Source organism: Lithobates pipiens, unplaced genomic scaffold (genome assembly GCF_037356315.1).
Source record: "Lithobates pipiens isolate NorthernLeopardFrog02 unplaced genomic scaffold, aLitPip1_a1.2 Scaffold_13, whole genome shotgun sequence".
In the NCBI taxonomy this organism is placed as follows: domain Eukaryota; kingdom Metazoa; phylum Chordata; class Amphibia; order Anura; family Ranidae; genus Lithobates; species Lithobates pipiens.
Window position 1 is genome coordinate 247,150,720 of NW_027507718.1, and position 72,089 is coordinate 247,222,808.

The following is a 72,089-nucleotide window of genomic DNA, read 5'->3' on the forward strand; positions in this document are numbered from 1 at the left end:
TAACTATTTTTTACACTTTCTTTGTGAAATGGTAGGGGTACTTATGTACCCCCTTACCATTTCAAACAGAGGGGGCGGGATCTGGGGGTCCCCTTGTTAAAGGGGGCTTCCAGATTCTGATAAGCCCCCGCCCGCAGACCTCCACAACCACGGGCCACGGTTGTGGGGATGAGGCCCTTGTCCTCATCAACATGGGGACAAGGTGCTTTGAGGGGTCACAGACCCCCAAAGCATCCTCCCAATGTTGAGGGCATGTGGCCTGGTACGGTTCAGGAGGGAGGGGGGGCCGCTCTCTCGTCCCCCTCTCTTTTCCCGCGGCCTGCCAGGTTGCATGCTCAGATAAAGGGTCTGGTATGGATATTTAGGGGGACCCCCACGTCAATTTTTTTTTAAATTTGACGCACAGTTCCCCTTAATATCCATACCAGACCTGAAGGGTCTGGTTATGGATATTTAGAGGGAACCCCGCGTCAAATTAAAAAAAAAATTGACGTGGGGGTCCCCCTAAAAATCCATACCAGACCCTTTATCCGAGCACGCAACCTGGCAGGCCTCAGGAAAAGAGGGGGGGACGAGAGAGTGCCCCCCCTCCCTCCTGAACCGTACCAGGCCACATGCCCTCAACATTGGGAGGATGCTTTGGGGGTCTGTGACCCCTCAAAGCACCTTGTCCCCATGTTGATGAGGACAAGGGCCTCATCCCCACAACCGTGGCCGGTGGTTGTGGAGGTCTGCGGGCGGGGGGCTTATCAGAATCTGGAAGCCCCCTTTAACAAGGAGACCCCCAGATCCCGGCCCCCCCTCTGTTTGAAATGGTAAGGGGGTACAAAAGTACCCCTACCATTTCACAAAGAAAGTGTAAAAAATTGTTAAATAAGACAAACACACTTTTGAAAAATTCCTTTATTAAAAATAAAAAAAATAAAAAAAAGATTCCAGCGGCGGTAATCCACTCTTGCTATCCAGCGACGGACGGTCATCTCTCCAGCGCAGCGCATCCATCCTTCTTCTGTCTCTGCGGTGGAGACACTGCAAGGATTCCGGCGGCCTGACGTTTCTTATATACGGAGGGCGGGGCCACCCGTCACCTGACCCCGCCCCCCTCTGACGCAAGGGGAAACCCGGGGTTCCCTGTGACGTATGGGTGACCCCGCGCCCCCTCTGATGTAACACAGGCAGGTTTCCGTTACATCAGAGGGGGGCGGGGGTCACCCATACGTCACAGGGAACCCCGGGTTTCCCCTTGCGTCAGAGGGGGGCGGGGTCAGGTGACGGGTGGCCCCGCCCTCCGTATATAAGAAACGTCAGGCCGCCGGAATCCTTGCAGTGTCTCCTCTGCGGAGACAGAAGAAGGATGTATTCGCTGCGCTGGATGAGATGAGCCATCGCTGGAGAGATGACCGTCCGTCGCTGGATAGCAAGAGTGGATTACCACAGCTGGAATCTTTTTTTTATTTTTTTTATTTTTAATAAAGATATTTTTCAAAAGTGTGTTTGTCTTATTTAACTATTTTTTACACTTTCTTTGTGAAATGGTAGGGGTACTTATGTACCCCCTTACCATTTCAAACAGAGGGGGCGGGATCTGGGGGTCCCCTTGTTAAAGGGGGCTTCCAGATTCTGATAAGCCCCCGCCCGCAGACCTCCACAACCACGGGCCACGGTTGTGGGGATGAGGCCCTTGTCCTCATCAACATGGGGACAAGGTGCTTTGAGGGGTCACAGACCCCCAAAGCATCCTCCCAATGTTGAGGGCATGTGGCCTGGTACGGTTCAGGAGGGAGGGGGGGCCGCTCTCTCGTCCCCCTCTCTTTTCCCGCGGCCTGCCAGGTTGCATGCTCAGATAAAGGGTCTGGTATGGATATTTAGGGGGACCCCCACGTCAATTTTTTTTTAAATTTGACGCACAGTTCCCCTTAATATCCATACCAGACCTGAAGGGTCTGGTTATGGATATTTAGAGGGAACCCCACGTCAAATTTTTTCTTAAATTTGAGGCAGGGTTCCCCTTAATATCCATACCAGACCTGAAGGGCCTGGTAATTGAATTTGGGGGACCCCCCCCCCCCCCGCTTTATTTTTTATTTTTTATTTTTATTTTTTATCAATGACTTTCAATGAGTGTTCTCTGTATTACGGAGCCGACAATTCATAATAGCTGCGAGTGATTTTAAAGGACTTTTTTTCCTGCATAAATGACACTTTGTGCAGGGACAGTTCTAAGCACCAGAAACATGAGCCCCTTCACAGGCATACTATAGACACCCCCCCCCCCCCTACGAAATTTAAAGGAATATTACACTTTTATTGTTTCACTTTAATCATTATTAAAATCACTGCTCCTGAAAAAACTGCAGTTTTTAAAACTTTTTTTTGCATTGATACATGTTCCCTGGGGCAGGACCCGGGTCCCCAAACACTTTTTAGGACAGTAACTTGCAAATGAGTCTTTAAAATTAGCACTTTAGATTTTGAATGTTGGAGTCCCATAGACTTTAACAGGGGTTCTAAAGTATGCTATATACTAGCTCCGTCGAATCTTCTTTATACATTCAACAGACACCATAAGCCTTCAAAGACAGATTCGACCGTAATTCATGTGGATTTTCGGACGAATGCAATTTTGGAACGAAAAACTAAATAAATAAAAACGAATTTCGGGAGTAACTAAATAAATTAAGTTTTTGAACGAAAACGAAATTCCGAAACGAAATATTTTACTCTGCACATGTCTAATGTTTATTATAATGTTTTATATAATAAATATCTTTTTTATGTATGTATACTTTGTAAATAATTGTGACTTATTTCCTAGTTTAATAGGGTCTTTCGAGGAAGCCAGCTAATGCCGATGCTAAATGCATAGAGAACAGTGCCTAGTTGTTTTTTTGCAGTCTGGCCCAAATACATTTACCACACTACATTATATGTAAATCAAATATCATTTATGTATACTTATGCGCTATGGCTTAGCAGAATGAGCGCCTTTCTTAGGGAGCCTCCTGTATGCAATATGTAATTACACTGAAATGTTTTTATGGATAAAGATATGTCTAATGAATTTTTGTAAATAAATAAAAGTATCTTTGAACTTTAACTTCTGAGTACTCACTTTCTTGGAGTTAAAAACGGCACCTTGAAAATCCTTTTTTTCCCTACTTTTGTTCTTTTCATATATCTATGGATGTGGTGCCACGTCAGTGAATTGTGCTTCATATTTTTCCATCATGTGATTCTTTCAACCCTTTGTAGGTTGTGATTAAAACATGGCAAATATTTTATATACTGTACCTTTGCTTTGAATTTTTATCCCTGGGTGCCATCCTAGAAAGTCTATGGTTTTTACCTTGCTGTAGTCACATCTAAGAAAGGTTAAGCTGTAAGGCCTTTTTAACACGGGCATACTGAAGCATACACCCATTTGAAGGGCCATACTTTGTGCATCACCTGTGCGTTCAGTCCCACGGAGTGCGGATACAGATGAAACGCGCAGGGTGGAGCATAGCATGCTGACATCATCATTCCTGCTGCGGCTGGTTCGAATTGCAAGGTGCTTGCTTATACATTATTATTCTGCAGAAATTTGTAAGTGCTATTCTTTTTATAATAAACACAGTTATTTTACATCGAATTGCAGAATCCCCACAAGCATCCCCTTAATGAAATAATAACAAAAACAACTGAAATAGAAAAGTTAAATAAATGAAACAACAAAAGACAATCATCTTGAAAAATATTGGGCAGTGAGACTTTATTGGGGTTAAAGCATAAAAGCAAAATCATTAAACTTTCTTTAATGAATAAAAATGGACTGTATCTGGTGCGAACCAGCCCTGAAGTCTTTACCATGACTGTCCAACCTCAAAAAAGAATAGCCATGACAAACGGAAGGGAGGGTAGCTTGACTTGATTGAAGGTCTAACGTCTAGCAAACACCTCAGGGAGAAAATATTTAAAAGTGAGGTTTACCTCAGAAAGCCCTTAGCCAATCAAACAGTGAAAATAAACTAGATCATCTGCCCAGCAGAAGTTGATAGCTGAAATCTTGCCCATATACAGCAAGAAGTGGGTGCCTGAAACAGACAAAATGAATCCAGTCCCATGGAACCACTGCATAATACTTGTGGACTTGACAATTCTACACTATGTGAAGCACTTTTCTTTCTATGTGTTTTTTTGGGATACACCCTTTGAGATTCCACAGTGGAGCCATGCCATTCACCACCTATGTGATGATTCATACTTTTCACAATTCTTTTCACCTTTTTCTTTCTATTTTGGTAGAATAGAAGTCACAGGAAAGTAGAATAATCACTATTTTTCTTAACCCTGTAAAATGAAAAGTGTGCTGTCCCTTTAAGTCAATTAACAAGCCAGTGGAAAAATTAGCAGTGCATAAAATTCGATAGAAAATGTAATAAAGGAATTCATAAATTCATATATTGTATGGTATATCACTTAATCCGTTTATGTGCAAGTCATACTGTATATGTGTTGCGTTTGTTAAATATGATTTTTTTATATTAATCAGACATAACATTACACAATAGTGGTTGCTCATAGAGATACTATTATAAATTATTGTTGCGCTAAAACATAAAATACTTAAAAATTATTTAAGTGAATAAATGATATCATCCAAAAAATATTGTTAAACTGAAATGGTGGGTGTTCAGAGAAATTCAATTATATAAAGTTAATCAATCACAAAAAATTTGTGTGACAAAAAAAATAAACCATGTAGTGAAAAAACAATCCCTGTGTTGAAACAAATGAATGTCCAATCAACTAAAAGTTCATTCTCAACCGAATGGTGATCAAAGGATTTCATCCATGAAAAAGTAATTTCATCCGTAAAAAAAGTGATAAGAAAAACAAGTTCAATCCCAATAAATAAATACTAATATTGATCCCGTCTCCTTATGTCCCAATAGCTTCCAGGTAAAGAAAGTAAGTGGGGGTCCTTACTCTGCTCCTTACGAGCAGAGTCAGCAGTGCAGGCAGATACAGCCCTCTGCAGGGACAAGTGAACTTTCCGTGGTCACGAACTCCGCCGGCGACTTCCAGAAACAAACGAAGAGACACAGGCAGCCAGGGGCGGTGCGGAGGAAGGCCGACAGGCAAAACTCTCCAATTTCTGCTGTAATCTCTGTGATCTCTCCAATGGGCAACAGTGGGCAGAGACTTTTCAGCCAATTGTTTGCAAGATCTGAAAAACATGCTCGGGCCAGCCGGCCATGAGCAGAGACAAAAAAAGAGGAAAGCAAGCTCCAATCATGAAATACCGTTAAGGTGAAGCTTTATTCCTTAAAAAGAGACCGGGGGTGTTACCCACAGTGGTCAAAGTACAAAAAATTGTTGCACCAATACGTAAAATACAAAGCAGGCTAAATAAAAACAAATAAACACCTGTGCATGGGGGTCACAAACAAACGTGATGGTATCAACATATAATGCCGTTATAGGGCGTTATATGTTGGGTTATAAGAACTTATGTTTTTCTCATCACTTTTTTACAGATGAAATCACTTTTTCATGGATGAAATTCTCTGATCACCATTCGGTTGAGAATGAACTTTTAGTTGATTGGACATTCATTTGTTTCAACACAGGGATTGTTTTTTCACTACATGGTTTATTTTTTTTTGGCACACAAATTTTTTGCGATTGATGAACTTTATATAATTGAATTTCTCTGCACACTCACCATTTCAGTTTAACAATATTTTTTGGATGATATCATTTATTCACTTGAATTATTTTTAAGTATTTATTGTTTTAGCGCAACAATAATTTATAATATTTACGCTGACCATAGGGATATTTTATGGTGTTTTATTGCAGCTTGTATTTCTTTGCAGTTTTTTTCTAGCGCTGTATTTTATTTCTTTTTTCTACTCATAGAGATACTGTCAGGTTTTGGCTTGAGTAGATTTCTCAAACAAAAGCTGTTGCATACAATGAGCACGTAGATACCATTGTTGTATTCAAATTGACAGTTAGAATAGGCTATTGTCTCTATAGCTATAGTCTCTATAGTAAGCAGGTAAGAGGGGCTCTCAAACTGAAAGAATGACTGTTAGTCGGAAACAATGGAAACAAGTTTGTAACCATTAACTTTTGGCAACAAACTTGTACTTATAAAAGGGGAATTCAGGCATAAGCTAGGGACACACATCATCAGGCTGTAAGATCAGAAGCCACTCATGATAGAAGAAAAGTGTCTGATTTCCAGAAGAATCATTGCCAATGGAGATCACAAACATACAGTAACCAAAGGTTAAGTAACCTCTCAACCTTTTCAACACAGAGGAACCCCTGAAATAGTTCTCCGGTCTCGGGGAACCCCTGCTAAGAACTCTTGATACAATAGTGTGATGGTCAGTGGGAAGAATAGTCCTTACCCTTGTGGTCAATGGGAAGAATAACCTCCTTACCTCCTTACAGATAGCTAAAAAGATCAATGGTGTGAGTGGGAACTTATCTGAGAGGCAGAAATTGTCCAATGCTGAAGGAACCCCTAGCAACCTTTGGAGGAACCCTAAGGTTCCACGGAACCCTGGTTGAGAATCACTGCTCTACATTATTATCTATCTATCTAGTCCTCCATGTTGTCACCATACACTTGTGGTCATTAGGAAGAATAACCTCCTTACAGATAGCTAAAAAGATCAATAGTGTCAGTGGGAACTTATCTGAGAGACAGAAATTGCCCAATGCTGAAGGAACCCCTAGCAACCTTTGGAGGAACCCTGGTTGAGAATCACTGCCATAGGCTGTTCATTTGCTATGCATTTTGCTTGTTATAGATATCTGTCAGTCTTGTATTGTATTCCTAAGATTGTAATAGTTTTGTAAGCACAGCATCTTTGTATAGTAAAAGCACATTTACACACTTTAGAAGTCTCAGCGTCCTTGCTTATACCACAGTGATCTTGCTAGATAGACGCAAGAAAAACATTTGGGGGCTCATGCCTCGATCTGTGCTATAATTCAATTGAAGCAGACCTGTTTTTCTGTAGTGTGTTGTGTAGCTTGTGCTAGGTAAAATGCTGCATTAGCTGTTTAGGAAAAGCAAGGCTGCAGAGGGTTCTGGTGGCCAGAAAGTGTGCAGCTTACCTATCTGTGCCAGAGACAATGAGTGGGAGCCTCTTGCTAAAGAATTTGTGAAGTATGCTTCTCCCTTGAATCTGACTTGGGGTGATAAAGTCTCAGATCATTTTGTAGATTTTAGCCTTAAAGGGTTGGATTTAAGTAAAAAAGAGAAGAGGACAGTGTCCACAGTGAGCTGGTATTTCCTTCATGCTATTTATACCAAATCACATAGAAGGGAGAAGGCAGAGGCAGAAGTTAAGGTATTAACCTCCCTGGCGGTATGATTATGTCAGGAATTTTGTACCAAAAGCGGTACAAGTTTTTTGCATGGAAATTTGGTGTTATGTATTATAGGCCTGCAATTCTTAGTAATTACTTACTTAAACCTGACCAAACAAGACTCTAGTAGACATCCCAGATGTGATAAATTTTGAAACACAAAATCATGAATTATAATCTAATAAATAATATAATTTTATCCAATAATGTAATGCGAAATAATGAAATTTGCCAAACAAAGAAAATTCAATAAACATCCTGAGTGTGATAAATTTTGAAACAAGGTACAGCACACAGTCCAACATCACAATCCGGACAATAGAACCTGCTTTCTTTTCGGACTTTCTTTCCATTGCTATCTCTCTTTGAACAGCAAACCACGCACATCCTGGTAGGTGCTGCCTTTTTTGTGGTTGGCAGTATGTAGTCCATAAATTGACGACCTGTTAGGCGTTCTGGGTTGGCAACGTCAACAGCATATCATCCAGGTCTGTTCACAGCTCCTGATGGGGTCTGGTGTTTGACAAAAATCTGCTCAGCCACCTTCCAGATAAAATCAGCATGAACAAGAGACTTGTCACTCTTTGCTCTGTAAAGAATATATGAATTCCAAAGGCATTGTTCCAGAAAATGCCGGAAAATCTTTTTATCATATTTTTTTTGCTGTTTGCGCATAGCCGGATAAAATGTCATTGCCTGATCGGCTCTGTCGACCCCTCCCATAGTACAATTATAGTCTATCACGACTTGCGGTTTCAGCACATCTTTCCCACCTTTTGTGTGGACCATGGCAGTGGAGGTATTGTGCAAAGTGCTCATGAGACACACGTCCTTCTTGTCTTGCTATCACATTGCCATCATCTTACCCTTCTGCCAGGCAACCATTTCTCCGGTTTTTAGCTTTTTCTTGGCGAACATAGATGGCATGTCACGTCGGTTAGGCCTAACGGTAACATAGGCATCAGTCTTGTTTTGTAGCAAAACCTCAAACAGTCAGGAGACGTGTAGAAATTGTCCATGGTCACACAATATCCCTGGTTCAGCAATGGCTCCAGCAGTGTAAGGACTGATGATGTGGCCATTCCATAGCCACTGTACCTGGGGTTGAACTTCGTGCCTGTACCGGTGTAAGTGACCGAATTTCAGATGTACCCAGTGGATGACTCGCAGAGCATGTAGGATTTGATGCCAAACCGCGCTCTTTTGGATGAAATAAACTGTATCCAGCTTAGGCATCCCTTGTAGGCCATCAAACATTCATCCACGCAGACGTCCCTTTCTGGCATGTAGGTCCGCTGGAAATTGGTCACGATAATTTGGCATACCTCCCAGATTTTTTTTAGTTTGGGTGCAGGATGCGTGGCCTCATCAAACTCTTCATTGTTCGTGAAGTGGAAATACTTAATGATGAGGGAAAACCGGTATTCGGAAATCACTGCGCCAAAAAACGGAGTGGCCAGTAATTTATTGGTGGTCCAGTACCATTTCTGGAGCGGTTTCGCCACCATGCTATGAAGAATGATGAGTCCCAGAAACTGCCAGATGTCCTCTTTGGTCACCAGTTCCCACTTTCTGCTTCGGGAAAACCTGGCATGCAGCGTAGCGGATTTCTGCTCTTGGTAGCGATTTGTCTCTGTGACAATTTTTTCAGTTACCTCCTCAGTGAGGAATAATTGCAGGTATGCCAGAGGGTTGTCACGCTCGACATCTACCTTCATCCCAGGTGATTCAGTGAAGGGGAATCTTGGCAGCGCTACCTGGTCCGTATCGCAGTCTATAGGGCACCAAGTGCGCACATCGCTGAGGTCAGGTGCAGGATCATCACCGCTGTCACTTGCCAGATCCGTGTCAGTGTCAGACGACAAGTCTCCCCACGACTCACTATCACTCAGTTCTGTGAGCAACTCCGTGTCACTGCCGCTGTCACTCAGCTGGTCCAAAGGCGATTTTGTAGCGAAGTAGCGCTTTTTTGATGCCAGATTATTTTATTGGAGGCAAGGGGCACTGTACAGTTATCAGTCAGATAAAGAGATGATACAGTGTAATCCTCTCAGATTACAGTGTATCACCTCTTTTTATGTGTTTGTGTTATTTTTACTTTTTGAAATTCCTGCCCAGTTCCGCTCCCATGCGCCACTGCTGCTCGCAGGGAACGGAACCAGGGAAGTGAGATGCTGGTGATCTCACCGGCGATTGCATCAGCGATCATGGGGAGGACAGCAGAGGACAGCTCTGCAATGTTACCCCGAGCGTGACTCGGGATTACCGCTCCTGCCAGAAAAAATCAAACCCAAGTCACGCTCGGGGATACCGCCAAGGAGGTTAAAAGACCAGCTAGCAGTTGCTTCAGAATGTGTACTTTCAACTGCTAGTCAGGCTGATGATTTGCAAGATAGGTGTGCAGCCCTCATGACAAAATCAACTAATGCCTTAAGGAAAAGGAAGGGCTGTAAACCTGTTAGTAAAGCACTCTAAGCTGATGAAGTCTGTGCCATTTAATCTTAGGGCTCCATCCATTATTGGCCTTGTTGGGAGGCCTGGGATTAAACAGCAAGATTCATGAAGCCACAACCCTTTTAAGCCATTTAGGGGAGCTGGAGGAGACTAAAACAAAACCTGTCAGGGCAGTAGATAAGGTCAAGGCCAGACAGGAAGAATACAAGCAGAAAAGAACATCGAAGAAAGGGAATGTGGAAGAGAAAACAGGAGGTGAAGAGAAAACCAGGCTAGTTATTACTAAGAAAGAAAAGTGGGTGGACCTATTAAAGGCAGGAGTACCTAAAGATGAGATAGATGGCATTTGTACTGCAGAAATGCTGAAGAGGTGGAAACATTTAGTAGGAAAAACTGTCAGGGTTAGAAACACTTCTCCTAGTGAAGATAACATCAGCCTAGATTTAGAGGAAACAGAACAGGCCCCTCCTGTTAGCCCCAAACCAATTCCCAAAACTAAACATGAACCCAAACCCAAATCCCTTTATCCTGGGGAGGAGTTAGAGAGAATCAGAAGAGGGGATTGGAAGGTTCCTTATCCATTATGAAGGGAAGGTGAGTCTCCTGTAATAGCAGTGAGGGCAGTGACAGCAGGAGATCGACGCCCATATGCACCTGTCACTGTATGGTGGGGGAAGTCATCTTCTCCTACACATGTAATGGCTTTAGTTGCTAGCGGAGCTGAAGTTATACTTTTGCAAGGCAATCCTTTCCATCACAAAGGAGAATTGATTTATGTAGAAGGTTTGGGAGGGCAAACTACACCAGCAGTTAGGATATGGGTGAAATTGTCTATTGGCAAGGGATCAGAATTTATGACAAATGTTGGTATCAGAGTTAGCCGAAAATATTCTTGGGATGGATGTACTTCAAGGTCAGTTAATTCAGACTGAAAGAGGTATATTCACATTTGGGTATCCTGATAAAGTGTATCCGGTAAGGGCAGTGAAGGCTGTGGTCAGAGGTCATCCGAAATGGACCCCTGTCTACATTCCTCCACCAGAGAATCCAGTCTGTCTCAAGTAGTACAGACTTCCTGGGGCCACAAAGAAATTGGGGAGACCATTCAAGAACTGTTGAGAGTAGGGATCCTTAGAACTGCTGTAAGTCCTTTATTGTCTCCTGTGTTCCCAGTAAAGAAACCTGATGGGACATATAGAATGACTGTGGATTACAGAGATCTAAACAATGTGGCACCTCCATTGAAGTTAGCTGTACCAGATATGATCTCAATTGTTGAGAAAATTGCTAAAGATGCAGGAGAATATCATGGAGTGATAGACCTGGCTAATGCTTTCTTTTCAATTTTGATAGACCCAGAGTGTCAATGACAGTTTGCTAGGGTATGGAACGGCCAGTACATTTTCCCTGTGCTTCCTGAAGACTATGTTCATTCTCCAATGATTTGTCATGGACTGATTGCCCGAGATTTAAGTACCCTGAGTTTGAAAGTCGCTGTGTTTTACTACATTAATGACATCATGATCTCTGGAGCAAAAGAAGATGTAACTGAAGCACTGCACCTGCTGATACATCACATGGAGAACAGAGGGTGGGCAATCGACAAAGACAAAGTCCAAGGACCTGCCACAGAAGTTCCTATGAATGATGTGGACTAGGCTGCAGAGGGAAATTCCAGAGAATTCCAAAGATAAAGTCCAAGGACCTGCCACAGAAGTTCCTAGGAATGATGTGGACTGGGCTGCAGAGGGAAATACCAGAGACAGTTGTGCAAACTATCCAGGCTCTGTCGCCCCCTACTTCCAAAGAGGAGGCACAGAAGTTCATTGAAGTTGTGGGGTTCTGGAGATCGTTTATCACACATCTTGGACTGATTCTGAGGCCTATATATAATGTCACCAGAAAAAAGACTGAGTTCTCATGGGGTTCAGAGCAGCGGACTGCATTCCTGGCTGCTAAAGAAGCTATTTTGCAGCATCAAGGATTAGGACCCATGAGACAAGGACTACCGTTTTAGCTGGATGTAATGGAGCAGAATGGTACCATATCTTGGAGTCTGTGGCAGCCAAATAAAAAGAAAGGTCTGAGAGCAATACCTATTGGATTTTGGTCCAAACAACTGACAGGGGCACAGAAAAGATACACGCCCCTAGAGAAGTACCTGTTTGGAGCATACACAGCACTTCAACATGTAGAGAACATTACAGGAAAGGACACAGCTGTAGCCCAGAACCAGACACTGATGAAATGAAAGTGGTACCTTAAAGAAAGACGGATTATTGCAGCTGGGGATGTTAGAGACATTTCAAAACAGTTGGCAGAGCTTGTTACTTTTACCAGAATCCGGCCAGAAGAAGAAATTCCTGTGCTGCAGTCATCCCCCATTCAAGAGGCTCCACCATTTGAGTCTCTGTCAAAAGACATGAAGGAGTCAGCGTGGTTCACTGATGGTTCAGCCATAGTTGCCTCGCCTGGGTGTAAATGGACAGCAGAGCCTACCACCCAAGTACAGACACAGTCCTGCAGGAGACCGGAATTGGAGGGTCCAGACAGTAAGCAGAGTTGAAAGCTGTAGTGATGACTCTTAAGGAGGATCCTTCTTCCCATGTCACTATCTACACTGACAGCTGGGCAGTTTTTAAAGGAGTGACAACTTGGATGCCCACGTGGAAGTCCAATGAATGGATGATTCATGGAAAGGTGGTGTGGGGAGGCAAGGAAGTCTGGGAATAAATCAGGAAGGAAGCTCACTCCAGCACCATAAAAGTGGGAAATGTTGATGCACATGTGCCCCTAGTCCCAGTCTTTGAGAAATACAACAGAGTTGCAGATGAAATCGCCAAAGTGAAGGAAGTTGTGCCAATTGATCCTGTCTTGTTGAACTTGGCCAACTGGGCCCACAAGCAATCTGGACATTTGGGGCAGAAAGCAACATATGAATGGGCACAGAAGAAAGGATTACCTATATCCATGGACATGATAAAGCCTGTAATAGGGAACTGTACAGTGTATGGAGAAGTGTGACAATGGCCATTGCGAAAGTACTCCACCGGGTCGATTAAGAGGGGTGAGGGGCCTGCAGAGATCTGGCAGATTGAACAATGGACTGAGATATTGTTGCACTGCAGTGGACACCTATTCAGGACTTATGCTTGTTCATCCTTGCAAACATGCAGATCAAGCCGCAACTCTTCAACTGCTCCAGAAACTTGTTGTTGCTTATGGTTGTCTCAAACATGTCCAAAGTGATAACGGCTCACACTTCACTGGATCAACCGTACAGCAGTGTGACAAAGATTCTGCAGTGTACTGGTTGTGCCACATCCCATAGCACGCACAGGCAACTGGTTTGATTTAAAAATACAACGGGCTATTGAAGGACCAGATACGCAAACTTACACCCACACATACACTAAGGGGGTGGGATCGGGTCCTCAAACAGGCAGTCATGTTGTAAAATTATAGGCCAATAGCCAAAAGCACACCATATGAGAGGATGGTAAGGGCTGGGGCACAGATTTCACAGCTGGAGTTCAGAGTTCAGTATTTATTTAAGGTTCCTAAAAGAAAGAGCAAGAAAAGAATAGTTAACCACTTGCCCCCTGGCATATAGCAATATGACATCGACAAAGTGGTGCTGTTATCCTTACTGGACATCATATGACGTGATCAGGATAACAAAGCTGGCGCACATGCTCCTGCCCGCCTGTGGGGGCACACAGCACAGCAATCAGAGGTGCTGTGTGTCAGTCTGACACACCACATCTCTGATTGTGGTATGGAGCCTCTGACAGAGGCTTCTTACCACGTGATCAGCTGTGACCAATTACAGCTGATCACCACGTGACCCAGGAAGTGCCGGAAAACGGCTTTTCTTGGATTTCACTGACAGGGAGAGCCAATCGGCAGCTCTCCCTGTTATGGGGGAGAGGGGTCTGCTCTGATTATCAGCACATTTATTGTAAGTGCAGCCCCCATTCAGTGCTGTTCGTCAGCTGCCAATCACTGCCCATCAGCTGCCAGCCTGTGCCCCATAAAGAAAGCCGGTCAGTGCCCATCAAAGTGCCAATCAGTGCCCATAAATGTGCCAATCAGTGCCCATAAAAGTGCCAATCAGTGCCCCATCAGTAATGCCTGTCAGTGCCCTTCAGATGCCACTCAGTAAAGCCTGTCAGTAGCGCCTTGTCAGTGCTGCCTATCCAGTGCCATCTATGAGTGTCCATCAGTGCCGCCCATCAGTGCCACCTATTATTTCCCATCAGTGTCACCTATCAGTGTCCATCAGTTTTTTTTAGTTTATTTAGCAAAAAAATAAAAACCCCAGTGGTGATGAAATACCACCAAAAAAAAGCTCTATTTGTAGGAAGAAAATTATAAAAATTTCGTTTGGGTACAGTATTGGATGACCGCACAATTGTCATTCAAAGTGCGACAATGCTGAAAGCTGAAAATTGTCTTGGGCAGGAAGGGGGGAAGTGTCTGGTATTGAAGTGGTTAAAGAGTCATTACGTGATAAATTCATAATAAAACATAAAATGTCCAAGTGCTTTCAAAGTGCCCGGTGCTCCAAAAGTATAAAGTGCTCCACACCGTGACGCTCCCCGGTGACCCCTCTGGTGCTCGGAGACTTCCCTATGGCTTCCCCATAGTCAGAAGGGTGAGGCCCAGGGGCGTACCTAGAGCATTAGGCACCCGGGGCGGATTCTATATCTGGCACCCCCCCCCCCCACCTTAAAATGTAAAAACACACCACTGTGTCCCCTTCATACCTCTGCATCCTTCAATATCTTTTTGTCACTACTGTGTACCCCCCCCTCTCCACAACTGCACTGTACTACAGAAGAGGACTACAAGTCCCAGCATGCAAGATTGCACTGCACTACAGAAGAGGACTACAAGTCCCAGCATGCAAGGTTGCACTGCAGAGGAGGACTACAAGTATCAGCATGCAAGGCTGCACTGTACTACAGAGGAGGACTACAAATCCCAGCATGCAAGGCTGCACTGCACTACAGAAGAGGACTACAAGTCCCAGCATGCACGGCTGCACTGCACTACAGGGGAGGACTACAAGTCCCAGCATGCAAGGCTGCACTGCACTACAGAAGAGGACTACAAGTCCCAGCATGCAAGGCTGCACTGTACTACAGAGGCCTACAAGTCCCAGCATGCAAGGCTCTCCTGACACATACACGGAACCCTATCCTGACACATACACGGAACCCTCTCCTGACACATACAATGATCCCTCTCCTGACACGTACACAGAACCCTCTCCTGACATGTACACGGATCCCTCTCCTGACACATACACGGATCCCTCTCCTGACACGTACACAGATACCTCTCCTGACACGTACACGGATACCTCTCCTGACACGTACATGGATCCCTATCCTGACACGTACACGGATCCCTCTCCTTGTACGTACACGGATCCCTCTCCTGACACGTACACGGATCCCTCTCCTGACACGTACACGGATACCTCTCCTGACACGTACATGGATCCCTCTCCTGACACGTACACGGATACCTCTCCTAACACGTACACGGATCCCTCTCCTGACACGTACAAGGATACCTCTCCTAACACGTACACGGATCCCTCTCCTGACACGTACACGGATACCTCTCCTGACACGTACACGGATCCCTCTCCTGACACGTACACGGATACCTCTCCTAACACGTACACGGATCCCTCTCCTGACACATACACGGATCCCTCTCCTGACACGTACACGGATCCCTCTCCTGACACGTACACAGATACCTCTCCTGACACGTACACGGATCCCTCTCCTGACACGTACACGGATACCTCTCCTAACACGTACACGGATCCCTCTCCTGACACATACACTGATCCCTCTCCTGACACGTACACGGATCCCTCTCCTGACACGTACACAGATACCTCTCCTGACACGTACACAGATCCCTATCCTGACATGTACACAGATCCCTCTCCTGACACGTACACGGATCCCTATCCTGACACGTACACGGATCCCTCTCCTGACACATATATTGAATAGCGCAGCCATAAGATTGCATAGGGGATTGTGTATGAGGGCCACCTGAACAATGTCCTCAGAGAGATGCTGCAGATAAAGGTTTGACAATGGCCCAGTGAACCAGCCCAATGGCTCAGACCTGTAACAGCCAATGAAGGCTTAAATTATGCATTTACTGCTGCAGCACCCCTACACAGAGACATACCGGGTACACAGGGAGGATCACATAAATCAAAGTACCCAGAGCACCAGATGCAAGAAGAGAAATGAATAATGGCACGCCTACGTATACTTCAATAGATATTGACTGTACCTACCTAAATTAATTGTTCAAAAAGTACACGTGACCATTGGTGAATGGGCTGGTAATATAAAAAATAAAATAAAACTTATGCTCAAAAATTGTCTACATACAGTCACTCTTCACTATGCTTAGGTATGAGCAGGCTAGGAATTGAATAGAAGGTAGTGGCCACAGAGCAGTTACGGTAAGTGACAGCAAGTGAAGAGTTAACATAACTTCTCTGCAGAGCACAGTATATGCAGCCTAGGAATGCAAACATAGATTAGATTTATGGCAGAAGCAGGAAGTAAATCAACAGTCTTCATTATGGGACACTGCACATCATATACACACACACTCACACACACATGCAGACACATACAAATCCATACACACACACACATACACACACACATACAGCACAGTAAACTGACCTGCTAAACTTCTGTGTACACCCCTGGCCCCTGGCATTCTCTGCTACACATGGGGAGGAGAGATCAGTGAATGAAATCACAGGGCAGCTCTAAAGGGCTCTGCAATCACTTGTGCTGTCAAAGGGACTGGACTGGAGCCTCCAGTCTGGGGTGTTAAAGGAAGCACAGCCCAATGTGCTCTAGACTGGTTACAATGTGACCGCCCCCCCCCCTCTCACATTTAAACTCTGCCTCCATGTAACCTGTCTAGCCTTTGCCCGAGCCCCGCTCTTACCTTACATTTGCAACTTGTAGCCAGGAGTAGGGGGCGGAGCTGGGAGAGAGAGACACTCTGATCAGAGGATGCAGAGCCCCGCCCATCCCCACATCAGTGCTTAGATTTGACAGCTCCACTCTCACTGAGGCCGTCCCTACTTGCCCACCAATTGCTGGATGTTTATACTGGAGGCATGAGACAGCCCTGCACACCCCCTCCAATCCGGGGACAGATCCGGGGACAGACAGGCTCAGGGACCATGTCGTGAATCCGGGGACTGTCCCCGGAAAACGGGGACATCTGGTCACCCTAGCCTAACCCGCGGCACTATCTCCTCTTCAGTTGCGGAGGGGGAGGGTGCTGGCCTGACACCCCCCCAGTGTGTGGCACCCGGGGTGGCCTGCCCCCCGCCCCCCACTTAGTACGCCACTGGTGAGGCCATCTGGTTACTTAACATCCCAGGGAAGCCATTGGGAAGTCCCAGTGCGTCAGAGGGGGCGGGGTCACATGGGAGCATCACGGTGTGGTCCGCCCTCAGTTATAAAACAACTGTCAAAGCGAAGAAGCGTCATACGGCGGGTGCCTTCCATGGAGGCGGGAGGGTTGCGGGGAGCAAGAGAAGAAGAAGTCTTTGTGGGACATTTTTATTTTTTAATAAAGGACTTGTCCCAAGCCGTTCTATGTCATTTTTACAATTTTCACACTTTTTTTGTGAAATGGTAGGGGTACCATTTCACACTGGGGGGCGGGATCTGGGGTTCCACTTGTTAAAGGGGCTTCCAGATTCTGATAAGCCCCCCGTCCGCAAACCCCCACAACCACCGAGCAAGGGTTGTGGGCATGAGGCCCTTGTCTCCATCAACATGGGGACATGATGCGGCCTGGTACGGTTCAGGAAGGGGGTTGCTCTCTCACCCCCCTCTTCTCCTGTGGCCTGCCAGATTGCATGCTTGGATAAGAGTCTGGTATGGATTTTTGGGGGGACCCCCACACCATTTTTTTATTTTGGCGCGGGTTCCTCTTAATATCCTTACCAGACCCAAAGGGCCTGGTAATGGACTGTGGGGGATCCCATGCAATTTTTTTCAATGACTGTTATGTGTATTGCTAGGACCGACAATTCATTATAGGCGTGAGTACTTTAAAAAAAATTCCCTTAGAAATGTCATTTTGCTCTTGGACTGTTCTAAACACGGTAAACATGAGAAACTTTACAGGCATACTATAGAGACCACCATTATTAAAATCACCGCTCCCGAAAAAACAACAGTTTTTAAAACTTTTTTTTGCATTGATACATGTCCCCTGGGGCAGGACCCAGGTCCCCAAACAGGTTTTATGACAATAACTTGCATATAAGCCTTTAAAATTAGCACTTTTGATTATTCATGTTAGTGTCCCATAGATTTTAACAGTGTTCGCGTGTTCAAACACATTTTTTGCCTGTTCGCATTTTCTGCTCCTAACCGAACCGGGGGGTGTTCGGCTCATCCCTACTCAGGAGGAGTAGCAGAATGTGTTTTGGGGTGTAGTTGCGGGTATGGCTATACTGTGTATGAGAAATAACTTAATATTACATTTTTGTAAAAAGAAATACAAATTTTATTTAACCATTTCAATGCCGGGCACTTCCTTCCCAGGCCAGTTTTCAGCTTTCAGCGCTGTCACACTTTGAATGAAAAGTCATAGCAATATGAGGGTCCAACATGGGATAGCTCAAAGGGGGTCTGCAGATCTCTTCTCCCTGCTTTCTGTATTCACAGGTTGTCATTGGTTGCAGCGGTATCCCTGGGCAGCAACAGCTATGGGATTGGACGGCATTATCATTCAGTGGATTGGGGCTTTCCTCGTGGCTTTCACACTACACACAATGATGCAGCTTCTTTAGGGCGGATTGCAGGCGCTATTTCTAACGCTATAGCGCCTGCAAAACGCCCTGGTGTGAAAGGGGTGTTACAGCCAGCAGTACAAGTACCAGTCAGTATTATCTGTCAGCAGTACAAGTAAATGAATTTTGTTGCTGAGATTATTATTATTATTTTTTTTTTATTTTTTTTATTGAAAAGCTGTACAGAAAAAAGTAGCCGCTGGACACACACACACACATGATGCATATATAACAAGAGATATAGATATATCTATATAGATATATACATACACGCATAACAAGATACATATATAACAAGCTATATATCTCTTGTTCTCTAGATATATCTGCACAGAAGCAAATGATTTCATTTACAATTAGTATATTTATAAGCCTCCTTCCTTTGGTTCCTTGTTTTTTGTTGTTGTCATAAATGCAGTATATTTCCTGGTTTCTGGGGGGAGGAGGGGAGGAGAGGTTTGCATAGCTAAGGGGCGGCAACTTCCTCTGGCACTGCCGTTGCTATGGAAACCTGACCTGAAACCTATTTCACTGCTTGTGTAGCACTGAGCATGTGCGAGATTTGCAAGGCTGAGATCCAGGAAGAAATACAGTCTGGCTTCAGATGCCCAAACCTAAGATGGCCACGGTCTGCTGCAAGTTTATAAAGTTACAAAATGCTGTAATAGCCTAACAAAACGGACCTTTGTTTACAGACTAACTTTACTAGAATGCATTAAGCTTGTGTATGATAGGTTATTTTTATTTAAAAAGTCAAATTTTGGCCGGAACACCACTTTAACCACTTTCAGACCGGACCATTTTTCTGGTAAATGACCAGAGGTCTTTTTACACTTTGGCACTGCGCTGCTTTAACTGGTAATTGCGCGGTCATGCAATGTTGTACCCAAACGAAATTTGTGTCCTTTTCTTCCCACAAATAGAGCTTTCTTTTAAAGGCATTTGACTGACTCTGCGATTTTTATTTTTTGCGATATAAACGTAAAAAGACCGCAAATTTTGAAAAAAAATGATATTTTCTACTTTTTGTTATTAGAAAAATCCAATAAACTCAATTTTAGTCATACATTTAGGCCAAAATGTATTCAGCCACATGTCTTTGGTAAAAAAAAAGTCAATAACTGTATATTTATTGGTTTGCGCAAAAGTTGTCACATCTACAAACTAAGGTACGTTTTCTGGAATTTACGCAGCTTTTAGTTTACGACTGCCTATCTCATTTCTTGAGGTGCTAAAATGGCAGGGCAGTACAAAACCCCCCCAAATGACCCCATTTTGGAAAGTAGACCCCCTAAGGAAATTGATAAGTGGCATGTTGAGCCCATTGAATATTTTATTTTTTTGCCTCAAGCGATTGAATAATGACAAAAATAATTTTTTTTTTTTTTTTACACAAAGTTGTCATTAAATGATATATTGCTCACACATGCTATGGGCATATGTGAAATGACACCCCAAAATAAATTCTGCTGCTTCTCCTGAGTACGGGGATACCACATATGTGGTACTTTTTGGGAGCCTAGCCGCGTACGGGGCCCCGAAAACCAAGCACCGCCTTCAGGCTTTCTAAGGGCGTAAATTTTTGATTTCACTTCTCACTACCTATTACAGTTTTGAAGGCCATAAAATGCCAAGATGGCACAAACCCCCCACAAATGACCCCATTTTAGAAAGTAGACACCCCAAGCTATTTGCTGAGAGGCATGTTGAGTCCATGGAATATTTTATATTTTGCCACAAGTTGCGGGAAGATTACAAACTTTTTTTTTTTTTTTTTTTTACACAAAGTTGTCACTAAATGATATATTGCTCACACATGCTATGGGCATATGTGAAATGACACCCCAAAATAAATTCTGCTGCTTCTCCTGAGTACAGGGATACCACATATGTGGGACTTTTTGGGAGCCTAGCCGCGTACGGGGCCCCGAAAACCAAGCACCGCCTTCAGGCTTTCTAAGGGCGTTACAGTTTTGAAGGCCATAAAATGCCAAGATGGCACAAACCCCCCCCAAATGACCCCATTTTGGAAAGTAGACACCCCTAAATTTACGGGTACACTAGTGAGACTAGGTAATAAATGGCGGGTGCCCTGAAACTATAAAAAAATAACTAACCAACCAGCGTCACCTGTAACAGTTATATGGTGATCACTGGTGAAAGGGTTAACTAGGGGGCAATCAGGGGGCTTTATGCGGTAGTATATGGGGGTATATGCGAACCTAAATACCTACCTGCCTAACTAGCGTCACCTGTGACACTAATACAGCGATCAGAAAAACAATCGCTTATTAGGCTGGGTTCACACTGGAGCGATGCGGGAACGCCACGAATCCGCGGCGGGTTCCCGCATCGCATGCCTCCCGGCGGCAGTTCACACTGCCCTATGCGAACTGCTGGGAGTGTCAGTGAAATGTTAATGACACCCCCAGATCAGTTCGCATATCGCAGTGCGATCTGCAAACTCGGATCGCATGGTGTGAACACCCATGCGATCCGATTCTGCTGCGGACCAAAAAAAGGGTCCCGTGCCAGTTTGCGGCGGGTGCGGCGGGTGCAACGCGAATTCAGCCATACTATCTGTATGGCTGAACTCGAATCGCACAGAGATCGGATGTGATTTGCACTGCAGTGCGGTGCGAATCACATCCGTTCTCATAAACCGCTGCAATGTGAACCCAGCCTTAGTGACACTGGCGACGGGGGGTGATCACGGGGTTAAAGCTTTATTGGGGGGGTTAGGGGGGTACCTTAGAACTAAAGGGGGCTAACCCTAACTGCCCTAACAGTTATTACAGTCACAAATGACACCCGCCGGGTGATCAGGGGGTTAAACCTTTATTAGGTAATAAATGGCGGGTGCCCTGAAACTATAAAAAAATAACTAACCAACCAGCGTCACCTGTAACAGTTATATGGTGATCACTGGTGAAAGGGTTAACTAGGGGGCAATCAGGGGGCTTTATGCGGTAGTATATGGGGGTCCCTGGCGCTATAAAAAGCTGCGGCGAACCTAAATACCTACCTGCCTAACTAGCGTCACCTGTGACACTAATACAGCGATCAGAAAAACGATCGCTTATTAGGCTGGGTTCACACTGGAGCGATGTGGGAACGCCACGAATCCGCGGCGGGTTCCCGCATCGCATGCCTCCCGGCGGCAGTTCACACTGCCCTATGCGAACTGCTGGGAGTGTCAGTGAAATGTTAATGACACCCCCAGATCAGTTCGCATATCGCAGTGCGATCTGAAAACTCGGATCGCATGGTGTGAACACCCATGCGATCCAATTCTGCTGCGGACCAAAAAAAGGGTCCCGTGCGAATTTGCGGCGGGTGCGGCGGGTGCGGCGAATGGCTGAACTCGAATCGCAGAGATCGGATGTGATTTGCACTGCAGTGCGGTGCGAATCACATCCGTTCTCATAAACCGCTGCAATGTGAACCCAGCCTTAGTGACACTGGCGATGGGGGGTGATCACGGGGTTAAACCTTTATGGGGGGGTTAGGGGGGTACATTAGAACTAAAGGGGGCTAACCCTAACTGCCCTAACAGTTATTACAGTCACAAATGACACCAATGCAAAAAAAAAAAAAATGCATTGGTGTCACTGTGACTGGGGGGGCAGGGGTAATTGGGGGGGTGATCGGGGGGTAAAGGGGGGGGTGTGAGTGTGCCTGGCATGTTCTACTGTGAAGTGTCGTGTTGGTGCAACTCACCGATCCTCTCTCCTCGGTGCCGGAACGAAAAATACCGACACGGAGGAGAGATTACATCACTTCCTCTCCTGTGTTTACATTACAGGAGAGGAAGTGATGTCACAAAGGATTTCCATTCGTCGGGAGCGATCGCGAGGGGGTGGCCATGAATGAATGGCCGCCCCCTCATCCCGGATCGCTCCCGAACGAATACCGACCGCCGCAGGCACGGGGGGGTGGCCCGATCGGGCCCCCCACCCGCGGGAAGGCAGGGACGTACAGGTACGCGGTCGGCAAGTGGTTAACAAGGTACCAGTTTTCAGCTGTATTAGCTTCCTGTTTAAAACGCCTGAATCTTTCAGGTTTTTGCTTTTCATCTCATTCCTTTAGGATTGGGGTGGCTACTATAGCTGATTCTATGGGTTTATCTGTAGATGTTTTGAAAAAGGTAGGTCATTGGGGCAGTGATAGGTACAAGATATATGTCCGCCCAGATCTACTAACTTTGTGATTTCTATTTATCAGATTCTTCCAAATCCAATGTCTGGATAGTGGGTCATTCTTATGTTTTCTGGGTTGCTAAACATGCCGGAACTAGTACCTACTATTGCAATCTAGGTCTGGACGCTAATAAATTCTCAGTATTTTGGTCAGGCATTAGGGGTTTAAGGTGGAGGAATCTGAGAGACCATTTGATTTATTTGGCTAGCATCTGGCCCCATGGTAGCCCAACAGGGGGCCCCGTCGATATACATAGCCGAGTGTACTCGGCTCGGCTCTACTCACAGTCACACCTGGTCCTGCCCTATGATGGACATAACACAGGGACTGTGACTGTGAGCCAAGCCGAGTACACTCGGCTACACTCGGCTCTGCTAGGGAATGCAAGAGGAACCGAGAGCCGCTGTAAGGACATATTCGACAACCCATCGCAGTTTGCTATGGAAGTGACGTTCCATCGCCATCATCTTGCTACACCCCACACTTGTCCACAGTAAGGATACACTAAGAAGGGGTAAAGTGGACATGTTGTTACACCCACCAGAGTTTTGCATTTTAGACGTATTTATAACATTAAAGTTAATATATAGTGAAATACACTACTTACACTCCGTCTGACTATTTAGATGTTGAATTTTAAAAGCAGGGAACTTCTGTCAGATTAGCAAACCTGTGAGATGAGCTGGTTGCCGCTGCTTTTAAAAGATCTAAGTAGTCAGACGGAGCTCTAAGTCCTGTATTTCACTATATAAACTGACTTTACTGTTATAAATACGTGTAAAATGCAAAACTCCGGTGGGTGTAACAAGATGTCTGCTTTACCCCTTCTTAGTGTATCCTTACTGTGGACGAGTGTGGCGTGTAGCAAGAACGTCACTTCTGTAGCAAACTGCGATGGGTCACCAAATATGTCGTTACACCGCCGAGAGGACCCGAGAGCCGCCGAGAGCCGCCGAGATACACAGGACTCTGTATCTTGGCAGCACCATTTTTAAACTTTAAGACTGCAATGACAAGGCTGCAAATGACACTGGGGCAAGGCTGAAAATGACACTGGGGCAAGGCTGCAAATGACACTGGACAAGGCGCAAATGACACTGGACAAGGCTGCAGATGGATGGGCAAGGCTGCAGATGGACACTGATAAGGCTGCATTAAACTGTAAGTTTTTTCCTTAAACTTCCCTCCTAAACTTGGGGTGTTATACGCCGATAAATACAGTAATGTATAGAAGGTAGGGCCCGAAAGTGACTCAAGCTCAGGGGCCCCCACCACCCTAAGTCCTGCCCTGTCTAGCCCTCTCCTCAAGTTTTAGTCATCCACGCTGGGGCTAATGATCTAGGGAAGGTCAAAACTTGGGAGCTGCTCTGTGAAATGAAATGGGACCTTTATTCTATCAGGGTTCTGTTTCCTTCTGCTAATTTAGCTTTCTCTGAGATGATTCCTAGACCTGGTCTCCCTCTGGTAGCTTATTCTATGTGGATAGGATTAGAAAACGTCTCAATAGGACCATTCATAACGTTCTGCTTTCGTTTGGTGGATTATCATTTTGCCACGCTGAATTAAAATCATGATGATTTTGTGCATTTATCCAAAATTGGCCGAGACATATCTAATATGGGCCTACAAAATTTGAATAAAACAGCCACGCTGTTGGGGGGCCTTCAGCCAGTAGCTTCTCTGTTGGCTTCAGCCGGTGGGGAGTAGTTGTCCAGCATTGTCTAGATGGACACCATTTTGTTTAATGAATTTTTCATTTAAATTGGATTATTATCAGGTTACCCCTTGGATAACACCATGGCCATTTATTTAAATGCCAAAATAAATAAATATTGTGAACATTTTAAACTGTTTCTATGTTTCGTTATTTTTATTATAATCTCTTTGTGCTAGCCCATGAAAGGTCATAGAAATATGCGGGGCCAACATGGGATAACTCAAAGGGGGTCTGCAGATCTCTTCTACCTGCTTCTTGTATTCTCAGGTTGTCATTGGTTGCAGCAGTATCCCTGGGCAGCAACAGCTATGGGATTGGTCGGCATTATCAGGCAGTGGATTGGACAGAGTGGGCGGGTGTAAAGTCGAGAATAGGAGCTGAGGGCAGTCAGTCATTAGCCATCGGACTAGACCGCAACTCCCACCCACCCTCCCTATTTCTGAGAAGTCATGGTGTTGTTTAGTGGGGGAGTAGTCATCCAGCAATGTCTGGATGGACACCATGTAATTTTGTTTAACAAATTTTTAGCCAGGTTGGCTCATCTTTCATTTAAATTGAAGTTATTATCATGTTACCCCTTGGATAACAGCGTGGCCATTTATTTAAATGCAAAAATAAATAAATATTGTGAAAATTATAAACTGTTTCTATGTCTCATTATTTTTATTATAATTCCTTTGTGCTAACCCATGACAATTGTGCAGTCATGCAACACATTACGCAAACTACATTTTTATAATTTTGTTCACACAACTAGAGCTTGGTGGTATTTATTTACCACTGGGTTTTTTACTTTTTGCTAAATAAACGAAAAAAAATTTGCAAATAAATAATTGTTCTTCATAAATTTAGGTCAAAGTGTATTCTGCTACATTTCTTTATATTATTTTATATTATTTATCTTGTGTGAAAGTTAAAGAGTTCACAAACTTACATTCCTATAAGAAAACATTTTACTTAATTCATTCATCTTGTTTGATTGTTTCAGTTTGTTTTGTTTGTACCATGTAATCACATTGACCAATAACAGCTGGCAACACAATTTAAGACAATGGATGGGATGAAAGGAGGCCATCCATTGTTTACAACTGTCATGTGACCTGCTGTGATTGGTCACAGTGGTCACATGATACCAGCAGCGAGCTGGTACACTGATCAGTCATTGGCTGTGTACGGTGGACACATCAGATGATTGCCCATCAGTGCTGCATATCAGTGCCACTCATCAGTGCTGCCTATGAGTGCCCATCAGTGCCACCTATCAGTGTATATCATCAGTGCCCATCAGCGCCAACTCATCAGTGCCATCTCATTGGTGCCACCTCATCGGTGCTGCCTTATCAGTGCCCGTCAGTGCAGATTATCAGTGCCCATTAGTGAAGGAGAAAACATTTATTAACAGAAACAAAGAAAACATTTTTTTCCAAATTTTTTTTATTTGTTTAGCAAAAATTAAATACCACAGAGGTGACCAAATACCACCAAAAATGTTGCTTGGGTACAGTGTAGCATGACCGCGCAATTGTCATTTAAAAAATGACAGCGCTGAAAACTGAAAATTGGCCTGGGCAGGAAGGGGGGTAAGGGCCTGGTTAAATACCACCAAAAGAAAGTTATATTTGTCTCAAAAAGTTATAAAAATGTCATATGGGTACAGTGTTGCATGACTAAGAAATTATCATTCAAAGTGTGACAGCACTGAAAGCTTTATTTGACCTGGGCAAGAAGGGGGTGAAAACAGAGCTGTCTTAATGCATGGACACCCCTGGGTACTGCTCAGGGGCCCAAGGTGCATGGGGGCCCATGATAGTCTTGCATTACATCCTATTTGCCAACTGTCCTGAATTTGCTGGGACAGTCACACTTTTTACTAAACTATCCTGGGAGTAAACTACATCCCAGACCCTGTACTGTGCCCTCCTGATCCCAGTATTGTGCCCTCCTAAATCCCCCTATACCGTGCACTCCCACCCACTGTACCCTTTGTAGATTAGTCTTTGATTTATGGCATGTTTTCTTATTGTTTAAATTAATTTTAGTAAAAGTACTAAATTACTTAATTATTTCAAATATTTATACTTTCAGTATTTGCGTAAAGTGGGGCAGGCCGGGTAGGTAGGAGCTCCAGATCAGCATTAGTTTGCCCAGTGGCCCATGATGCTATTAAGACGGCCCTGGCTGAAAGTGTCCAGTAGTGAAGTGGTTAATGTTCTCTCATATAGGACAATTGGACTTTGTAATTAGAATATGTTCAATGTTCACAGTATTCTTGCATAATGTATCAGTGATTTTATTATATGCATGATTTGAAGTGGATAGCATAGCATTCTTGGGAAAAGTTATCTTTATCTTATATCAGGATATTGCATGTGGCAGCTTCCCATTCTTTTTTTATTATTGTTGCATATTTCTGTAATTTTTACATTTGTTGCACATTTATATTTTTGCACCGAGCGCGGGAGTTTAATATTAGCGTTTTAAAATATTATGCACTAGGATTTATTTTTTTTAATTTCCACGCTTTTATAATTTAAGAGAAATACCTTAATGTAAAAAAAAAACACATTTGGCAATGGTTATTTTCAAAAGACACAACAAAATCCATAACAGTGGCAGGGGTTGTAAACCATCATGGATTTTCAGCTTAATGCATTCTATGCATTCTTAATTCTAGTTAACCCCCTCGGGAGAGAGCTTGTCCTAGGGGGTTATCTGATGCGGGGAGGAGCCGCGAGAGCCACTGAGGGACCCCAGAAGAGCAGGCTCGGGGCCACTCTGTGCAAAACGAGCTGCACAGTGGAGGTATGACATGTTTGTTATTTAAAAAAAACTAAACACGATCCTTTACAATCACTTTAAGATGACAAGATATATGGTGCAGGCGACATATGAGTTAACAGATGGGCTTGACTTTGAGCAGTGACTCACTTCAAGCTACAAGTCCAGCCTTTTCTCTTCCGAGTTCAGTGACAAACATTTTCTGCATGAGCCACAATGAATGTGATTGTAGAATTCCTCCTGCTGCTGCTTACTATCCTCTACTCGTACTTAGAGTCCTTTGTGAAGCTATTTATTCCTGTGAAAAGGAAGTCTGTGAATGGTGAAATTGTGCTGATCACAGGTGCAGGGCATGGCATAGGAAGAAATACAGCCAAGGAGTTTGCTGAACTTCAGTCTGTGCTAGTATTGTGGGATATCAGTAAGGTAAGATCGGATTTCTCTACTCGGCTCATAACACAGGCAGCAACAAATGACAGCTTACACCAATGCATTTTTCTTTAACATATACTTAGGATACTTGGGATACAGTCTTTTTGGGTCTCCTAGACAGCTAAGCTTGATTGTTAAAATGTACTTGTATTATGTTGTCCTATAAGGCCTCTTTCACACGGGGCGGATCAGTAAAGATCCGCCCCGTGACGATCCGCTTGCTCAGCGGGGATCGCTCTGCTCTCCTCTATGGGGATCGGACAAGCACGGACCGTCTGTCCGTGTTCATCCGATCCGCTCTGCAGACGGACAGAAAAATAGGATTTTCCTCCGTCTGCAGAATCGGACAATTGCGGAGGCGGACAATAGCGGGTGTCTGCGGATGCTCATCCGCAGACACCCGCTATCCCATAGGGATGAATGTATGGCCCGTATTTCATCCGCAAACGGATGGATGAAATACGGACATACCATCCGCATGTGAGAAAGGGGCCTAAGGGAAGGAAGTTACAATACTAAAAGACTACAAGTGTTGCAATTCCTGGTTACATAAATCAAAACCCAGCTAAGCTTTGGATCATCATAATGCTCTTATCCATAAGTAATATGCTACTGCTTTTTCAAGTATTTTAAATAGTCTACACAGCCTTATTCAATCCCAAAAAGTCATCCATAACAATCAAAAGCCATTTTTGTATTAATCTGTTTTTTATGGCGAGGACCAGGTTGTTTACAGAAAGGGATCCAAATTACAGGGTAGCCAGACAGGTATCATAGTTACATAGTTAGTGAGGTTAACGAAAAAAAAGTCTATCGAGTTCAACCAATTAAATAAAAAAAAAACATACAAACCCATATACACAATCCAACAAAGCATGATCTAATTTGCTCCAGCAGGAGAAAAAAATCCTTCCTGATCCCCCGAGAAGGCATTAGCCAAAACCAGCTTTTGAGGGAGTCTATGCCACATTTTTACAGCTCTTACTGAGAAGAAACCTTTCCGTATTTGGAGATTAAATCACTTTTCCTCCAGACTTGTCCTCTGTGATGGCCTTAAAGTGAATAACTCAACACCAACTTCACTATATGGACCACTTATGTATTTATACATGTTGACTATATCCCCCTTAATCTCCTCTTATCAAGAGAAAATAAATTCAGTTCCTCCAATCTTTCCTCATAGCTGAGCTCCTCCATGCCTCTTAACAGTTTGGTTGTCCTTCTCTGCACTTTCTTCAGTTCCCCGATATCCTTTTTGTGAAATGGTGCCCAAAACTGAACTTCATATTCCAGATGAGGTCTAACTTTGCATAACTTTACATTTATAAACTTTACCTCGTTTGTCACATAGTTGGCCAATTAAACAGTGCATTGATGTGGGCTTGTAGGTTGGAGACATCCTGAAAGGACGTTATTCCACTGCAAAGCTTGTTGTCATCAGCAAACACTGAAATGGTACTTCTATTACCAGATGGTACTTCTAATATTTACATCTAATATTTATAAATGTATAAAAAAGTAAGGGTCCTAACACGGAACCTTGGGGTACATCACTAATAAACTTAGACCATTAAGCACTGTAACCTGTAGCCTGTAGACTTTATCTTACACGTTAGTCATGTTTGGGGAACTGTGCTTTGGTAAAATCCATGCATACCATGTCCACAGCCACCCCTCTGTCCAAGGTTTTACTTACCTCCTCATAAAAATAAATCAGATTAATTTGACAACTTCTGTCCTTCGTGAACCTATGCTGTCTGTTGCTTAAAATATTTTTTTCCTTTCTCAACTCATCAATGTGGTCTTTTTTTAAACACTCTTCTCGACTATAGAAGTTAAACTAACAGGGCTATAGTTACTTGCTAAAGACTTTGATCCCTTTTTAAATATAGTCAGTACATTGGCCACCACATCAAACCGACAAACCCTTTTGATAATGTACAGGCTGAATGTGTTGAAGTCCATTTGGGGCTGGTTCAAACAGAAATTGCACAGAAATATGATGCCTCAAACTGCACATGTGGAGCAGTTTGAGGCCATTCATTTTGACTGAGCTGAATTGCACTGGACCGCAGCAAGATTAGTGCATACAGTTCTGGAAAAAAAAGCACTACAAGCGGATCGCATGGTACTTCTGTACCATGTGATCCGGGGGAGACAAATGCACTGCAATTGTGACCTGCATTTGGGGTGTAGTTAACTTAACATTGACACCTGCTGCAGATCGCAACTGCAGTGTGTTTCAAATGCGATGCAGAGGCTTTTCCGCCTCCTCCCCCCTCCTCTTCAACTTTTGCCACTTTTTTTTTGGGGGGGGGGGGGGGGGTGAAGGTACCTGTTTTTGACAGGAAATCCGAATGGAAATTCAGCTTTCTCTTCCTGCCCGCAATCTCTTGGGACACGTCACAGGAGGCTGCGGGACCATTCACACAGCACAGCAAAGTAAATGGCGCAGCTGTTCTGTTTTGGTGTAACAAACACACATAGCAGAGCTTTAGTATTCCATATCACTTTGTTGACATGAGATTAATCCCATCATGTAGGAACCTCCACGAGTTAGCCAAATTAGCCAACAGACAGAAACAATAGTTGACTCAATTAACTCAATTAACAATGGGAAAGTGTACCTAAAAGGCATACAATGGGAGAGACACACTTAATAAACACATAACATCTTAATAAACAGACTATAGCAGGAGACCCCCAGCATCAGCTTGGTTAGGCTAATTATTTTAAAATCAGATCCTTTTTTACACATTTTTCTACGGCCATTTATTTCACCTGTGTATATCTGGTATTGTCATAGAAAGGACCCCACAGGTTTTGATGGGCGATTCACCTGTGGAGTCTCTTTTTACTGTTTAAGATGTTTGCGTGAATTTTCTAATAAAGTTTACAATTTTTTCATTTATTATACTCTTGAGCTTTCTTGTCCCGATGTGAGCATTCGTGAGTCCGCTATGGTCTCACATTCTCCTTCATTGTTTGCTTCTATAATTATTTTAAAATCAGCACTGAGTCTAACAGTCTAAAGCAGTCAATGCTAGTTTGGGCATAGAGGCCCCAAATATGTGTCTGGGTGTATATTAAGAAGTAACAGAAAGTAGAAGAGTGAAAGGAGTTCCTCGATTCCAGCGCAGGTCAACCACTATATCAGGGATATCCTGGCCTTCGGAAACAGGTACATGGTCCCATCCAAAGACTGAGGGAGTTTGTTCCACGCAGTCAACACATGAGCTGCAGAGGCCCAGAGTGAAACTGTGCAAACATCACCACCCCAAAGGAGTCCAGTATCCTCAGGCAAAATCAGACTGATGCAAGCTTCCTCGTGTGAAGGTTTTGGAGATGAAGAGACAGGGTAATTTCTTGTTCCCGGTGAAGAAACACCCAACCCTGGGCCATGTTCAATAATAGGCCAAGGTACTCTAAGCAGTGGATCAGGTCTAACTAAGATTACCGGAGGTTGTGTATCAATCTGAAGCTCTAAAGTGCCTTTATTGTCCCCTGGACGTTGGCAGCAAAGGTGTGGACAGAGAATGTCCAGATATCTGATAAAGTAGAGTCCCTGAGACCACAGCAGCATGTGGATTGTTATAAGCAAGGACTGGAACCATGGACAGGCTAAAGGGGAGAGCCACAGACTTGAAGGACTGCTTACCCACCGCAAATTGAAGGGACTGTTACTGCAGGGGAAAAACGGGAACATGTAAATATGCATCCTTGATGTTCATTGATGCTAGAAATTCCCCTTGTTGCAGACTGGTCTGATTTCATATGCAAGAAGGTACTGAGCACCTTCAGATATAGGATGGGGTGAACATCCCCATTAATCATTGGGACTGTAAACTGGTTTGAAATAGTTCCTGAGAGAAAACAAATCGCGCCTAAAGAGTGAAAATGCTGCAGAGCAATTTGAAAGGCCTCAGTCTCTTTAGAAAAGCTAGCAGTTTGGAGAACATAAAATGAGGTAGCAGTAGGTAGAGGATCTCCAGCCTGTACCCATAGGACCATGGAACCACCACGCCCTGGATCCATAGATTCGGTTTCCCATGGTGCTGCTGAAGTGTGACCAATCTGGAAGCTGCAAGAATTAGCTGCAGTGGCTGAGGATGCAGCCACCACCTTAAACAAACCTTGAAGATTCTGAGGCCACATGGAAAAAGGGGTTCTGGTCAGATAAGACTAAAATTTGAATTATTTGGCCTGAACACCAAATGATATATCTGTCAGGAAATCCAATACATCATTCATACAGTAAAACATGGAGGTGGTAATATCATGTTATGGGGGTGTTTCTCTGCAGCAGGAACTGCAGCACTTGTCAGGATAGAATAAAAATGAATGGGGCAAAATATCAACAAATTCTTGAGGAACATCTGCTACCTTCTGCCAGAAAGTTGTCAATGGGAAGAAAGTTTACCTTCCAACATGACAATGACCCAAAGCACAAAGCAAAAATGAGCACACAGTAGTTGAAGGAGAAAAATATGAATGTCCTTGCATGGTCTAGTCAGTCCAGACTTAAACCCCATTGAAAATCTATGGAATGACTTGAAGACTGCAGTCCACAAACAATCACCATTATTATTTTTTTTACTGAACTTGAGCAGTTCTGCAAAGAAGAGTGGGCAAATATTGCAAAGACTACATGTGCAAAGTTAGTAGAGAAATATCCCAACAGACTAAAGGCTGTAATTAAAGCAAAATATGGTTCAACAAAATGCTGACAAAAGGGGGGTGATCCTTTTTCCAACTCAGTGATTTTGTTTTTTAAACATGTTGGTGGTATATCTTTCACTTGGATGTTATAAGTTGCACTAGTAAATACAGCTGGATAAAACAAAACTGTTCCTGTCTTCATTTAAGGCTGCAAACCAACAATTCTTTTCTATACCCACTGTATGTAGCAACAAAGACTCTAAAGTCAGGTTTTAGTCCATTTTCTAAAACCTAAAAGCACCTGCTGAGTTGTTTATGCTAGCAGCCTGCCAAGATTCTGTTGCAGTAGTAAGTACTAGGAATATAGCTGATTTCTATGCTTCTGTTGTGAACTTTGAAGATTAATTTCTCCACGATTCCTGTAACTACAGAGGTGAGTGAAGGCTGATTTTAAATGTTACTGCCTATTTAGAATATGTAAATACATTAGTGTGAATAGTCTGGGTACAGGTTTACTTTAAATCTCTTGCAGAGAATTCAGTTTAGGGTGGACTGTAATTCTAACAAAAGTCTTTCTAATGTGTTCAACAGACAGGCGTTGAAGAAACTGCTGCAGAATGCAGAAAGCTTGGAGCCAAGGTTTACACATATGTGGTGGATTGCAGCAAACGTGAGGAAATCACTACAGCTGCTGCTAAGGTGACATTATATTATTATTATTATTAGCTTTTTTTTTATAAGTCCTCATGCACACTGGATGTTTTTGAAGCTGTTTCTAGGGGCAGCAAGATGTTTTTTTTCTGCCTGTAAACTCTGCATGTTAGCTTATGTGTCTATGCACACATAAGCTTTAACCACTTTAGCCCCGAAAGCATTTACCCCCTGAATGACCAGGCCATTTTTTGCGATACGGCACTGCGTTAATTTAGCTGACAATTGCGCGGTCATGAGATGCTGTACGCAAATAAAATTCATGTCCTTTTCCCCACAAATAGAGCTTTCTTTTGGTGGTGGTATTTGATCACCTCTGCGGTTTTTATTTTTTGCGCTATAAACAAAAAAAGTCCGGGAAATTTGAAAAATAAAAATAAAAATATTTTTTATTTTGTGCTATAAAACATACCCAATAAAAAAAAAAAATCTAATTTCTTAAACAGTTTAGGCCAATTTGTATTCTGCTACACATTTGTGGTAAAAAAGGGTATATTGATTGGTTTGCGCAAAAGTTATAGCGTCTACAAAATAAGGGATAGATTTATGGCATTTTTTTTTTTTTTATACTAATAAAGGTGATCTGCGATTTTTAGCGGGACTGTAACATTGCGGTGGACAGATCGCACACCTAACTGACATTTTTGACACTTCTTTGGGAACCAGTGACATTATTCCAGTGATCAGTGCTAAAAATATGCTAATGGTACTGGCAGAGAAGGGGTTAACATCAGGGGTGATCAAGGGGTTAACTGTGTTCCCTGGGTGTGTTTACTAACTGTATGGGGGATGGGCTGCCTGGGGCAACACACAGATCCTTCTTCCTGCATAACAAGAAAGAGGATCTCTGTGTCATCCCCTGACAGAACGAAGATTCCCGTTCTGTCTCTGCAGGGAACGATCACGAACAGCTGGTGGACATCGAGTCTGCCGGACCCACTGATTGGCTCCCCCACTGGTTTATGTTAATGACCTACACCTTTAGCGATTCGTGCAGTCGAGCCAACCTGCCGCAGTATAACTGCAGGGGCTGGTCTGCAAGCTGTTAAAGTAATTGTAAAGTCTTGTTTTTTTAAAATAACAAACAGGTTATACTTACCTGCCCTTTGCAGTTGGTTTTGCACAGAGCAGCCTGGATCATTTTCTTCTTGGGTGCCTCTTTGATGCTCCTGGCCCCTCCTTCCTGTTGACTGCCCCCACAGTAAGCAGCTTGCTATAGGGGCACCCGAGCTGAGTCACGGCTCCATGTGTCCTTTCAGACATTTAGCTGTCGTTCGGGCCCGCCCCCTCTCTCTCCTGATTGGTTAACCGACGTTGATTGACAGCTGCTGGAGCCATTGCCACTGCTGCTGTGTCTCATTTAGGAGGGAGAGTCCCGTATGGGTGAGGGACTTGTGGACATCGCTGGACAGAGAGGGGGCTTAGATAAGTATAAAGGGGACTGGAGAAGCTGCTGCACACAGAAGGCTTTTTATCGTAAGGCATAGAATGCATTAAGATAAAAAAAAATTCTGCCTTTACAACTCCTTGAGGCTGGGTTCACACTGGAGAACGCAGCGGCTCACAGCAGGAGTCCGTTTCAGGTCCAATTTCAGCCCGAATTTTGGGCCGAATTCAGACCTGAAACGGACCAAAAGATGCACAGGACTCCTGTGCAATTTGCACCAGAGCCACTGCAGAGATGTGTGAACCGGCTCCCTAGAGAGCCGGTCATAATCTCCTGCTATGCAAATTGGATGCGGGGAAACCCATAGGTGTGAACTCAGCCTTAAGCAGCATTTAGTGGCAAAGAGAAAAACACTGCCAGTGCGTCTAGAAGCAGCAGTGTTTTGGCACAAAAAACCTTTTGATGCTTGTAAATGCGTGTAAGTGTGGTTAACGTGTCTAAACACGTGTTAACACTAGGCATGTTTAGCACTTGAGCGTAAATTCATTTCAGTGGCCAAAGTAGATTATTATTCTGGCCTATGAAATTAATTAATGGCCAGTGCTTGGCACCTGTAAATGCACCTTAAGATGTTACACACTTTTACAAGTGTCAGGCTTTGAGTAGAGATTGCAAAACGTCCTGTGTGCATGAGGCCTAAGGCCGCGTACACACGCGCGGACTGTTTGCCCAACCTTGTTCGTCAAACAGTTTCGGCAAACAGTCCGCTCAAAATTTGCATGAGCGGACTTGCCCACACACGAGCGGACTGTTTCAACGAACTGTTTGCCAAACAGTCCGCTCAACTTTTGAAATGAACGGACTCGCCCACGTAAGGCGGAGGCAAATCCGCCCATTTCGAGCGCGTGTACAGGTAGGCGGGGCCCGCGAAGGAGACGTCGCGGGCTCCGCCGCCTGGAATGGGCTTAAAGGGGAACCCCAACGCCGAAAAAAATCGGCGTGGGGGTTCCCCCAAAGTCCACACCAGACCCTTGTCCGAGCACGCTACCCGGCCGGCCAGGAAAGGGGGGCGAGCGAGCGCGCCCCCCCTCCTGAGCCGTACCAGGCCGCGTGCCCTCAACATGGGGGGGTGCCTTGGGGAAGGGGGGGCCGCGCGGCCCCCCCACCCCAAAGCACCTTGTCCCCATGTTGATGAGGACAAGGGCCTCTTCCCGACAACCCTGGCCGTTGGTTGTCGGGGTCTGCGGGCGGGGGGCTTATCGGAATCCGGGAGCCCCCTTTAAGAAGGGGGCCCCCGGATACCGGCCCCCCACCCTATGTGAATGAGTATGGGGTACAATGTACCCCTACCCATTCACCTGTGAAATAAAGTACAAAAAAAAACACAACACAGGGGAAAAAATATTTTATTGCACAGCTCCGGGGGTCTTCCGTCTTCGGTGGTCTTCTCGCCGGACTCCTCCGCTATGTGTGTGTAGCTCTTTTACTAGCGGAGGAGTCCGGCTTTCTTCCTCCCCGCCGCCGGCCTCTTCTCCCGACTTCGGGGGTCTTGTCCCCCTCTTCGGTTCTTCTGCCGGGCCACCGCGCCTTCTTGTAGCTCTTTTACAGGCGGTGGCCCGGTCTTCTGTCGCCGCTGTCGTCGCCGCCGCCGCCGCCTTCCGTTCTTGTTCTTCTTCTTGTTCTTCTGCTTCTTCTCCTGGAGATGTTGACTCGACGAGCTCTCCGGCCGGAATGCCAGAGCCGCGCTGTGCGGTCACTTATATAGTGACAATGGGGCGGTGTCACATGGTATATGTCACATGGGTTGGTCACATGGGTTGATGTCACATGGGGACTATGACATCGTAAGGGGGCGGGGTCACCATGTGACCAACCCATGTGACATATACCATGTGACACCGCCCCATTGTCACTATATAAGTGACCGCACAGCGCGGCTCTGGCATTCCGGCCGGAGAGCTCGTCGAGTCAACATCTCCAGGAGAAGAAGCAGAAGAACAAGAAGAAGAACAAGAACGGAAGGCGGCGGCGGCGGCGGCGACGACAGCGGCGACAGAAGACCGGGCCACCGCCTGTAAAAGAGCTACAAGAAGGCGCGGTGGCCCGGCAGAAGAACCGAAGGCGGCGACAGAAGAACGGAAGGCAGCGGCGACAGAAGACCGGGCCACCGCCTGTAAAAGAGCTACAAGAAGGCGCGGTGGCCCGGCAGAAGAACCGAAGAGGGGGACAAGACCCCCGAAGTCGGGAGAAGAGGCCGGCGGCGGGGAGGAAGAAAGCCGGACTCCTCCGCTAGTAAAAGAGCTACACACACATAGCGGAGGAGTCCGGCGAGAAGACCCCCGAAGACGGAAGACCCCCGGAGCTGTGCAATAAAATATTTTTTCCCCTGTGTTGTGTTTTTTTTTGTACTTTATTTCACAGGTGAATGGGTAGGGGTACATTGTACCCCATACTCATTCACATAGGGTGGGGGGCCGGTATCCGGGGGCCCCCTTCTTAAAGGGGGCTCCCGGATTCCGATAAGCCCCCCGCCCGCAGACCCCGACAACCAACGGCCAGGGTTGTCGGGAAGAGGCCCTTGTCCTCATCAACATGGGGACAAGGTGCTTTGGGGTGGGGGGGCCGCGCGGCCCCCCCTTCCCCAAGGCACCCCCCCATGTTGAGGGCACGCGGCCTGGTACGGCTCAGGAGGGGGGGCGCGCTCGCTCGCCCCCCTTTCCTGGCCGGCCGGGTAGCGTGCTCGGACAAGGGTCTGGTGTGGACTTTGGGGGAACCCCCACGCCGATTTTTTTCGGCGTTGGGGTTCCCCTTTAAGCCCATTCCAGGCGGCGGAGCCCGCGACGTCTTCTTCGCGGGCCCCGCCTACCTGTACACGCGCTCGAAATGGGCGGACTTTCCGAGCGGGAACAGTCCGCTCATTTCGAAAGTACAGCGGACAGGCCCACACACGGGCGGACTGTTCGCTCAAACACAGTTTCAGCGGACAGTTTTTCGGAATTTCCGAAAGACTTTGTCCGTCCAACTGTCCGCTGAAACTGTCCGCTGAAAGCCCACACACGAGCGGACTGTCCGCCCAAACACTGTTCAGCGGACAAGGTTGGGCGAACAGTCCGCCCGTGTGTACGCGGCCTAAGGCTTGGTTCACACCTATGCATTTTTTAGTGCACTTCCAGTTTTGCAGAAACACACTACAGTCCATATAATATGGTTTCCTATAGATGTAGTTCACACCTGTGCATTTTATGGAAAGGGCCAATGATTTTTTTCAGGTTTTTGGTTCCATAGACTTCAATGGTTTAAAAACGTGTATTGAAAAACGCAAAATGCACCTGGAACATGCAAACTGCAACCTGCATAGGTGTGAATCAGGTTTAAAAAACAATCCTCATGACTGACACTTATGTAGTTCAGATTAGTAAAGCATTATTACAGCCTGATCAGTGATTTTCCACATTGCGTATTATGGCCTGTATACACGATCCGAATATCGTACTAAAACGGTCGTCCAAGGAAGGATCGTTTTGATTTTCGGATCGTGTACACTACTTTTGACAGCCGATCATGACCGTTCATCTGATATTATTGGATCGGATATGCACGGAAATTTTCCTCGTACAATTCCAGATCGTACGATTTTCGTTTAGTCAGTATAGTTGTCGTCCAAAAATACAATACAAAAACATTACAACACAGGACATCACTTCCGAATTTATTTTTTTCTATTGTACGAGAATTTTCGTGACTTTATTTAGCTATTCGATTTCTACTTGCGTTTATTAACCGAAAACGGTCGTACGACTGATCATACGATATTTGGATCGTGTGTACGGGGCATTATCATGCTATCTGATGTTGACTGACCTTGACCAGCAGCCATTATGGTAATAGGCTACAGTTAAATAACTGAGCTGGGCATACTTGGATGCATCTGCACAATAAGCTTCCATTATGATCACAGTCCTGGTCCAAATGAATGTCTTTGAATTATCTTTTAGGCATTGCCAACAAGCTCAGTGCTTTTGTCCAGATCTTTGTGCAGACTGGGAACCAGCTAGAGACAGTGATTCTCTGTTCATGGTCCTGGTAGCATCATTCTCTCATGAGCGATTTACATATCCTGTTATGTAATGTGTGCTAATTAAATTTTTTTTTTTTACTTTCTGACTCAGGTAAAAGAAGAAGCAGGAGATGTTGACATTCTTATAAATAATGCTGGAATTATTTTCTGTGCTGATGTACTGTCACTAGAAGATCATCAGATTGAGAAGATATTTGAAGTGAACATTCTTGCTCACTTTTGGGTAAGTGTGCACTGATAATGCTTTTTTTGGGGGGGAAAGAAGTCAGCCTTAGGCACCCAGAGAACATTTAGGTGACACGTTCCACTATGAATTCTGTGTGTGGCAAAATTGCACCAACAGTGGGAGGAGTTTAAAACTTGAGCCTACTTGTGTCTATAGGAATGTTTGACCATTCTTCCAGAATCACATTTGTGAGGTCTGGCACTGATGTGGGCAAGAAGGCCTGGCTTGATATCTCCACTCTAATTCATCCCAAAGGTGTTCTATTGGGTTGAGGTCTGGGCTCTTTGCAAGCCAGTCAAGTTCCTCCACCCCAAACTCGTTCATCCATGTCTTTATGAACCTTGCTTTGTGCACTGGTCAAAATCATTTGGTGGAAGGGAGATTATGGTGTGTGGTTGTTTTTCAGGGGTTGGGCTTGGCCCTTTAGTTCCAGTGAAGGGAACTCTTAAGGCGTCAGCATACCAAGACATTTTGAACAATTTCATGCTCCCAACTTTGTGGGAACAGTTTGGGGATGGCCCCTTCCTGTTCCAACATGACTGTGCGCCAGTGCACAAAGCAAGGCCTATAAAGACAAGGGTATGAGCTCAACCCGATAGAACACCTTTGGGATGAATTAGAGCAGAGATTGCAAGCCAGGCCTTCTCATCTACATCAGTGCCTAACCTCACAAATGCACTTCTGGAAGAATGGTCAAACATCCCCATAAACACACTTCTAAACCTTGTGTACAGCCTTCCAAGAAGAGTTGAAGCTGTTATAGCTGCAAAGGGTGGGCCAACTTAATATTGAACCCTGCGGACTAAGACTGGGGTGCCATTAAAGTTCATTTGCGTGTAAAGGCAAGCGTCACAAGACTTTTGGCAATACAGTGCATATACACTCACAAACACGCCCACACGCATATACATTTTAGAATGCAACAGTGCAAATGCAAAATTTGTTAGCATAAGAGGAACGTTAGGAGTGTAAATCTAGAAGTCACAGTTTGGTATCCACTGGGATTAATAGCTGCCCTAAGGTGTGCAGGTGTCTCTTTGAGCTAGATATGAAGGGCTCTTGAGCCCCTCCCTAGGGAAAGAGAGCCTTGACTTATGGGGGCATGGCTAGGTGCGTGACAAGGGGAACGATTGGTTGGGACATGTGGGATGGGATGGGCCTGAGCTCAGGAAATGGTGTGCCCCAGGGAATTCTGGGACTTTCAGAAGAGTCGTTGGAAGAGCTGCCCACCCACCCGCCCCCTTTTTTCTTATGTTTGGTATGTCACAGCTTGCTGCGTTTTTCTTGACCTTGCCAGCAGTTAAAAGTTGCTGTAATGGGTAATGCCCTTGATGGAAAATTGGAAGTAGGCTGTCTGTCCAGCACTTATGGTAAGTACAGGCCCCACGTCCCTCTTTAGGTTAAGTGCTCACAGTACGACTGTGAATGGCACTGGTTAAATATGTTCACATATTATGTGTTGGAATTTAATTAAGCTGCGGCCTTGCCCTTTCTAACCTAATGGTTGTAAGTGTCTTATTTAACCCCCCTTGCGGTATTCCCGAGTCTGGCTCGGGGTGGAGATTTTGTACCAAAAGTGGTAGCCCCGAGCCAGACTCGGGATCGCATCGCTGAATGCAGGGAGGATTTACTTACCTTCTCTCCTGGATCCAGCGATGTCCCCCTGCAGTACGAGCGGCTCGTCCTCCTCTCGATTCATCACAGAGTCGATCTCCGTTCCCTGCGAGCGTTGCGATGCACAGGGACGGAGAACGGCGCCAAATTCAAAAAGTGAAACACACACATTACATACAGTATAATGTAATCTTACAGATTACATTGCTGTATGTAATAATTTCACATCCCCTTTGTCCCTAGTGGTCTGCCCAGTGCCCTGCATGCAGCTTTATATTATAAAAACTGTTCTTTATGCCTGGAAACTGGAGATTGTCCATAGCAACCAAAACTGTCCCTTTACATCAAAAATGGTTTTAGACCAGCTAGAAAACAGCGATAATAAATTGGAATCACTCGCAGAATTGAGCGATAGCGATTTGTGGGGAGATCCGTCATCAAATACTGAAAAGTAATGACAGTGACAATTCTGCAACTGAGTAAATTTCAGTGTTTTTGAATAGTTTACATTATTGAATCATTTTTATTATTGCTATATTATTATTTGGTATAATTATTTATAGTTATTTATTATATTATAATTTATGATTTCATTTTTCAAACTTTATCATACCTGGGATGTCTGCTAGACTCTGGTTTGGACAGATTTAAGTGAGTTATTCCTAAGAATTGCAGGACTACAATATAAAACGCCAAATTTTCATGCAAAATAATTGTACCGCTTTCAGCACCTAAAATCCGAAATAATCATACCGCCACGGAGGTTAATGGGGTAAAAGGCAAGGGTGGTGGGGGATTTGATCCCTTGGGGTTACATTAAGTGGGACCTAAGCCCATTGTGCCTCAGCAGTCATGTGTATTTTTCTAAGCACCAATGTGGAACGATAGAGAGATTACACATAGTTTGCCAGGGTGGGAAGTAGTATGAGTGCTAAAATTTTCTGGCATCCCCTGCATCTGTGATATCTCCTGAAGAATTGGCTTCTGTGAGGATGTAGGTAGCTTGACATGGTCTAGTGGAGTGGGACACATTTATCATGAAAGATTCGATAAACACCGGTGCTGGGGAGAATCTGATAGTGAGCCAGGGGTTAATATACAGGGCACTGATATGCTGACGCTAACAATGATAGGGTTAGCTCGGTGGGGAACCAGGGAGCCGCTGCTGTCTGTTAGGTTAAAAAAGGCCTTAGACAGACCGAAATTCGGCCGGTTTAACAGGAACCAGGCAAATTTCAACTCGTGTATGGGCAGGCTAATTGATCTAAGGATCAACTTCATCATAACCAGCTTGTCAGATTTTTCTCATTCGATAACTGCTGGCCTCTATAGCCGCAACCGGTGATCACTATTTTGGGGGGGGAATTGATCAATGTTCTCTCCTTCAATTTGTAGTGAAGAAAATTACATACGCGTATGGTCTGCCTAATTCTATTCAGACACAGTCTCTGTTCTTCTTCACTGACAGCAGCTGTCTGCTATTGTGCCAGCCAAATAGAACCTCAAAAACAGGATTGTTTCATGATCTGTTAAATACATATATGGATTTTTAAAACTGGGAGTGTATACTGTGTGTGTGTGTGTGTGTATATATATATATATATATATATATATATATATATATATATATATTTAACTAAAATACTAATAAAATACTATATTTAGTCTATATTTTTTTGATGGCTGGCAACCCTGCTGGCATACCCCATACCCCCCCCCCCCCCTTATCTACACCTTTGTTCTAATGCACTGTGTGCATTAAAATCCTCTTTCTTAAATACACAAGAAAAACATGCATTTTTTTGTATAGTGAAGAATTTAAGTTGTGTGTTTTGTAAATTTATTTTATGTACTATACTAATGTAATTTTACTTTATTACTACAGACTACAAGGGCCTTCCTGCCAGCAATGATGAGGAAAAATCACGGTCACATCGTTACTATTGCTTCATCTGCAGGATTTGTTGGAGTGCCGTATATGGTAGATTACTGGTATGATTTTAGAATTAATTTTAATATTAATAACTGCATGGGTAGTTTTTTAATGTCTCCAGAGCTCAACTTTAACCATGACAAAGAGAGCAGTTACTCTTCCCAGTATGAAAAAGCTGACAGTGGTTTTAACCATTCTCTACTCTATCCAAAACTACAAAACATGTTTTGGCTTTAGATATACTTGAGTTCACATATAGTATATGCAAATTGGATGTGGGTTTCACAGCATTCAATTCGCATGACATGCGAGTGTGACCGGCTCTCAATGGAGCTGGTTCACATAGGTCTGGGGTCGGCCACAGAGTGGATTTCAAAAGGGTCCTGTGTGTGTTTGGGTCCGGTTCAAGTGCAAAAATTCGGACCTGAATCGCACTTGAACCGCTGAATAGACATGCACCTGACCCCAGGTACGAACTCGCAGACTGCAGATATGTGAGCCTTACAGTGGTATTTACCCAAAACCAAAAATGTAATATATTGAAGCTTACAAATCATCAGAAGTGGTGGCTTCAGTAGTTTTCTTTCTTTAGGCTTTTTCACTCTGTTTTCATCTGTTAAGTTGCCAGTACAACCTGTATTAGCCCTTGTACACACGGTCGGAGATTCCGACGGAATGTGTCCGATCGGACCGTTTTGTCGGATATTCTGACTGTGTGTGGTCTACATCGGACTGTTTCCGTCGGAGTATCCGACGGACCAAGTTTTCCAACTTGTTGGTAAAATTTTCCGACAAAATGCTCAGATCGGACATACTCCAATCATGTGTAGAGAATTCCGATCGGACAAAGTGCCACGCATGCTCAGATCAAATTCCTACACCAAAGCCATTGGCTACTAGCGTGAACGTAGTCCCGTCGTAACGAAATAAGTCATCACGTAGGATTTTCTGACAACTTTGTCCGACCGTGTGTATGCAACCGTTTCGGACAAAATTCCCACGGATTTGGTTGTCGGAATCTCCGACCGCGTGTACAAGGGCTTAGAGTGCCTCCTCTCTGATTAAAGGAGCACAGCGACCACCTTTGGACAGCAGAATTATTAGTCTGGTGGGAAGGGATTTTAAAACAGATTAGCAGATTTAGATGCACTAACAAATTGAAGCCAAATTCCAATTTTTACTGCAGTTTACACAAGAAGTTACACGTAACATTTTTTAATTTGTATTTTTTTTCTTCTTTTGGGATAAAGGTTTTACATGAATACATAAAAGCTGAGCATTGTAAGCACTCCTGTCAGTGGCAAATGGGTTTTCTCAACACTAACATTTTGTAGGAGAGCTTGTTCTGTTGAAAAACAACAGATTTACTGGCAGGGTCACCAGATGAAAATAGGAGAAAGATGCCTAAAAAGAAAAGTAATGCTACCAATATCTCAAAGAATTAGTAAGCTGCATCATAATAAATGTTTTTACTTTTGGGTTTAGTACCGCATAAACCTGTGTACTAAATTTGTAGATTTGTGTTTGACCATATTTCACCATATTTATGGTTTGGCCAAACTGGATTTCAGACCAAAACCCAAGCTCATCCCTATTAGGGAGTATAGAGCGTGGAACATCTCTTATTTAACCACCTCCTTTTCGGCCTATAGTAATAAAACGGCTGGGCGGAAGCATTACTATCTTAGGTGGACATCATATGACATCCTCAAAGTTGCACCCTAGGGGGCGAGCTGCAGCGTGATCTGTGACTCGTTGTGTCCGGTGAACACAGATTGTTGTATCGTGCCACTGTGTGCAGCACTGGTACCATGTGATTGCTGTGACCAATCACAGCGATCACATGTCAGTTGTAAACAAGCAATAGCTTGTTATTTGTAGCCATTGTGTACTATTATGAACTCTTTGATTGGTCACAGTGATCACATAGTGCAGGGCCAATCACAGTGGACCTGTTGTACCATTTGATAGGTGAGACCAATCACAGCTATCATAATAGTACACAATGGCACATGAATGGATGCCATTCACAAAGTAAAAATGAATTGCTTACACAGTGATCATCACTGTAATAAGCAATCATGGTATAAAAAAAACCCCTGATCAGCTCTCCACTTTGGTGACCCTGTACTGCTCTGGTGACAGTATGTAAAAGAAAAATTGTCAGAAAAAGAATAAATAAATACCTTGGGGTATATGCTTTCTAAAAGGGGCTTATTTTGGAGGGTATTTGTACTGTCCTGTCATTTTAGTGCCTCAAGAAATAAGGCTGTCAATACATCAGGATTGATCAATTTTCAAATATTTATACCATTGTTTGTAGACTTTATCGTGTATATATAGAGGCAGAGTGGGTGACATACAAGAAGTCTGGCAGCAGACACTCAGAGCCCAAAATACATAGTAAGTGGAGTTTCCAGTCATCCTTAAAGCGGAGTTCCACCCTGCATCAGTGGCAAGGCTTCACTGTCAGTTTCCCTTACAGGCAATGGCAGCGGCAGCTCCTGAGAGCCAATGAAAACATTGGCTGGGGTGCCAACATCGCTGGATTCCAGGACAGGTAAGTGTCCTAATATTGGCCCACCCTTTTCAGGTACTCTGGTCTCCCCCGCCTCGGCGACATTCGTCACATGCTACTACACCACTGTAAAATATGGCAACTGCCATTGGCCATCATTAAGGCCCCCCCCCCTTTCCATGCCCATACACCACTTTGGGACAACCCTCAGTTGCCCGAACTGATGACCATCCCTAACCATAATATATGGGTTGCCAAGGGAATTATATACCTGTCCCAGTTTGTTGCCGGGGGCATGGTACAGTCATTTCAGGCTCTTAAGGACAAGCTCGGCCTTCCCAATCGTATGCTCTTCCACTACCTCCCAGTCCGACATGCCCTCCAGTCCCAATTCAGTGCCACCATCCCCAGACTGGAGTCAGTGGCCCTGGCTGACATGGTCCTTGGTAGGGACCCCAAGAAACCAATCTCCTCCCTGTATAACCACCTCATACTGCCCTCGGCCACCACTCATGCTTACCAGCTGAAAATTAAGTGGGAGGCAGACCTGGGGGGAGATGGAGAACGAGGAGTGGGGAGAAATACTGAGTCCTGCAAGAAAGTATCCCCTAAATTATCGGATCAACTCACACACCTATACATCCTCCCATAGATGCTACCTTACCCCTTCTTGCCTCTCTAAATTCAAACCAGATACCAATCCAACTTGCCCCAGATGTGGTGACTTTGGAAGCAATTTCTATCATCTAATATGGTCTTATCCACCCCTCCAGCAATACTGGACATAAATAGTCACGGGCAGAATGCAGATGCAGATTGCTCAGCTATGGCTCAGAGCCACCGCCCCTACTATTCAGCAGTGGAAAAGAAAGTTCTGTACTCCCACCAGGGCTGTCCAGACAAGTTTAATAAAATCGGGGACAAGTGGATAGATGACTCCTCCACCTTCGCAGACTAGGAATAATTTACTCTTGCTGCAATGGGTTTTGAACATACACCACGTTCCCACTCCTCCACCCCCCCCTCCACTTGCGTGACACACAAATGGCACCACAGGGTACCTGCCTTACTTCTAGCTACATCTATATAGCTGCTTCCTAAACTCAATAACCACCCACACCTGTTATGACCTTGGGAAATCGTGAATATACATATGCAACAATGACTGTGAGTAACGCAACTGTATGTCCGATATGTCAACCGTTCTACCCTTTTGTATGGTGCCTGTTGAACCCCACATTTTTTATGTAAACCCCGTATTGACTTTTATGCTCAATAAACTTTATTTTGATTTTTAAAAAGTGTCTTAATATTAAAAGGCAGCAGCTACAGTATGTGTAGCTGCTGACTTTTAATTTTTTTGCTGGGGGGGGGGGGGCAATTCTACTTTAAGGGAACAGTGTGAGATGTTTGTGCTGTGTATTGCGTTGTCCATCCACAGCTTAAGGGGACAGTGCGGATTTGAACAGATGTAAAGTGACTACTATTCATGAATTAAGGGGACAGTATAAGTCTTTGATCTGTGGTGCACCATTCCACTGCACAGTACCATGTGAGTGTGTTTTCTTAAAAAGTTTAAGAAATATGTGCGTTTAAATAGAAAACACTATGATGGTTTGCTCTTTCATTTTTGAGCACCTGTGGAAGTGTTTGAGACGTTGGGAGAAGTACCCCAGGCTATTATATCCCCCTAAAGGGCAAGGCGCATTCTGACCAAGTTTTACAGGTCTAATAGCCCGTCCACGTGTTCTGAAAATCGGACGAAAAATACAGATTTCGAATCGAATGTATGATAATCGGATCGTTAGTACAGAGCTTTCGAGTGCCTATCAATACAGTTCATCTGATATTATCCGATTGGACAAACACAAAAAAATTTCTTGTATGATATCAAATCATACGATTTCCGTTTAATCAGTACGGTTGTCGTCCAAAAATACAATAGAAATACATTACAACACATTTCATCACTTCTGATTTTTTTATTCTGTTGTAAGAGAATTTTTGTAACTTTAGTAACCTTTACGTGCCTGCAAAAAAAAAAAAAACGGACTGATTTTCAGGTCGTGTATACGGGCCATAAGCATCAGGTGAGCAGATAGAGGTGGTGGTTGTACAGCATGTGTTTTTTTCATTATTGAAGATTGCTTTTCACTATTGAAGAATAATGTGATGCACAAGGTTGGCACGAAAAGATAAAAGAAAATTGTTTTATTTATTTTTTTCTTCAACATTTTTTCATACAGTTTTTGTTTATATGGAAAAAAAATAAAAACCTAGTGCTGATTAAATACCATAAAAAGAAAGCTCTATCTGTCTAAAAGAAAAAAAAATTATAACATTTTAATTTGAGTACAGAGTTGCATGATTGTGTAATTAGAAGTGTGGCACCGCTGAAAGCTGAAAATTGGCCTGTGCAGGAAGGGGGTGAAAGTATCCGGTATTGAAGCGGGTAAAGTAGTTCCAATATTGGCTCCCCCCCCCCCCCCAAAACACTTACCTGGCTCCTCTTTTGATCCAGCACTGTGTTTGTCTTCACTTTGCAAAAAATACCCAATCATATGCATGGAAAACAAAAAACAGCATTTTTGCTTGTATATGATCGGAGGATGGCAGTCAGCAGAGCACCCTATTCAATAAACAATGAAAATTACTTTACAGAATGCACTGCACTTTGCAAAGTTAACAGTCTATTTGCCTTTAGTAAACCAACCCTGATATGTCCAGAGTATGAACAATTATTGTAATGTAATCAAGTTTGCTAAAAGTTTTTTATCAACTATGTGGAGTTACAGTATAACTAAGTTCTAAGTTGTTTTTTTTTGTATGAACTTTTGCCTTACAGCTCTACTAAGTTTGCGGCTCTTGGATACCACAAGTCTCTGACAGCTGAACTTGCAGCACTGCAGATGACAGGAATCAAAACATCATGTCTGTGCCCTGTATTTGTTGACACTGGCTTTATAAAAAATTCAAGCACAAGGTAAATAGCTGAGAGATCTGAAATGCAGAGTATGTTCCTTTGACCTAAAGAATATATGCTGCATGAAAAACTTTTGTATTTATAGAAAAAAAAACTTTTATAAATATCCACACCCTAGACTACTTCTTATCTTTCATATGGCATGTATTCTCAGTTTGAAGAGGACCAGTGTATTTGCAAGCATCTCTTTCATGTACAAAATATTCCATCCATTCTTTCCATGTAAAGCACAGGATACCCTCTAAGGCAGGGGTGGGCATTTCATTTTCTCAAGATGCCACATGAGTCATTGGGACTCTTGTGGAGAGCTGAACCCATATAGACTTAACTTAGTTCTGCCTTCAGGCGGCCATACATGGATTGAAATTTGGCTGGCTCATCAGGGACTGGCCAAATTTCAATCTATGTATGGGCAGGATCAGCTACTGTACAACTTCTGTACAACCAGTTTGTTGGATTTTCCCTGTTCGATCAGCACTGCTGGCTATAGCCGGCAGCACTGATCAGTGTATTCTGATTGTGGGGAAGTCTCCCTACTGTCAGAATATTATACCTCAGAAAGGAGGGTTCCCCCATCCACCTCAAATGTGTCAATGGGGGATCATCCAGCCGGTCAAAAAAAAATGTACTCATCAATGGTTAGCCTTAGTGTCAATTCACACTATATCTGGTGACAGACGTTTTACCACACGGTAAAACATCTATCCCCGCAGGGAGACACAGAAAACAAATGTTTCCTATGTGTCCCATTCACACTTCAATGCAGCCTAGTGCTGCGCTAAAATGCAAACATGCTGCAGTTTATCACTGAATTGCACTGCAATGTTGAGCAACACATCTAAAGTTGCCACCTCAACCCGTTAACCTCTTGGCGTCCGAGCTATAGCCAAATGATGGCCACAACACATACCTGAATTTCCGGGGAGGCCTCCCCTGTGCACGTGCCCCGCACACTCCGCGCGGTGGGATCGCCGAGTCACTGAGGCTCGGGTGATCACAGATCCAAGTAAGGGGCCGATCCCTGCCCCTTACCACGTGATCAGCTGTAAGCCAATGACAGCTGATCACATGATGTAAACAAAAGCTTGGTAATCGTTTTTTTCTCCTCATGCTGACAGCGTGAGGAGAAGAAAAGCCGATCACCGGCTTATGTGCAAGGGACTTTGGACTTGAAAAGGCAATTCTTCCTCATCTGTGCCATCAGTACCCCCTGCCAGTGCCACCTGCCATTGCCACCTGCCAGTGCTCACAGTGTCCACCAGTGCCACCTATCAATTTCCCCTTGAGTGCCACCTATCAATGCCCACAAGTGCCACCTAACAATGCCCACAAGCGGTTCCAATCAGTGCTACCTAGCAATGCTGCCTATCAGTGTAACCAACCAGTGCTGATCAGTGCCCATCATTGCAACCCATCAGTGCCCATCATTGCCACCCATCAGTGCCCATCACTGCCACCTATCAGTGCCCATCAGTGGTGCCTCATCAGCGTACATCAATGAAGGAGAAAAATTACCTGTTTGCAAAATTTTATAACAAATTAAAAAAAAATATATAAAAAATGTATTTAAAAATTCTATTAGGTTATTCCCTATGGTGTCCTAGATGACCTCATCTGTGACAAAATGTGTTGGGCGGAGCATGTTTTATTGTCACCACCTATAGTGAAATGGACTGTTGATGTGAGGATGCTGCACCCTGTAGTTCTTTCCTGGAGTGCAGACGTAAGAATGAATTCGGCGTAGGAGCTTTCCTAAAAGTTGATGTCAGCAACCCTAAAAGTGTGTGCTCTGGGGTTAAGATAATTTAGCAGGAAGATTACTTTGGCATACAATAAGAAACAATAAGAAACAATAAAGATGGTGAGTTATTTAAACAGCATATGAAATATCTTAAAAAATGGACCTGCCCTGCGCCCCCCGCACCCCAAAGCACCTTGTCCCCATGTTGATGAGGACAAGGGCCTCTTCCTGACATACCTGGCCATTGGTTGTCGGGGTCTGCAGGCGGGGGGCTTATCAGAATCCGGGAGCCCCCTTTAATAAGGGGGCCCCCAGATTCCGGCCCCCTACCCTATGTGAATGAGTCTATGTGAATGAGTATGTGGTACATTGTACCCCTACCCATTCACCTGGGGAAAAAAGTGTACAGGAAAAAAAGACAACACAGTTTTTTAAAAAATACTTTATTAGACAGCTACGGGGGTCTTCTCTTCTTCCGTCTTCAGGGTCTTCTCGCCGGACTCCTCCGCTATCTTCTGCTCTTTTGCTAGCTCTTTTACTAGCAGAGGAGCCCGGCTTTCTTCTTCGTCGCCGGGGTTCTTCTTCCGACTTCAAAAGGAACAGACTTTTCTCCGTGTGTGGGCAAGTTCATTTCAAAAGTCCAGCGGACTAGCACATAGATGGGCGGATTGTCCACTGGACTGCCGAGTCCAGCGGACAATTTTGAATCAAAACTTCTTTCTAAGTCCGCTGGACTTTTGGGAAGAAATAGTCTGCCGGAGCCCACACACGGGCGGATTGTCCGACCAAGTCCGCCGGATAGTCCAATCATGTGTATGCGGCATTAGAAATCCCTATATGAGTGTAAGGGCATGGAGATGCCATGTAAGTCCCACAGCAAGAATAAAGCAAACATAATAACTGTAGATCCAAGTGAAAATGTACTGAAGTCACATATTAGCAAGCAAAATACACAAATCTTTTGAGGGCGTAGCAGCCCTCTTTATCAAGGTTTCATGCAGACACATGCATGTCACTTTGATAAAGAGGATTGTCATACCCTCAAAATGGGGGTGTTTGCTAATATGGGACTTTTGTACATTTTTGAAAGAGAATGACAGTGGAAGCCTTCATATTCCTCTAAACACGAGTGTACTTTAGGTGTACTAGATGCTCACAAATGATTATGTTCATATTTCAGATTTGTTCCGATACTGGCACCAGAAGATGTTGCAAAGAAGTTAGTGGATGGCATTCTTAGTAACAAGAAATTGATTTGTATTCCACCTTCCGTGGTTCTAACTACTGTCCTAGAAGTGTAAGTAATATATTTTGCTTTGTTTTAGTAAGAGTGTTTTTAGTGGTCTGAATGCCATTATTTTCTTGGGCACCTGACACATACATAATCAAATACTTTGATTAGTTTACTTCAAAAATTACTCATTGTTTTTAAATGTATCTAAACCCAAGAACAAAAATATACTGTAGCGCAGGGATATGCAATTTGCGGACCTCCAGCTGTTGCAAAACTACAAATCCCATCATGCCTCTGCCTCTGGGTGTCATACTTGTGGCTGCCAGAGTCTTGTTATCCCTAATGGGACTTGTAGTTCTGCAACAGCTGGAGGTCTGCTAATTGCATATCCCTGCTGTAGCGGATGGAAGATCCCTTTACTTTCACCTGGTAATAACATACTATGATGACAGAGCTCACTTAAGTTGGCCATACGTGGTTGAATTTCAAAAATAATTTTCTTTTGAAAATCAGAAATTGTGTGCGTTTTGTGATCCAATGGTGCCACCATTCATTTCGAAATTTGGCCAACCAAGCCTTCAATTTCACCTCATGTTGCTACAGAAAATAATTTTCGTGGCTGGTAATCTTCTTTTCTTTCTGGGAATTTTTCTTTTCTTGCACATGCACATTTCTTTTTCGATTACATTTCTCGCATGATTCTCCCATCATTGATTATAAAATCATTAGTTTTTCAAAAAATTTCCAACATGCCGATTACTCAAATTCGATGACCGCGTGAAAATCGGCTGTTGCTGCAGCCCACTAATGGTGCGAAATTCGAACGAAAATTTTTAGATAAGATTTTTGAAAGACAATTCTTTCGAAAATTCAACCCATGTATGGCCTGCCTAACTGTGCTGTATCTATGGAGGAATAACATTATCATCCTAGGACAGGAAATTTGTAAGGAGCATAGAGCATATCCCGCTCAAACCTCTCCCAGTCAACACAACAGGGGGGTAGGGGCTGTAGTTCAGAGGTAACTCAAACAATCTTGATAATAGTGTTAAAACATTTTAGTGCAGAATTGTCAGCTCACTACAAAAAGTTAAAATTTCATTGTATTTCTGGCAGTATCGACAGTACTTTCAGTGCTATATTTTCCAGACCAAAAGAGAGCAAATAAAGAAGTTTATGCTAGGGCTTGCATACACTTTGACCCTTTTACACAGGGCGTCGTAACAGTTTTTTTAAAATAATTTACACATATGACAAAACATTTTTGGCCTGAAGAATTTTTAAAACCCCTAAAATAAAATCTATTTTCCAGAATCAGAGGACCTGCAGAATAGTAGTTGCAAATGTTCACATGACACAGTCATTGCACAACTGTTTAGCAAACATATATTTTCAGTAAAAAATAAATAAATAATATCATCTGCAATACACAGCAACATAAAAACACAATCTAATCCCCATTTTCTTAAATGTAAAAGAACAGATTGTGTAGAGCAAATGGATACAACGTATCTTAAACATGAAATTTGCATGCACCCATAAAACAATAAAAAAAATAAGTTACTCAAAATGATCAATAGGCTACGCTCTAAAAATCTCTTCCCAGCTCGTAAATTTATAGTTAACACCTTAAAAGATGAGCCTAGAATTTATTCCTTTCACTCCAGCATGTGCAGCCATAACCAATATGTATTGTGCATCCCTCATTTATAACTGATTAAATACGGATAGGCAGTGTACAATAAAAATTTAATGGAGAGGGTTATTTAGCAAAAGAAACAGTCATGGTATTTTCTGTTAAAGAAAAACGAATTAAAGCTTAGTTTGGCTGCAGTCTTTATAAGTAAGTGTCATTCACACTAAGTTAGCGTACATATTTGCCAGCACACCATGGATCGGCAATTTTCATCCAAAAAGTTTTAATGAAAAAGATCACATCACAAAGGAAGGCGCAGCGTTTCAGAGACGTGTAGGACCCCTTTGTCAGGCATGTGATAAGTTGCAACAGTGTCAAAAGCAGAATATAAATACAATAGCCACCAATCAAAACATGTAAAAGATGAAAAAAGGTCACACCCCCTCCCTGTGACGTCAATATGACGTCAGAATCCCGCCAGGAAGTGTTAAAAACGAATAGGTGATAAAGCAACTTAAGGTAGGCAGGGGGCACTAAACCTAAAAATCGCAGAATGCAAACCGCATGTCCGTCGTGGGTGTGAGAGCACTGGATTGGGTACACTAGCCATTTGGCCATAATGGGCCAAATAGCTAGTGTAATCTACATGCCCTGCATGTAGATTAGGGGGCTTGGATGCATGGATGAGGGCAGCGCCCGTGTGCCCGCCACTGGTAAGGACTCTACATCTCAAGGACTATTACCTCTGGGAAGGTACGCACCGGGCAGCCTGGGTCTAGTTAGTCAGGAAGGAACTGTAATACATAGTTGGACTGTATTTCTGAGTTTTTTAAGTAAAGTCTGTTCAGCTGCTTTGCCCCTGGTGTGAAGTTATTCAAAGGTTTGCATGGAGGTATATCATGTGTCAGAAAAACAGGGCCTATAAAGCCCACACGAGGTGAAGAGCAAGGGATGGAAGGCCACTACAAAAGGGTTAACTCAGCAGAGGATTTGGTGGGAATAATGTAGTTGTTACAGGTAACCATGGACTGGTGGGAATGTAATAACAGCCAGATAGGAAAGAGTGGAACTGGGCATGGGTGACAGGTTTTCCAGAAGCAAGGGGGTCGATGCTCTTACTCCCTCCCTAAGGGTTGGTTCCCCAAAAAGCAATCTGGACTGAACTCGTAGTACGGAGACCCTATAGGCCTAACCGCATAGTACTAGAGAGTTGAAGGAGTTAATTAAATGCACACACGAGGTCCACACTGCACCGCACAGCAGGATCCCATTCTGTCACTGGAAGTGAGGTGGCAGAGGAAAGCTAGACTGGTAGAGCAGGACAGGCTTAGTGGTGGCACCCTCTAAATGCTACATTCTGGAAGACAAGGTGTGCAGCGATATGGGACAGAGTGTTTCACAGAGGAAATCTGTATGTTGTTACACAGCTGTGCAAAGTGTACGACTCATTTCTAAGTTGGGATTCCACCGTAATGTTGATCTTCACATGACCATGGCCCTGCCTGGTCCTGGGCATTAGTGAGCATGTACACAAAAAGAGGTACCCCCGTGTGCAGGATGAGTAGAGCCTGCCCACAAAAAGCCAGTAACATAGCATCAATTTCATATGTGCAAAGGTACATTCAACAGAGACATAAACTTAAAGGAAGCGCATAAGAGCAGGAGGTGTAAAGGGTAACTACACTTTTTTGGAAAAAAATACAGCAAACAAAAAAATTTATATAGTATATACAATTGCTACACAAGCCATACTGTAATTTTATGTTACTAAAAAGGACTTTTCCATTTCAATCTGTAGCTTTGTAATTTTCTGTAAAAGTCAAAGCAATATGGCAAAATGTAATCTTCTGGTTTGTGTGAATGACTCAATGAATTTCCCAGAAATCTGCACTAAGATACAAGTCTGATTTTAGGCATTATCTGCAACAGAAACTTCATTGGAAATACTCCTAAAGGTTAATTCTAAAGGGATGCCGACACTGGCACATTTCTCATTAGAACACTGAAATCAGCTGATTGTAATGAACCAGGCCCTCCTAATCCTTCTAATCAGAATTACTCTGTAGAGGACATGGTCAAATATAAAACTATTTCTTGAAACCTTTCTTTTTAACCAAATGGTAGCAATTAAGTCTGCAGATCCACACAAATCCAATCACTTTATTGTGAGCCAAAAGCAACTATTGATGACAAGGCCCCCATGTGAAAATGCATCACATAAATATTAATATCATACCTGCATAGTTGGTAAAGTTGGTATAGTTGGTAAAGTTGGATAAAAACACTGGTCCATCCTGTTCAACCTAAATGTGAGGGTGTGTGTTTATGTCACTACCATTTTCAGTATGCCTGTACATTGAGTTTGCTAAGAAATGCATCTAAAAGTTTTTGAAATGTATCTACACTCCCCACTGACACCACCAACAGTGAAGGGGAGTTACACATCCTCACCATTCTAACAGTAAAGAATCCCTTATGCAGTTTAAGAAGGAATCCCTTCTCTTCAAGCTTAATTGTGTGGCTGCTTGTCTTCTTTAGAGACCTTGGATTGAAAAGTTTTCTCTCAGTAATACAGTTTATAGAGGTCCTCTGGTCCATTTTTTAGCTTTGCTACCCTTTACTAGACTCTCTACAGATGAACGACATCCATCCTGAGGATTGGTGACCAAAACTGGATAGTTTCTCTGTTGAGTAAATACCCTCACTCAGTGATCCACAAGAACCCCCAGGTCCTTTTCCACCCTCAACTGCCCGAGAGAATCTCCCCCAACGTGTAACTTGCATTAATATTTTTAGTTATAGCTTCCAAGTTCATTACTACAGTAAATTTTTAATATTAAACCTCATCTACTTTATAACTACCCATCCCTCTATTTCAAATAGGTCTTCTTGTAAGGTTGCTATATCCTTTTGTGAAATGATTGCCCTGCTTAGGTTTGTATTACCAGCAAACACAGAGATTGAACTACCGTATTTATTCCAATAAATGCTCTATATCATATATGACCAAGTTAAACAGAATTGGTGTTAGGACAGAGCCTTGGGACACAACACTCACAACTCTAAACTATTCAGAAAATATGTCATTAAACACCACCCTTTGGACACGCTCCTGTGACCAGTTTTCTATCATGATTTGCATTAAAACTCCACATACAACAATATTAAAGGCAAAAAAAACGCGTAGACTTAAGATAACCTAATATTAGTTTAGTGGACCACAGTAATGCAAGGACATATCCTGAGAAGAAATATCATGTATCATGGGTTTAGGACTTGCTTAGAAAAGATAAATAAATTCAACTTACAAAAAGACATGAAAATTCCTCTCCTTGCTCAAGCCTATAGTGGTCATTGTACCTAACTTGTAGATCTAAAGGAGTTTTGCATCAAGGTTACCACATCTTGGGGACCATTGTAAATCATAAATACCCTTTGCTTTTTAACCTTGGGACTTGAACAATGAAATTCTGCAAAATGCTGCGTCAATGGGCTTGTTGCTTTTTATTAACAATATCACAAATGTGTTCTCCTATTCTTACAGGCAATTCATGCTTTGTTTTGCTCATCTATATTTTACCATATGGGCACAGAATCTGGTAATTTACCCCTGCAGTATTGCAATAAATAAATGAGTGAATATCAAATGATCAGGACCAATCCCACATGTGTTATCTTCTCAGTGTCCATTCCTGAGTCTCCTGGGTTTTAAATTGAATGTAAATGCTTAAAAAATAAATAAATAAATAACAAATCGGTTTATACTTATCTGCTCTGTGCAATGGAAATCCCAAACCTCCTTTTCTCAAGTCGTCCCCCCCCCCACCCCAATAATCTTGGCTCCTCCTCTCTGGCAAGTGCCCCCATAGAAGGCCGCTTTATATGGATGCACTCATGTGGGTTTGCTCCTTAGCCTCACTGTCTGCATCTTAAGACACAGACAGTGGGGCTCGGCACCTCTCCCCGCTCCCCCATCACTGGCTTTGATTAACAGCAGTAGGAGTCAATGGCCCCCACTGTCTTATCAAAGCCTATGTGACCAGGAAGAGAGGGGAGAGAAGAGCTGCAGACGGACACAGCACTGGATCGAATGAGGGCTCAGGTAAGCAAAAGGGGGTGGTGTGCGGTGTGAGGGGGGATACTGATGCCTAAACATGTTTTACCTTAATGCAAGGAATGCATTAAGGTAAAAAATGTTTAGGCTTTAAACACACTGTAAGCCCTCAGTGCCCAGTCATCAGCTCATGTAGCCCCCTGGGTATAAACTGTCTAATACAGTTGATCACTACATAAACATTTGTAAATATATTTTTTTTATTCTTCCTTTTTATAGAATGTTACCAGAACGGGCTTTGAAAGCTTTAAATGCCTTCAGCAGCATAAAATTTGATGCCAAAGTACGACGCATTGAAAAGGACAAATAGAATTACATCTACAGCTTTTTTCCATACACTTATATTATCAGGTATATGTAGTAAGACTTCATAAATGCAAAACTGAAATACAAAGTGCATAAATGTCAATCAGGTTCTGTTTACTAAAGTGAGATTACCTAAATTAAGGAACATATTGATAATGTGGAAGAAGATTTAGGGTAAATTTGGCAGCTTAAATTTCTCTTTATGTAGTGATTGTTTACCCTGCCAGTGGCAAATACTAGCGAAGGCAAATCAGTATTTTAGGTTTAAAATTTGATTTGCATTATGTGGGCGAAAATGTAGTCCATGGGGAGGGATGTTGAATCAGGAATTTGCAGTATCAGGCTCAAGGATGTCTTCCCATTTGTACCCTGCAGCTCTGTAAATTACATCATAGGGCACATTGCGGCCAAAGGGAATGCTTCAGAAAACATTTCTAGTGTTGGCCAAATGATTCTTTCATCCTTAGGTCTGTATAGGAGTATGTAAAATTTCATTTTGGGAAATAGACAGATGTAATTGTTATCACAGGTTCTAATTCTTTCTCACTCTATAAAAATTGTCTTCTGTCCCAATTGAAGATGCTCTCTCATTAACTGATTAACTGATTATATGTATCCCCAATTGGGCACAGATACACAGATAAGATGCCTATCTGCCACATTCCTAAGTGCAGAATGGCAATTGTCGGTTAATTAGAAACTTCAATGGATCCTGTGCTGAAACAAAGTATTCAAGATCAGGAAAGAGACAGGAAATTAGTTGGATCCTGTAATGGGTTCACATAACCCCGGAAGGGCTGCTGAGGATATGTCCAGGTATCCCTTTTGGTTCAAAGACTGCCTAGCCCATACACCAGATCTATGCACACTGACAACACCGGTTCAGTCAAAGGGATATATTTTAGTAGATTTATTGCAGCAATCAGAAGAGAGGGATAGGGTGCACGATACTCCAAAGTGCAACAGATATAGCTGGACAATCTCTTTTTTTACAAATCCTTTTAGCAGAAGCTTTTGCTGATAACCAGCTATTCTGACACTCTATATGTGCAGTCCCATTCCTTTCAGAAACCTCTGGCATTAACCCCCAAAGTATATGTACGCCTGGAATCCTAGGAAAAAATCCTACTTATAATGTCCAAGGACAGCTGTCAAGCACCCAGCTTCCATGTGAGTACAGCAGAGCCAAACACCAAATTTAGCTTGACTAGGGCAGGGTGCTGAACTTTCCATGCAAGCTGTCCAAGTTACCACTCTGGAAGACAGTCCACATTAAAACTAAAGAAAATAAAAGGCATCCCACAACAAAACATACCGCACAAATCCAAAAATAAATACACACACACTTTTAATGAAGTGTTCATGTATCGGGCTTAAAGTGTTACTAAACCCAGTAATATGAAAATAGTTCATCTGCCCCCCCACAGTGGCCACAACTTATAAATCTTTTTACATTAAAATACTGCTACAATATACTTTTTTGGCTGATCTGTATACCATGATTACATGGTAAACGGCAGGGTTTCTCTAGTGCTGAGAGTTCAGGTAGGAGATTTCCCCTGCAGCCTGCATACACACCCATATTGTGTGATGCCAATATTATGTGACCTGTCTATCTCTGAGAACAAGTAACTGTTCTCTCCAGCCTAAAAGACACAAAAGAGCATGTGCAGGTTGGCTATTGCCTGTGTGTTAGCTGGCCTTCCCAAGCTAGACAGTGCAGGAGGGGAGGAACTGTACATACAGGATAAAACAGCCTTTTTACACAATGCATAGGATTAACCGCTTAAGTTCCACAGTGAGTATAACAAGCATGCGATGCTGCATATACAGACTGATTTTACTGTTGTGGGTTTAGTAACATTTTAATTTCACCATGGCTTTGCTATTTTATAATGCATGATCAACTGTTCTCTTTACAATTATAATGCCTGTCGGTTTGACAGCATTTTGCATAAAGAACAAGTCATCTTTTAAATGAAAACTAGCCCCTAATGCTGAAGCTTCAGGGGAGGAATCCATATGTGTTCTCCAAACCTATACTCTGAATATTAGAGACATACTCCAAATAACTGTTTACGTTGATACTGTATTTTAAAACAATAATATTTTTTTTTCTCTAATTTTGTTTAACAGTTTAATTACTGGGGACCATTACCGTATTTTTCGGATTATAAGGCGCACTAGCAACGACCGGCTGATAAAATGGATATTTCCATATATAAGGCGCATCGGACTATAAGGCGCACGGTCGATTTTGTGAGAAAATTTAGGCTTTTACGTGCGCCTTATAGTCCGAAGGTTTACGTCAAGAGACCGGGTGGCTTTTTCCACGAATCTCCATCCCTCTTGATCTGTGACTCCATGCGCGCCCATCTGACAGATACTGTTAAAGCCCAAGTGAGTGCTTGCCATCATTCCGGGTGCATTAACCAAAGAACTCCAGCGATGTCAACAGGTCATATATAAGGTGCACCGGATTATAAGGCGCACGGTCGTTTTTGTGAGAAAATTTTGGCTTTTACGTGCGCCTTATAGTCCGAAAAATACGGTACTTTTATTGCTGTATTAAGTTGTCACATTGCTATTTCTGTCATTGTACCAATAAAAGTTGTACTTTGCTAAAATAAAATGTTTTCTTTTTATTCACATGTAAATTGCTTCTTCTCATGTTAGCCTTGTTACAAACATGTCACCTTTTGAACAGACAGAATAGGAAGGATAATTGGATAATCTATAAATGATGGCACATACACAGGAATTCTATGCAAACTAAATTCTGTAATGATGATTTCAAATGCATTTGTAAATATACCATTAATGAGGTAGCATACTTTCTAAGAGATGTTAGCCACAATATTCATCACTGTCTCAGAAATTTTCAGAAATTAAGAGTGCTTACTATATATATTATATGAAAAAAAGTTTTCTCTTTTTTTTTCTGAGCTCTTGGTAGTAAACTGTATTTGGTCACTTAAAGTGGTTGTAAACCTCTGACATGAAATATGAACAAAGAAGATCCCATTAGGGGTGTCGGGGAGGGGTTTCACTCAGACCAAGTCATCGTATTTCTCTTTTTACTTTCTGATGGTTAGGTTCCCTGTTTTGATTACATTTCTTAAGGAGTGGGTGGCTAGAGACATATAAATATATAAACCTTAGCGCCTTTGGATAAAAGAACTGATCATCAAACTCCAGCTGCAGTAAAAAAAAACTCGCTAATAAGCAAATGGCAAAAAAGCAAAGTGAGAATATAAAAACAGTTTGCTGCACTTAGGGTTGATCACATTCATGTAAACATGCAGAACACACAAAAAAAATGTATAAAGTCCCATTAGATGATGATACAAAGTGCTTGTGCTTAAATTGACATCTCCTGTGCAATGGTGTTCACACTGGGTGCCCCACATAGATGTACACTCACCCTGGATGTTGGCCAACAATCACTAGAATGGTTACATAGGCATGTAGGGATACCCCTAGGGAGCCTGTTGAAATGACGTCTCATGCATGAATGCACCTCATAAGTATGGATGGAAATTACAAAGGAGGACCTTCTTCACGTAATGCCCTAAAACCGTGTTTATTAAAGTGGATGTAAACCCTTACAAACCACTTTGACCTACAGGTAAGCCTAGATTAAGGCTTACCTGTAGGTCCAAGAAATATCTCCTAAACCTATACGGTTTAGGAGATATTTACCTGAAGACAGTAGACAGCGGCGCGCAGGCGCACTGGGTAAGCCGCAGATCGCGGCGATATGCAGCGAGTGTCGGCTCCCGTGCACATGCGTGGGAGAGACATCATCGCTGCTCCGGCGAATCACAGCGCCGGAGCAGCGAGACCCACCAAGAAGATGGACGCTCGGAACTACAGGGGACATCGGTGACTTCGCTGGCTCCTGTGTCAGGTAAGTGACACATAATGGACTACTATGCGATGCATAGTAGTCCATTATGCTTTACCTTTGCAGGGAATCAAAGAGGAAGTAAACCCATCAGGGTTTACTTCCTCTTTAAATACACAAATTAAAATAATTCACTCACATTTAAAAGTGCCTTATAGTCCTGGCACCCGACGTGTGTAGCAGGTGATTATTAAGGGTAATCAGCCCTGATAGGAAAAGCCGCTTCCCGTGTAGTTTTGTATGGGTGGAAGTAATGCGATGGCACGGTGTAACCTTCAACGCTTTGGCCCATCGCAAAGCCATCATCAGAAAGTGGGTCAATCCGCCATGTTTGTTGTGGGCATTTATACCCTTACTACAGGACTGATTGCTTGAATCAATATATACAACTGCTGCATACTTGGGGAGCATACAGTCTTGGTTTAAACATTGATGACATTGATGTCTACAAACAAAGATTTATTTAAAATATGTACGTCCATATGGAGAAAAAACTAAAACTAAAATAAGTAAAAATAAAAATAAAAAGGTGAAAATGAAAATAGGACGAGTGGGATAGTAAAAAACACAAGGCCCTCTGCTGGTCATAAGCAGTAAATGAGCTCTTGTTCAACCACGTTAAAGAGACCATCTAGTGGAGTGATATAATATTACATTAGACATAAAGTGAAAAGAAATATTAAACATTAAACCGTGACATATTATATAGTGTTAAATAGATAAGTTAGGTGAATAAAGTGACCCATATGAACACTCACAAAATTAGATATTAAAAATGGGATATTACCAAAATACAGGTCCTTCTCAAAAAATTAGCATATTGTGATAAAGTTCATTATTTTCTGTAATGTACTGATAAACATTAGACTTTCATATATTTTAGATTCATTACACACAACTGAAGTAGTTCAAGCCTTTTCTTGTTTTAATATTGATGATTTTGGCATACAGCTCATGAAAACCCAAAATTCCTATCTCAAAAAATTAGCATATCATGAAAAGGTTCTCTAAACAAGCTAATAACCTAATCATCTGAATCAACTAATTAACTCTAAACACCTGCAAAAGATTCCTGAGGCTTTTAAAAACTCCCAGCCTGGTTCATTACTCAAAACCGCAATCATGGGTAAGACTGCCGACCTGACTGCTGTCCAGAAGGCCATCATTGACACCCTCAAGCAAGAGGGTAAGACACAGAAAGAAATTTCTGAACGAATAGGCTGTTCCCAGAGTGCTGTATCAAGGCACCTCAGTGGGAAGTCTGTGGGAAGGAAAAAGTGTGGCAGAAAACGCTGCACAACGAGAAGAGGTGACCGGACCCTGAAGAAGATTGTGGAGAAGGACGGATTCCAGACCTTGGAGGACCTGCGGAAGCAGTGGACTGAGTCTGGAGTAGAAACATCCAGAGCCACCGTGAACAGGCGTGTGCAGGAAATGGGCTACAGGTGCCGCATTCCCCAGGTCAAGCCACTTTTGAACCAGAAACAGCGGCAGAAGCGCCTGACCTGGGCTACAGAGAAGCAGCACTGGACTGTTGCTCAGTGGTCCAAAGTACTTTTTTCGGATGAAAGCAAATTTTGCATGTCATTCGGAAATCAAGGTGCCAGAGTCTGGAGGAAGACTGGGGAGAGGGAAATGCCAAAATGCCTGAGGTCCAGTGTCAAGTACCCACAGTCAGTGATGGTCTGGGGTGCCATGTCAGCTGCTGGTGTTGGTCCTCTGTGTTTTATCAAGGGCAGGGTCAATGCAGCTAGCTATCAGGAGATTTTGGAGCACTTCATGCTTCCATCTGCTGAAAAGCTTTATGGAGATGAAGATTTCATTTTTCAGCACGACCTGGCACCTGCTCACAGTGCCAAAACCACTGGTAAATGGTTTACTGACCATGGTATTACTGTGCTCAATTGGCCTGCCAACTCTCCTGACCTGAACCCCATAGAGAATCTGTGGGATATTGGGAAGAGAAAGTTGAGAGACGCAAGACCCAACACTCTGGATGAGCTTAAGGCCGCTATCGAAGCATCCTAGGCCTCCATAACACCTCAGCAGTGCCACAGGCTGGTTGCCTCCATGCCACGCCGCATTGAAGCAGTCATTTCTGCAAAAGGATTCCCGACCAAGTATTGAGTGCATAACTGAACATAATTATTTGAAGGTTGACTTTTTTTGTATTAAAAACACTTTTCTTTTATTGGTCGGATAAAATATGCTAATTTTTTGAGATAGGAATTTTGGGTTTTCAGGAGCTGTATGCCAAAATCATCAATATTAAAACAAGAAAAGGCTTGAACTACTTCAGTTGTGTGTAATGAATCTAAAATATATGAAAGTCTAATGTTTATCAGTACATTACAGAAAATAATGAACTTTATCACAATATGCTAATTTTTTGAGAAGGACCTGTAGAAAGGTTTGCTGGGAATGGACTAGAAATAAAATAACGAATCAGTTGTTGTGAAAGTGATCAACCCTAAGCACAGCAAACTGTTTTTATATTCTGGTTAGAGACATAGGTGGTTCTATTGCCTTGTTGTTGTTTTTTCTACCTTTACATTATGTTTATTATTTGTTCTGTAATAACCCTATAAAAAATGTATTGAAAGTAAAAAGAAATAGGAACAAAGCATATCCCTCTATTATGTGTGCTTGTTTTAATCCAGAGCACTGTCATTTCTGACAAAAAAGGTGAAGGGAAAGGGAGTTGCCACACACACAGCCTGTGATTGACAACCTCTGCTGTGTTCCTGTGTGCTGTGTGCTCCTTTATTATTCAGTCACAGACTTAGGGCAGTAAGATAATTTGGCTACGATGCTGAAACTGCCCTTCCCTCCAGTCAGCTCTCCCCACTGAGCTCTGTAGAGTGTAATTTTAGTTCCACACCTACATGCTACAATCCCATGAAAGCATTTTTGCTGATGTAAGACTAGGTAGGTTTTATCATGAAATAAAATCTAGAGTGTGCTTTTTCAGAGCCACAAGCCAGAAAACTAAACTGATTTACTGCACAGTATGTACTCCTTTTTTGATTATACATCATTTCAGAGATTTCAGAGCTGACAGATTTCATGTATAAAAACATCAATTACTATCTATTTTAAAATATTGAAGACTGATATATTTACTGATTTGAGATGCAACTTTTAAGTCTTTATTGCATGGGTTGCAATTTTTGAGGCGAGAGAAAGCAGATTGAATCTGGAATTAAAGCAAATTTGTGTCTTTTTTTCTGAGACTTAAAATGGAAAAATGTTACAGATTTGCACCACAGCTATTAGGCATTTTGGGCCTGGCTACAATTTCAGAATAATTAGGCAGGCATATTGCATCTGGAGATTAAAAATGTGTTGGGTTTTTTTTTTGTTTGAAATTGAAAACATAAACATTTCACATATTTGTATCACAGTTTTTTTGTACAGGTTACAATTTCTTAGCAATTGCGCAGGTATATTGCATCTGGAGACTGGAGGCAGAAAAAATGTACAGTTTTGCCCATTAGTTATTAAACCTGTATTTGCGAGCTACAATATATGGGCGATTGACCAGACATATTGGATCTGGAAATAAAAAATGAGGTTCTTTTTGTTTTTTATTGAAAACCCTTGCACAGTAATGCACCAAACCTTGATTGGGTAGGCTGCAATTTATGAGGGAGAGAGTAAGCAGATTGAACTTTTCAATGACAAATTGGGTTCCTCTTTCACAGGCTGAAGATATAGAAGTTTCGCAGATTTCCTGCACAGCTTTCAATTATTTTTTGACAGGCCACTATTCCTAAGGAACAGTGAAAGTAGAATACAGCTGGAAATAAGAAATTGTTGAATCTTTTTCCAAGACTGAATAAAAATGGTAAATTTTACCAGATTTTCATCACAAGTATTAAGCTTCTTTGTGCAGGTCACTATATGAGATCTAAAGAGGAAGCCGATCGCTTACATATTAGTCAAACTAATTTTACAGAACTGTATCTCCTGTTTTAAACAAATTAGGTATCTTTTTCTGAAGGAGAAAAAAAATTCATATTTCATCAATAAATAAGAAAACAGGCAGTATTTTGCAGAGATTGAATAAAACAATTGTATAGATTTGCTGTAGAGACTCTCATATTTATTAATAGGAGTAGTTTATAGCAGAGTATAGACCTCTTGTAGCAAATGGCTGACACAATTCTAAGATAATTTGGCAGGAATAGCTGTGGATGAAGAGAGAGAGAACAGGGTACACTTACAGCTCTTCACATTACTCTTGAAGTACAGAGAAGGAGGATGATAAGGCTTGGTTAGCCACTCCACTACTTCCTCCCTGTGCTTTGGCTGTATAGCATACACTGCCCAAAAAGAAATGCATGCAAGATGCACCATGAGTGGGGGAGCAATAAAGAGTGTACAACAGCCTCTATGCTTAGGTCTTGTTAGATGGGATATCAAAAGGTATGGCATAAATTTCCTTAATACAGTCATGTCGTACTTTATGCAGGGGCCAACAATGAAAGTGTACAGTGATTATTTGTACATAATAATAACAAATACTATGCAATTGCAAAAGTAATAATTTATTATAGAGAGATGTACAGATAAAATAAACGTTAGGTATATTTTTTATATTTAAAAAATAGTGGCCTGGCAGCACTAGGGTCGTCAGTTTGAATCTCAACCACAGCCTGCCTGGAGTTTGCATGTTTGCCTTGAGCCTGTATGGGTTTCCTCCGGGTACTCTGGTTTCTTCCCACACTCCAAAGACATGCTGATAGGTTAATTGGCTTCTGTCTAAATTGGCTACACTTGTTAAAGCGCTTCTCCAGTCAATGTTCATAGTAAAAAGAAAGCTAAAGCTGAACTTCAGGCAGATGTTAAAAACACCAATGGATTCAGTAGTGCAGTCATTAAAAGGACAAGTCATTTATTTTAAATGCACTTAATATACAGTACCTGAATCTAACTATCATCCCCTTACTCTATCCCCTGTACAGCACTCTGACTCACAGAGGGAGGGGCAACACTGTGAACCAATCAGTTGTCCTGCATTCACATCTGCTTAGAAGGAGCATGCTGACTGGACAGATGACCTCATCAGTTTTCTGCTGCTCCTTTATTATTCAGTCACAGACTTAGGGCAGATTTATTTTCTCAACAGTTATTTAAAAGAGGGGGTGAATGAATGAATACTCACAATCTAGTTTGTATGTGTACTTCAGTAATGGAAATATGGTACAGCAAAAATTTAACAAAGTTATATGATATTTAGCATATCTAATCTCGAAAACAAAAATGCAATCAATATATTACAGTTTACCAGTCCTTAGATGGCTTTATTTCCTTTATTATTTTTCCCAGCGACCTTTCCATTAACATACTGCCTTTCCGAGGATGACAATGCTACTGCTCTATATCTCTATAAAGAAGCAGCATTGTTACCCTTCTGCTTTTCCGATTTGGACTGAAAATACCCCCTTTTTTTACCTCATCTCCATTACAGAGGAGGGAGTTTGTTCTGTAATCCTTCTAGATAGCCAGGGACAATATAACTGAAAAGAGTGCAGAACCGGCAGAGAGCACAGAAAGTTATCAGCTTACAAAATTGTTGCCAAAATCACTGTTAGGGTTTACATACCTTGTAAGGTAAGCATTAGTCTAACTTAAAAAATGCAATTGCTGAAATTACACTATTGCTTTCCCATGAGACTAGTTTCCACCATTAATAAACGGATGGGCCTCAATCAGGAATATGTATTTTTCTAAATGTAGACTAATTTCTTCCTTAATGTAGTTGATCAGATTGATAATATAGCAGGCTACTGGATAAGCAGTGTGTAGCAGTTCCCTTGCTAACCAGCAAAATTTAGAACACCTTCTCTACAAGAACAGTGATAAATGGCAAACTCTAGGCCGGCCAAACACGGTTCAAATTTCCAGGGTTGCAAGAAAGAAATTTGCACCATTCCCCATCAACATGGATAGTGCTGGCAGGGGAATCCCTACTGCCAAGCTATTGTCTGCTCCTGGCATGGGGACAGGGGCGGCGAGGAAAGCCGTTCTTGCTAGGAGAAGAAAGTGATAATAGTAAGACGATCCAGCAGGCTGGATATACCCAAGTTGATAGATCAATCAACTTGGTACATTCAGCCTGTCCATTAATGATTCAAATCTCAACCAGTTCCTGCTAAACCAGCTGAGATTCAAACCATGTATGTCTCAGCTTAGGGTGTAACACTGACAAAGAAGGCTAATGATTTTCATAATAATAGTAAAACATGAACAGTCAGGCAAATAAAAATGAACCCAGGTAAATATAAAAAAATAACTGTAATTCAGTCAGCATATCATCAAGTGTTTCATAAAGTCAACCTAACAAAAAGGGACATATTCATAAAGCACTTACTGTGACTTTCACCAAACATTAACTGGTGGTGAATCAGTTAATGTAATTTAAAACACGTGCGCTTGGATGCACTTTGGTGGATGTCAGATTCACTGCTCTACAAATATGCCCCCTAAGGGAGAGCACAAGAATCATCATATCAATGTGCTACTGCTTTTTTACTGTCCCTTCACAGGCTTAGGAAGGATGGGTGGCTAAAGAAGCACATCGCCAGCAGCCATTTTCTCCTGCAGTCAGCCATCAGATGTGTAATTGTGATCATTATGATTTCAGCAGGGAAGGTTGTTGGTTTGTATACACAGAAGAAGTGTGCCAGTATAAGGGCTTATTCACACCAGTATGCTGCAGTAGTGCATATTTCTACAATGCATGTTATGTGCATTTGTATACTGCAGTGGCAATCATTGCAATGGCACCCCAATGCACCTTTTATGAACTATGGCACTACTTTAAGTTGCACTGCTCTGCGATATAAAAACACTACAGGTATGATTTTAGATCTGTTGTGGTGCCTTAGACAGCCTTTTCAAATGAATAGATTGCCTAAAGACCGCAAACCTACCTAACAGAATGCAGCACAATTAATGGGCAATATAAAGTGCACTAACATGCATGTGATAAATGCACTGTAACAAACCTAAGTGGTGTAAATGGGCGAAAAGAAAGATAGAGCAAACATTTGTAGGGCGTATAACAGGGCTACAGAGATTATGGCTTCACCCAGGCGTTCAAGTTAAAAAAAATGATTAATAATAAACCTATTTTAAAGAGGATTACCCTTTATCTAAAAATCAGGTAATTAAGTTGCCAAACAGTAAAAAGCAACAGGCCAGGACAATTGCTGATGAACTATTTTTAAAGCACCAAAACGTTTTCGGCTTTCTTTATCTCAGCCACGCCACTTTACTTCACAGCAAAAAGGTGCTTGAAAACAGTGGCTTTATGCTTTTACACAAATGTCTATGACCCATGAGGGTCTGAGTGGGTAACCTAGCAGTTCACCACTACTTACTGCATTAATACAGTAGCTTTATCAAATGTTCACAGAAAGTGGAAAACAGCTCTATTGTCTCACTGGCCACAGTTCATAGGTCAAAAAAATCACTCCTGAAATTAAAATCAAATTATCACTGAAGCTGGCCAATGTACATGCAAATTCTAAAGCTGGCCAGAGATGATTTGTTTTTTTCTCATTCAGCCAACAGGCTGAACAAAAAAACCCACCAAAGGGATTCCTCCATCCACACAAATGAGGCACAGGGAGAAATTCCCCCTACCAGGACATTGTATTCTGACAGTGGAGAGTCCTACCATTACCATTCGACAGAAGTCGCTCTACCGTCGAACAGGAATGACCACACATGGTTTAAAATTTGGCCTTGCTGAACTAACCATATTTTTATCCATTTATTACCAGCCATAGGGTGAGAGTGGATGAACCTGCTTTAACTCAAACTCTAATCCTGTGCTATGACAGGCCCATCAGGTATAAAGGAACACAATGGAGTTGTTTACTACAGTCAAATTAATTTTGTAAGTGAATATTCACTTTGCAAAGGAATTTTCCCTTAGCTTAGCAAATGACTGCTGACTTCTAGGATACAGTCATGTGCAATCAAAAATACTATTTTATTTTTTAAATTGCACATGATTGGGTATTCTTTTTAACCGGTTCCCGACTGCCGCATGACGATATACGTCAGCAGAATGGCACGGGTGGGAAAAAGGGCGTACAGGTATGTCCCTTTAAGAATCGGCATTGAGCATGCATTCTCTGTGACTGTGGGTCCCACGGACTCAATGTCCACCGGGGTGCCTGCGATCGTGTCATGGAGTGGAAGAACGGGGAGATGCTTTTGTAAACAAAGCATTTCCCCGTTCTGCCTAGTGTCATGACAGCAATCACTGCTCTCTGTCATCAAGAGCAGTGATCGCTGTCATGTGTGTTGAAGCCCATCCCCCTCACAGTTAGAATCACTCCCTAGGACACACTTAACCCCTTCATCGTCCCCTAGTGATTAACCCCTCAGTGTGATTTACACAGTAATCAGTGCATTTTTATAGCACTGATCGCTGTATAAATGACAATGGTCCCAAAATGGTGTCAAAAGTGTCTGATGTGTCCGCCATAATGTCACAGTCATGATAAAAATCGCAGATTGCTGCCATTACTAATAAAAAATAATAATACTAAAAATGCCATAAAACTATGCCTTATTTTGTAGACGCTATAAATTTTGCGCAAACAAATCAATATACGCTTATTGGGATTTTTTCACAAAAATATATAGAAGAATACATATCGACCTAAACTGAGGAAAAAATAGTTTTTTTTAAATATCTTTTTGGGGGATATTTATTATAGCAAAAAGTAAAAAATTTAGCTTTTTTTCCAAAATTGTTGCTCTTTTTTTGTGATCAAATACTACCAAAAGAAAGCTCTATTTGTGGGAAAAAAAGGACGTCAATTTTGTTTGGGTACAACGTTGCACTTGTCAGTTAAATTGGCGCAGTGCCAAATCGCAAAAAGCGCTCTGGTCAGGAAGGGGGTAAGTCCTTTCCTGGGCTGAAGTGGTTAAAATATGTTTTCACAACACTCACTAAGCAAGGGAAATATTCCCATGCAATGTGCAAATTCACTTGCTAACTGAAGAACCTGTTTTCATTTAGAAAAGCAGGCTCCGTAAAGGACACGTCCATTTGAAGAAGCCCTTAAGGAGAAGGTTTATGCCATTTTATATATGTCTAAGTACCCTACAAAAAAGAGTCTGAAAGTCAAACAAGCCAGTATCATCAAAGCAAGCACGTTGAGGGGTAGAACACTTGGGGCACCAATCCATTACTGTACAGAGAGGGATCAATTAAACTGGAACCATATATAACCAAGTACCTACAAATTTGCCTTGTCTGGTTTGAATCTTGCCCTGTTTGGTTCACTTAACTCTAACTATATACACAATAAAGATAAAATGAATGGGTAAACTTATTTTCTTTTAGTCAAAAGGAAATGCAGCCAAATCGATGGCTAAGAAAGGACAGAAAAGAATTATTATAAAATATTATCAATATATATGTGTCAGTATGAAAGAAATAATATATGTTAATTCAATGATCATGAATGCATTCATATATGTTTCATGTTTGAAAGGTCAACCAATAGACACGATTTTTATGTCAGATCAGCAATCGTCTTCTCACCTGCAACAAAAATTTAAATGGTAAACTATTACCAATTTATTGGCTGTAAGATGTTCACATTGAAAGATACATTTTGTTAACTAAGCCATGATATTTATGCTTTTGCACTACTAATAAAATGTAGAACCATCACCGAAAACATCAGGTGGCCGAAAAATAACTGGACAAAATGCAGTATAAAGAATCAACATTGCAAAGCATTTCCTTCTTAACTGTAAATGTATTAAAATTGCAAGTAAAAATGGCATTATATTATATAGAATCTCAGGATCTTTAAACATTCCCTAGCTTGCAATAAAAAAAACTAAAATAAAAAGCAACAGTTCTTGAATTATAGATTGTCTTAGTTATTGAGAATAGGTTAAAGTGGTTGTAAACCCCTTACAAGCACTTTAACCTACAGGTAAGCCTAGATTAAGGCTTACTTGTAGGTGCAAGAAATATCTCCCAAACCTAAAAGGTTTAGGAGATATTTGCAGAAATAGCGGCAACGATGTCTACGGAGCATGCGCCATAGACAACGGGCGCAGGCGCATTGAGCGTGTAGTTTCTAACGGTGATCATGCCGTTAGTGGCGGCACCAGCACGCATGTGCAGGGGTGACATCATCACGGCTCCGGCCAGTCACAGCGCCGGAGCCACGATACCCGGAAGTCACTCCAGGATAGATGGCGGCATCAGAGGAGGCGAACGAGGGCCGATGTGGGGACTCTCAGGTAAGTAATTCATAATGAGCTAGCATGCTATGCTGCATAAAAATGGTTATATGCTGCATTTTTACACGTCATCACAGCACAGTGTCATTTAATGACACTGCAATAAAATTAAAAACAAAACAAAAACATAAATAATGTGATGCACTGTAACAGCGTATCACACCACCCCGACATGACAGACACCAGCCTGCAGCATTTTAATATACAGGCTGGTGTGAACAAAGTCTTATTTTACAGTCATGGCTCTTGTAGCATTGTGAGTAGCTATAAAAAATATATACAAACAATACATAGAAAAAAACTTACTACTTATGGAGTCTTCATAACCTCTGGAGTAACCTAAGAAAGCAAGTATAGCAATGATTTACAATTGTTTTTTTTATATAAAAAATTTGAATTGTTAGTCTTCTATATGTTTATTAGACATGTGCACTGCCGAAAAATTGTTTGTTCCAATCTGTTTTTTTTTTTCATTTTTCATTTGTTATGATCGCAATGCATAAATTTGTAAATTGGAAAAAAAATGAAAAGCATCGGAAATTCTTCCAAATTTGAATAAAATCTGAAATTTGGAAGAATTTGCTTGTAAAAAAAAAACATGTTTTGGAAAAAAAAAGAGAAATTCCCCAAAAAAATTTAAAAACCAAAATGAAAAAAATAAAAAATCGGAAACTTGGAAATTACAAAACAATCGGAAATTCGAGAACCCGAAAACCTGAAGATTTGACATAATAACTAACTAATTCTGAATACACACAATCAGACTGTCCGGCGGACTTTGGCCCCCCTTCCCCAAACCACCCCCCCATGTTGAGGGCACGTGGCCTGACACGGCTCAGGAGGGGGGGCGCTCGCTCGTCCCCACCCCCTGACCGGCCTGGTTGCGTGCTCGGATAAGGGTTCATGTTTTTCCGCC

General features: G+C 42.7%; 2 protein-coding genes across 2 annotated transcripts in view; one reads left to right on the forward strand and one right to left on the reverse strand.

Moving 5' to 3' along the window:
• The first annotated feature begins 27,566 nt into the window (after positions 1 to 27,566).
• Positions 27,567 to 59,155, forward strand: LOC143974759 (estradiol 17-beta-dehydrogenase 11-like). Its single transcript, XM_077476474.1, has 7 exons — positions 27,567 to 27,830; positions 33,087 to 33,194; positions 38,763 to 38,894; positions 42,397 to 42,503; positions 47,808 to 47,945; positions 50,867 to 50,983; positions 56,890 to 59,155. Exons 1-7 carry the CDS (start codon positions 27,621 to 27,623, stop codon positions 56,978 to 56,980), a joined length of 903 nt encoding a protein of 300 aa, XP_077332600.1. The 5' UTR covers positions 27,567 to 27,620; the 3' UTR covers positions 56,981 to 59,155.
• Positions 59,156 to 71,482: 12,327 nt separating this feature from the next.
• Positions 71,483 to 72,089, reverse strand: part of ODAM (odontogenic, ameloblast associated) — a 7,935-nt gene continuing 7,328 nt past the window's right edge. Inside the window, exon 8 of the mRNA XM_077478560.1 lies at positions 71,483 to 71,512. Coding sequence (XP_077334686.1) covers positions 71,483 to 71,512 — 30 coding nt within the window. The remainder of the gene's footprint in view (positions 71,513 to 72,089) is intronic.

Coding starts and splice junctions, on each gene's coding strand:
- LOC143974759 (XM_077476474.1), top strand. CDS start 27,621: ATGAATGTGATTGTAGAATTCCTCCTGCTGCTGCTTACTATCCTCTAC. Junction 27,831..33,086: donor TATTGTGGGATATCAGTAAG/GTAAGATCGGAT, acceptor TGTGTTCAACAG/ACAGGCGTTGAAGAAACTGC. Junction 47,946..50,866: donor ATAAAAAATTCAAGCACAAG/GTAAATAGCTGA, acceptor TTCATATTTCAG/ATTTGTTCCGATACTGGCAC.